The 72,089-nt window shown below is 35.0% G+C and overlaps 2 protein-coding genes and 2 pseudogenes across 2 annotated transcripts; 2 read left to right on the forward strand and 2 right to left on the reverse strand.

Moving 5' to 3' along the window:
* The window catches only part of LOC141520161 (stearoyl-CoA desaturase-like), a 1,349-nt pseudogene extending 207 nt beyond the window's left edge, over positions 1–1,142 (forward strand).
* A 13,149-nt stretch (positions 1,143–14,291) lies between these two features.
* LOC141520162 (olfactory receptor 11H12-like) lies at positions 14,292–15,227 on the reverse strand. Its single transcript, XM_074231979.1, has one exon. The coding sequence runs from the start codon at positions 15,225–15,227 to the stop codon at positions 14,292–14,294; it is 936 nt and encodes a 311-aa protein (XP_074088080.1).
* Positions 15,228–49,151: 33,924 nt separating this feature from the next.
* LOC141520164 (olfactory receptor 11G2-like) lies at positions 49,152–50,090 on the reverse strand. Its single transcript, XM_074231980.1, has one exon. It carries the CDS (start codon positions 50,088–50,090, stop codon positions 49,152–49,154), a length of 939 nt encoding a protein of 312 aa, XP_074088081.1.
* Positions 50,091–62,710: 12,620 nt separating this feature from the next.
* Positions 62,711–63,970, forward strand: LOC141520165 (cyclin-G1 pseudogene; annotated as a pseudogene).
* The last annotated feature ends 8,119 nt before the right edge of the window (positions 63,971–72,089 follow it).

Here is a 72,089-nt window from a genome sequence, read left to right on the forward strand (position 1 = left end):
AAGTTCATATATGTCTGCAGGAACATCATCCTGATGGGCCTGCTTCACTTGGGAGCTCTGTATGGGCTGGTCCTGTTGCCTTCCTCTCACATCTACACCCTGATGTGGGTATTTAGGTACTATCTGATCAGCACCCTAGGCATCACTGCTGGAGCTCATTGTCTCTGGAGTCACAGAACCTACAAAGCACACCTACCCCTCAGAATCTTTCTGACAATAGCTAACACCATGGCATTCCAGAATGACATTTTTGAGTGGGCCTGGGACCACTGAGTACATCATAAGTTTTCTGAGATGGATGCTGATCCCCATAATGCCTCACAGGGATTTTTCTTCTGCCACCTGTTTTGGCTGCTAGTGCACAAACATCCAGATGTCATTGAGAAGGGCCATTTGCTTGACTTGTCTGATCTGAAAGCTGAGAAGCTGCTGATATTCCAGAGGAGATACTAAAAGCCCAGCATCCTCCTCATGTGCTTCATTTTCCCCACATTTGTCCCCTGGTACTTCTTGGGTGAGGATTTTGCTCACAGCCTGTTTGTTTCCACCTTCCTGCTTTTATGCCGACATACTCAATGCCACCTGGCTAGTGAATAGTGCTGCTCATATGTATGGCAACTGGCCCTATGATAAAAGCATCAACCCCCAAGAAAATCTCCTGGTGGCACCTGGAGCTGCAGATGAATGTTTCCACAACTACCATCACACCTTCCTGTACGATTACTCTGCCAGTGAGTATCGCTGCCACATCAACTCCACCATGTTCTTCATCGACTGCATGTGTTTCCTGGGCTTGGCCTATGACCAAAATAAAGTCTCCAAGGCTGCCATCCTTGTCAGATGTGTCAGAACTGGTGAAGGGAGAGCCAAGAGCAGCTGAGGCCTTCCTCCCCACCTCCCTGCTCCCCCTACCAAGCAAGCTGGGCAGAAGTCTAATGTTCTTTTTTATTAACTACTGAATAATACTACCAGATGCTAAAGATGATTTTTTTAACCCATTCCAATACAGTATTCCTTTACAATGCAAATGTATTGAAAGCCAGCAATTCTGCCTTTGTGAATGTGGAGATGATCTTGCTTTTCTTCTCCCTTCTCTTTCCTTCCCCTGTTCTTATCACCTTTCCTTTTCTTCTATCCCTTCCTTACCTGCTCTATCTCCTAAGCAAGCAGCTGGCTGCCTTGGGCTGGCTTGCTCTCTATAGCATCATTGTTGGAAAAGAGCCTTTCCCCCCCTAGTGATTCTCTTCTTTTTGGACTTCCCTGACCCCTGAGGGGTGAGAAGTAGACCTAGAAAGGAATCAAGGCTACTTTCTCAGCTCCTTCAGGACCAGCCTTATTCCTACCAGATGAAGAGGAGGATCATTCTTCTTGGCTACTGTTTCTTCCTGGAAACCAAGGCCGGGGGTGGTGGTGGTGGTGGTGGTGGAAGGGAGGTAGTGCACCTACTATGATTGGGGAGAGGGGTGTGAGAAAGGACATAGTTCTCTGAAAGGACATAGTTCTCTGCCAACCATCCTTCTAGCCCACTCTTCAACAAAGTGTCCTTGCTCTGTCCCAATGGCCCAAAGTTGGGGGTGACTGGGAAATTTGACTGGAGGGATGCTTCCATAAAGTTTGGGACAAGGCAATATATAGCACACCTAAGAAACCAAGGGGCAAGTCTTTGGTTCTGAATGAATTTGATTTAACCTGGAGAGATTGGGGGGGAAATTTAAGGAAACAATAACTCAGTGGAAAATGTAAAACAAACCAACCTCAACATCCCGATCTCCATCCCTCCATTCTGGAGTTTGGGGAGAAGAGGGCAAAAATGAGTGTGATGACTCCTGCCTCCTCACTGCTGAGCAGGAACCCAAGAGACTGGGGCAGGAATACAGAGATCTAAGAGCTTTAGGAAGGTCCAAGATCCTTCCTCTCCCTATAGAAAATGGCTTCCAATTGTCATTAAGTCCATGGGGGTCCCTTCTGTAGCATACACACCTCATCCATATTTTTCCCCCTTCTCTCCCTTTGAACTTGTCTAGAAGGTTAACCCTCCACTTCCCTTGCCTTGGCTTCACCTAGTCTCTGTAGCCTCTTCACTCTCCTGTCTCTTGGCAGGCACTCTCCCTTGGCTAAACCTGCCTTGAGGCCAAGTAGCACCACTGGATCCAGCCCACCCCCATTCTATTGACCTGCATCACCTCTTCCTCCCCTCACTGCCCCACTACCCTGATGACTCAAGGAGCTGGCAAACCTGCTGGGGAACATGCCAGAGTCATATGGAAACTCAGCTAACCCCCAACTAAATTCTAGTGTCTGCCCAGTGAGCCAGCCACTGGGGAGGGAGGAGGCTTCTTTTTTTAATTATCATTATTTTTATCCTCTCATCCTAAGCATGCTGGTTGTTCCATGTTAACTGTGCAAGCCAAGCCTAGAGTTTCTGATTGGTTTAGGGGAGAGACTTCCATTAGAACTCTTCCTTCTCACCTGCCAGAGCTAGTGCAAAAGCCTAACCCTACCAGTTTCTTTGCCCAGCTGACTCCCATCACCTAGCCAGAAGGGGGGTTGGAAAGCAGTCCCCCTTCCCTTGCACTCCCTTGGCTTTACTTCTGTCTTCCTGGGAATGCTAGCCCCATGCTTGGGGTAGGGATGAGATATGGCAGCTTTCTGTCTGGGTCTTTGAGCATAAACAGGCCTGGATAGAAGGTTCAGGCTAGTCTAGAAACCCAGCCTCTGGAGCTGTTCATCCCATAGGAAAGAAATAGAAATGTCCAGTTTAGTGTAGATCTGCCTGCCTGTGGGGACCTACATTTAAGAGAGGTCTGTTGGGTATTTTAATCCCAAAGCACTTCACCAATAAGTATAATGAATATAGCTTGTCTCTCCTAACCATGTTCAATGGGGACCCATACTCTGACCCTGCAAAAGTCTTGGTTGGCATCTGTCTTGACCTGCAGGGAAGGGAGCAGCACCAGGAGAAGATGACAAAAGCTTAAAGCAAAGGAACCTATTTAAAAATAATTAAAAATGGACTGGGGTCTGACAGAACCTGAATTCCCATGATTCCTTGAGCTGTGCAGGCTAGCAATATTCCTCTGGGTGCCTTCTGAGGGGTCTAATCAGTAATGAGGGTGAGTCTGCCTCCACTTCTCTCCTTGCTCCTCTCTGATCAGAGAGGGCAGCTGGTGGGAGAGTTGAGACTCAGAACTGGACAAATTTATAGGACTGCATTTCTGTGCTTTAGTTTTGGAGAAAAAAAATTGTTTTGTTTTGTTTTGTTTTGTTTTTTTTTCTTTGGGGGTTTTCTTATAAGGGGCCTGCATAGCGGTTGGAAGTAATTTGAATGTATTTGATTTAGGTGTTATTTTTGTTTGTTTTTGTTTTTTGTTTTTAGATTAAAAGGTGGTTGCAGCATTTTAAAATAGAAAATTTCCACTTGGTTTGCTTGTATCCTGAATGTTCTCTTTTAAAAAGTTCAGCTCTCACATACACACTAGAGCAAGAAATTGAAGGAAATAGGATGACTGTTACTGTAGGGGTTTAGGTAGAGGGGCTCCCCTCCAAGCTCTGCTGCTGAAATGCTGTGTGACCCCTGGGAAAGTCACTTAACTCTTCTGTGCCTCAATTTCCTTGTCTGTTAAAAATAGGGATAATAATACCGACCTACCTCACAAGGCAGTTGTGAGGCGGGACTAATGTTTGTGGAGCACCTTGGGATCCTTCAGTTGAGGGAGCTTCCTACAGGATGCCATGGACCTCTAGGAACATGGTTCTGGGTAGAGATGGAGTGGCTGGGTTGAGCATCTTGGGAAGGGGGTGGGTAGTGGGGGGAAGTGAAGCTGGAGAGCTCAGCAACTCAGTTGCTATGGAAACAAGAGCAGGATACCTTTTCCTGGGTTGGGAATTTTTTCCTTTTTTTTTATTTTTTGGATCGTAGTATCTGTGACCTGCAAAGAATAATTTTGGAATAATTTCTATTAATATTGACTCTGAAGTCATTTACTGATCTTGAGATTGTGTTTGTTCATAACAAAAGTGAAGTGAATCAAAAAAAAGTTTGGGAGAGTGTCCTTCATCCTGGGAACAGATGTTAAGCAGAATTTAACAATGAATTAAAATCAAGTCATAGACTGGGGAAATAAGCAAGCAACAGAAGAAAAAAATATCATCATATACAATTACTTTGGTTCTATGGAGGATCAGAATGCACACTCAGAAAAAGATAACAAAGTCAATGTTTCTGTATCTAAAGCCATCAAGAATGATACGAATTCATCCCAGGCTATGGGAGAGTTCAAAAAAGATTGTGAAAATCAAGTAAGGGAAGAAGAGGAAAAATTGGGAAGCGAAATTAAAGTAATACAGGAAAATCATGAAAACAAGAGTCAGGAGCTTGGTGAAGGAAATACCAAAAATACTGAAGAAAATAACATCTTGAAAAACCCAGTTTGATCAAATAGAAAAAAAGTGCTCTAAAGGCTAATGAGAAGAAAAAGCAGAATTAAAAAGCAGAATTAGTCAAATGGAAATGGAGACTTTCTGAATAAAATAATACCTTAAAATGTAAAATGGAACTAAAGGAAGCTGATGACTGTGAGAAATCAAGAAACAATTAAAAAAAACCCCAAACATGAAAAACTAGAAGAAAATGTGAATTTTCTCATTGGAAAAACAACTGAATAAGAAAACAGATCCAGGAGAGATAATTGAAAAATTATTGGACTCCCTTAAAAAGAACAAAAAAAATAGTCTATTTATTATTTTTTGAGAAATTATCCAGGAAAACTGCCCTAGAAACAAAGGGTAGAATAGAAATGGAATGAATTCACCAATCACATCCTGAAAGAGATCCCAAAATGAAAACTGCCAAGAATATTAAAGTCAAATTTCAGAACTTCCAAGTCAAGGAGAAAATATTGCAAGCATTAAGAAAGAAACAATTCAAATATAAAGTAATTACTGTCAGAATAACACAAGATTTAGCAACTTCTAAATTAAGAGATTATAGGATTTGGAATATGATATTCCAGAAGGCAAAAGAACTTGAATTACAACCATGAATCAACTATGCAGCAAAACTTTTCTGGGGGAAAGATGGACTTGCAATGAAATGGAGGACTTTCCAACTTTCCTACTGAAATGATCTGAGCTGAACAGAAAGTTTGATCTTCAAATACATGACTCAGGCAAAGCAGAGAGAAGATGAAGGGGAAGGGCAAATCAGGAGTTACCTAATGATGTTGTATTGCTTATATTCCTGCATGGGAAGATGATACTAATAACTCCTATGAACCTTCTCAATGATTATGGCAGGAAGAAGAAAAATTTATAGACAAGGAGCAGGAGGGAGTTGAATTTGAAGGTACAATATGTTAAAACGTTGGAGTAAATGGGAGAGAAAGGAATGTACTGAGAAAAAGGGAAAGGAGAAATAGAATAGGGTAAGTTATTTCACATAAAAGATGCAATGAAAAACTTTTGCAATGGAGTGGAAGTGGGGAAGGTAAGAGGGATTGAGTGATCCTTACTCTCATAGGAATTGGCTCAGAGAGGGAATAACATACAAACTCAATTGGTTATAGAAATCTATAAAGGGAACAGGGTGGGGTGAGTGGGGAGGGGAGGAATATCAATGACAGAAGGGAGGGTAGATCATGGGAGAGGGTAGTCAAGTGCAACATGCTTTTGAGGAGGAACAGGGTGAAAGGAGAGAGACTAGAATAAATAGGAGAGGGGAGAATAATACTGAGGTAAATACAGCTATCAACAGCAACTGTGGAAAAATATTGGTACCAATTTCTCTGATAAAGACCTCATTTTTCAGACAGAGAAAAGAGTCAAATTTATAGAAAAATAAGAATCATTCCCCAATTGAAAAATGATCAAGAGATATAAAGTTTTCAGATGAGTTATTAATGCAATATATATATTATATGTGAATATATAAAATATATTTAAAATATCCTATTTAACCATTGAGAAAAGAAATGTAGATTGTAACAATTCTACTTTATACCTTTTGGATTGTATAACAGTAGGATGGAAGGAGAAAATGACACATGTTGGAAGGGATGTAGGGAAATTGAGACATTGATGCATTGTTGAAGGAGCTGTGAAACGATTGAACAATTTTGTAGAGCAATTTGGAACTATTCCCCCGAAGACTTTAAAATCATTCCTATCCTTTGACCTGGCAGTGCTATATTCTAGAAGAGATGAAATGTGGTAAGAAAGGAATATATCTCTGTCTATCTATCTATCTATCTATCTATCTATCTATCTATCTAGCTATCTAGCTATCTAGCTATCTAGCTATCTAGCTATCTAGCTATCTAGCTGTCTCTATCATCTCTATCCCTCTCTCTCTCATTTTCTATTACTATTATCTATCTCTCTATATTTATAGTGATAGTGATAGCTCTGTTCTGGTGGCAGGGGCTGGAGATTGCCTAGCGATTGAGGAATGGCTAATTAAATTGTGGGATGTAATCAAGATGAAATGATGATCTGTTATAGGAAATGATGAACAGGATGCTCTCAGTTAAAAAACATACATGAGCAGATGCAATGGGAAATGAACCTTATACAAAGTAGCACTAATATTGCAGCATGATCAATAATGAATGACCTACCTTTGCTCCGCACTGCTGTACCCCAAGAGAATACTGAAGGACTTAAGATAAAGAATGCTATCCCCAAAAGACAGAACTGATGGTTCCTGAATACAGTCTGAAGTATGCTTTTTAAAAAAAAACTTTATTTTTCTTGAGGTTTCTATTTTTTGTGAGGGATAGGTTTATTTTTACTTTTACAACACGACTATTACAGTAATGTTTTCCATGGCTACACATTTTTAATTTATACCAAATAATTTCCTTTCTCAGTGAGGGGGAGTTGAGTGGGTAGAAGGGAGAGAATTTGAAACTCAAGGTTTTTGAAGTATATATTTAAACTTGTTTTTGCATGTTGCTGGGGAAAATTAAGAATAAAAACAAATTTTAAAAAGATTTATAGGAAGAATTAAGGGTGTTGAGAGGATCTTTGTAGGAAAACTTATGAAATGACATGGATAAGAATCATATGGGCTAAGGGGGTGAAATCTAACTTGGACAAGATAGTATACATTCTGGCAGGATTGAATTCTAAGATAACTTGTACTATATCATAGGAGTTAGATTAATGGGAATTTACAGTTATACAATGAATGTAATAATTCAATACTAACTCCTTCCCCACAAAAAAAGAAATCATAGGGAGACCAGCATACATAAATTCAAACTACTCTTTCCACCATTCAGCTATAACTTCTCCATTGACTGAGTTGAGCTGTCTCTGAATATGGTATTAAAAGAATTGTTTTAAAAACTGCTTAAATCTATTGTTTAAAATGTTTTAAAACTTCACTTCTCTCCTTATAACTTCTCTATCAAAGAAACTTCAAAATTACAACAATATTATGGCTAACATTTTGTGGCTACCTTGTGAATGAAATAGAGAAGTTGGGGGAGGGATTAAAATACCAGTTAGATCCTTCTCTATAGATCAGCTAAACCATTCATCTTCCCAAACTCCTGGTTGTCTAGGAAGAGTCCTGAGCTGCCCACTTGAGTGTTATTCTTAAAGTAGAAATAAAGAGTGAGTCTGGACTTTGGATTTTAAGAAAGATGGCAATGTCAAGAAGAAGAGAAATATTAGATCCCTGCCTCTGGCTTAGTATTTCTTGAGGTTTTATGATGGATGGCAATCTTAAGCACTTTGGATTGCCTTGATTCAGAATATCTCACTCTGGTGAAAATTCATCTCAATTCTTGGTTTGCTTTGAGAATTTTTGTGACAATCCATTTAGATGTTTCCTTACAGCAGGTTCTCTGCTTATTTTGTAACATTGAATACTTTGGTAACATGGTGATATCAAAATTGTGTAGCCTTTTTTGAATATTTTTAAATACATAAAATAACATAAAATTTTAAAGAAAATCAACTACATAAAACTCTATTTGCAAAAAATTTTAAGAGAAGAACATACATAATCTCAGGATCCTCAACATAAAAACTTTTGCTCAAATATCTTCAGTGGTTCTCTTTTGCCTATTAATAAAGATTCCTTTATCTGGCATTCAAGGCCTCATGCATTTAGGCACTGATTTTCCTGTTTCATTCCATATTATACCTGTACAGAAATTTAATTTTCCTTCAAAGTAGCACTCTTTGACATATATAATATTACCCTTCTTTCCATATCTCTTTTCCCATTTTTCCCCTAAGCTAGGAAAGTCTTTTTTCCCTTCTCTTTATATGGAAAATTCCAATCTGTTTTTTGCGATCCCACTCAAACGTTACTTTCACCATGAGGCTTTTTTCTAATCTCTGGTTATAAACCATTTTATCTGCCAGATAGCATTGTGTTAATTACATTTTTTAGCACATATAATATATTATATTACATCCATCCATTAGTATCTTATTATAAAATGATACTTTAAAAATCTTGAGCACCAGCCCTGGAGCCAGGAGAAGCTGAGCTAATTAATTACCTAGCTGTGTGACCTTGGACAAGTCACTTAATCATATTGCCTTAAATAAGCAAAAAAATCTTTAAAAAATCTTGAAGGTTCCTGTATAAAAGTGCAGAAGTAACCTTGGATTTAGAATTATAAGGCATTTTTTAAAATCTTGTTGCTTAAAAGACTTTATTCATTTAAATATTCTGTTCCTCATCACTAAATTGGGGGTCTCTTAGGCCCTTTTGTTGTTCAATCTAAGGTCTTATGTTCTTGACTTATTCATTGATCTATTTTTATTTTATTTTCCCAGTTGTGCTCACCTAAGATAGCTTGTATTCTTTATTTCTAGGGGTTCCATTCTCTCACAGGATTCACTCTTTCCTTTTAAAAAGAAACAATCAGGAATCCTTCACTTTGCATCTGGCATAAGACACCGTGGTGAAATCAATGAGACTGTATTTATTAATTGATCATTTGGGCCAAGTTTGGTGAAAGAAAAATTAATTTACTTCTTAAAATAAATATTAATTTCTATAAAATCTCGATTACTCATTTGTTTTTCTGCCCCTTATAGACAATAGAAAACATAAAGTTATTTTCTTCAAGGTCATGAATGACTCCTGAATTATTAGATCTGATAATCTTTTCTCATTGTACAATAAGACTGTATTTTATATTGTTAATCCTATCCCTCTTTCTGGATACTGTCTCTATGGATTTTGAGACTGCATTTTTGTAGGTTTCTTCCTGCTGATCTAAGAAGACTTCCTTTGCTGAGTCTAGTTGTTTTCCAAGGTTCTGTCTTAGGTTCGGTCATCATTGTCTTGGTATTTTCGTTCATATTTATGCATGTACACATAATACATACATATACAAAAAGACAAACATATTGGGTATATTTCAGATACAAACATTTATCCCAAAAATGTGATACAAAGATTTTTTTCCCATCCAAACACTTTCTTTCTTATCCTAAGTACATTAATTTTATTTGCAGAAGATTTTCAATTTCATAGAAAGTTAGCTACTTAACTTTTGTAATTGCTTCTGTCTTAGTTTTGATTAAGAATGCATCTTCTAACCATAGCTTTGAGAGATTATATGATCTACTTTTTCTTTTCTTTCTTTTCTTTCCTTTTTTTGGAGGTATGATCTGAACTATTAGGATAATGAACTAATTTAGAATGCAATATGGAATATGGAGTAAGGTGTTAGTCCAAGTCTAATTATTTGTTACACTGTTTTTCATGTTTCCTATTAGTTTTAAATAAAATAGAGAATGTTTATCAAAAAATTAGGGAGCATAAAGTATCTTTGTCTTAATTCTATTATTTATTATTAAAGTTTCTCACGTCCTTCTGATTTATTCTAAGTAATATACCATGAATCTCCATCTTCTTCAAGCAAAAGCCAATTCAGGCATCATCCCCTATTACATGGACCATTATAAGTCTAGTTTCACTATTCTTAAATCTACTCTGTTATCCATCATACCCACAATGGCTAAAGTAATATACTTAGCTCAAAAACCTTCATAATTCCCTACTGACTAAAATAAACACACATTTCTTTAACTTTTCTTTCAACCTTCCATAAGTTTACTCATCTAGATTTATTTCATGTTAATCACATTAGCATTGTTTGCATCAAGTGACATAATGTATGTAAAACCATTGTAAGTCTTAAAGACCAGTAATATTTTTTTACTCTATAAAAAAACACAGCATATATTTGAGAGTCCATAAAAACATTTCTGCATTATTTTATAGTTCTCTATATCCTAAAAACTTGTGGAATAAAATATTCTCATTTCTTATGTCCTTTGAGGAATCGTACCAAGAGTTTCTTTAGAGCTTTCTTCATTTCTTTGTTCCTGAGACTGTATCTAGTTCAGGGGATTGAAAAATGGTAGTAGAACAAGGCTACAAACTTGTTCATTCCATACTGGTTTCCAGATGCTGGGCTGACATATGTTACCATAACTGAATAATACAATAGATACCCACAGTGAAATGCAGAAATATATTGAAAAAGTCTTATTTCATCTAGAGCCTAGTGACACCTGTCAATTCTCAGGATGTATGTGTAGGAAGCCAATATGTAGAGAAGGTGATGAAAATGATGAAAGCCTGGTTTCCTCACTACTGCACATAGCTCCATTGTAGTTTTGCGAATGGCACTTTCAGAAGACTTTGAAAGAACATAGCTTGAACTGAATGATAACTGGGATTATGAATAAAAGAATTGTGTGCTAATAATGAGAGACTACCTTGTGGTTGTACAGCTTTTTTTCTAGCAGATGACTGCAGAGTGAATAAAGAAAATGAAACTACTTAGGGAAGACCAGTGAAGTAGTAAAGAGTAATCCAGTGGAATTTATAACAATGGATACATGCAAATGAAGACATAACCAAGAGTAGTAATGTCTATCAGTTGACGTCATAAGAGCATGTGTATAATATAGAGACTACAGCAAAGAAACTGACTGAAGAAAGGAACTCATTTGGTGATATTACTGGAGAAATTTAATATCTTATCAGGATTAGTGGTTTGAATTGTCATGGAATATATGCCCTGATCACATAGTGGTCCTCACATGTGCCCTCACTGTGCTGGCTATACAGTCATATCTATTCTCAGCAAGTGTCCTTTTATACCTCTGGGGTATTTTGATATGCCCTAATTTGGATTAGATAATATATTGCATGTACTCCAACTAAATGGGAATATTTGATTATTTGTATATTTCAATATCAGAAACCAACATGATTTTTTCTTTAGAAATAGCATTAAAAAAGAAGCATTACCATATACTTTCATGTTATACTCTAAGGATCATTAAATCTTTCTATGAGACTTGCAGTCAGCCTTACATATCTGTTGTCCCCCCCATTAGAATGTGAACTTCTTGAAAACTAGATTGTCTTATTTTTATATCTGTAGCCTTAACTATTAGTACAGTGTTTTTTACATAGAAAACATTTTCATTCACTCTTCATTATTAAAATCTTCAAAGATGTAATTTGGTGTATAGAAAATTATTGCATTCAAAAGAGGCATAGTTTTGGTCTGAAAGGTGCTGATAATCTGAAGAAAGGCATTATCAAGAGATTTATATTTTTTCATTAATGAACTCCCATAACAGCAGTAGTTAAGAGACAGGAACCCAGACTTACGTTAAAATAGTACTACTGTATGAACTCCTTTTTGTCATATCAACTTTAAAATGAGACAGATCAGTAATGGAGTTATTGAAGCTTTTCCCTGTCATAGTGGTTTTTTGAAAGGATTTAATTAGGATTGCTTCTTTATAAAATCCTTTCTCCCCCCCCCCCCCCATATAGTTACTTTTACTTTGTCATGGTATAGAGTTCAGTCTAGATTTAAGACTCATAGATTTTTTTGGGAAAACTTTTAAATAGGGTTTGTCCATTCTGCAGGAAATTTTCCCTTGAGGAGGTATCCTGGAAGAGTTTATAAGTGACTGTTTGTAATGAGTTTTGATAATATACTTGTCTTTTTACGGCAACTTGTGTGACCCTTAAAAGGAGATTTCAAATGGTGAAGAAATGTTGAAATTGAAAAATTCACATGTACACACACACACACACACACACACACACACACACATATGTATATACAGAAAGATAAACACACATTTTGTGACATTTTGCTTACTCTACTTCTAAATTTTATAATTTCTACCAGGTTTCCACCACATAGAATAATGTAGATGTTTTAGACCAGTGTTCTTAACCTTTTCTTGGTTTCATGGATTCCATTTAGTCTGGTAGCTAGGGACCCTTTCTCAGAAAACAAAAATGCATATGTATGTATGTATGTATGTATGTATGTATGTATGTATGTATTTATTTATTCATTCATTTATTTTAAAAATAAAAATATATTTTATTTTATTTTTCCAATAAACCCTCCATTCCCTCCCTTCTCTTTTTGGTAGCAAAGTGTGGTAAAAGTTGTATATGCATATTTCTCTTTAATGTATTTCTATATTAAGCATTGTGGAAGAGGATTTAGGTCTAACGGAAAAGAAAACAAACCACGTGCTAGGAAGGAAAAAATATAAGAAAAGTTTTTAAAAAAATGAACTCCCCAAAGTATACATTCACATTCTGTAGTTTTGCGTTTTGCTTTTTTTTTTTTACTTCTGGATGTGAATGGCATTGTCTATAACAGGACTCCTAGGGTTGTCCTTGATCTCTGAACTGCTGAGAGGAATTGCATCCATCATAGTTGATCAACTCACCATGTTGTTGCTTATGTGTAAAATGTTCTCTTGGTTATATTCCCTTCACTCAGCATTAGTTCATGTAATTCTTTTCATGCTTCTCTAAAGTCTGACTACTCATGGTTTCTTATAGAACAATAGTGGTCCATAAGAGTTATATTCCTTAATTTATTCAACCATTTCCTATTTGATAGACATCCTCTCAATTTCCATTTCTTTGCCATGAAATATTTTCATATGGTTGGGGAAAATGCTAAATTTCAATTAGAGTTTCAGTAAAAATAAATATGTGGTTGTCTTCTATACAACTTGAAATCTATCCCTTGGTGGATCTTGAACCCAAATTTAAAGACAAATATTAGATTAGATGATGACAGCTTTCAAACTTTTATAAGGAATTCTTGATATTGAGATAAGTCACAGGGTCAGACACAGGCAGGATCAGACTCCATTATTCCTTCAACCAATTAATATGACAATGTGAAGATATAGAAGTGAAGACAAAATATATAGTACCTACTCATCTAAAAAAAATAAGATTCAAGAATATCCAAAATGGATAATGAAAAGTAAGGAAGCAAACAAAGCAACCTAGAAAAGGAGATTTCACAATAGAAAGGCAGGTAGAGTGAATTATTACTATGGGCATCATATTTCCTCATAGATGTTTTATGCTTTATACCATTATGGAAATATATACTTACAGATGATATGTATGGTACTCCTTTTGCCCTACAGTGTAACATCCCCTTCTCCTCTATAAAAAGCATTTATAAGGGAAGTGAGACAAAGTCAGCCACATCTTCCTCTAATAAAGGTTCAGTCAGTAGTGGTGCATATCCTTGATGTGTCACTAAATTGAAATCAGACAGACATTGGTGTCCAATTGCACAGTGAAAGGGAACAGCAGGTTTCAAATGAATTTGCAGAAGAGAGGAAAGAACAGTACACTTATCTTGGAAAAAAGCTAAGCATAGTAGAGAAAGAAGGAATAATGCCTGTATCTTGTTTGAGTCCAATTTTGCAGAGGAATTCTCTGTATTTGAACCCTGGATCTGGGGAAGATAACATTTTTCTTTAAAACTAATCTCTGTTTCACTGGCAGTATGAATTATAAACTGAACTCTTCTAATGAGAAACAGAGGTTACTAGGTTCTGGACCTGTAGTCATACATATCTGAGTTTAAATTCATCCTTTAACCACTTCCTACCTGTGTACACCCTGAGTTAATTTATGTCTATCTCAGTTTCCTCCTCTGCAAAACATGGGCAATAATAGTATCTATCTCCCAGAATTATTGTTGAATTCAATGTGATAATAATTAAAATGCTAAATTAGCACTGTGCCTGACTCAGAATGCATACTAAAATGCTTTTCCTCCCACCCAACCACAATTCCTCTTACCCATTTTACTATAAAAAAAAATCCTAGTAATGGTAGGAAATTTAGTAGCCATCTTATTTAACCAGATACAAATGTAATTCCCACTATAACAGACCCTGTAAATAAAGATAGTTGGTTGAGGATCTAAACATTACTAATATCAAAATGATGTTTAGATTCTCCCCAGGACTTTTCTCAAAGCAGTCTTTATTTCCTTATTACGGAAGCTGTAGATCATGGGATTGAGGAGTGGAGTGGCAACTGAGTAGAATAAGGTGATGAATTTCTGCATCTCAGGTTTGCTGGCTCCTGGGCTCACATACATAATCATGATTGAACCATAGAACAGTGAGACCACAGCTAGATGAGAAGCACATGTGGAGAAGGCTTTCTGTCTTCCTGAGCCCTTTGGTACTTGTAGCACGGCTCTTAGTACCTGGGTATAGGACCCAAGGATGTAAATTAAAGTGATAAAGATAATAAGAGCATTGAAAGTACCACAGGTTAGAATAGTTTTGGGTATAGGTGTACATGATAAAGCCAACATTGCTCCTAGGTCACATAAATAGTGGTCAATGATATTTGGACCACAGAAGGGTACATGGGAGAGGAGAATGACATGAGTCAGTAACCAAAGAAAGCCAACCACCCAGCAGGTGGACACCAAGATGGCACAGATTTGTCCAGTCATAATAGTGGGATAGTGGAGTGGGTGGCAGATAGCAACATACCGATCAAATGCCATGAGGGCAAGAAAGAAGAGTTCTGTTCCACATAGAGAAGAAAAGATGTAGAATTGGAGGATGCAGCCAATGTAGGAGATGGTCTTTGCCTTGGAGAGGAGGTTGACTAGCATATTGGGCACACTGGAGCTGATGTAGCATATCTCAAGGAAGGAAAAGTTGGCCAGTAAGAGGTACATGGGAGTGTGCAACTGCTGGTCACACCATACAATGTAGACAATTGCCCCATTCCCCATCAGAGTCAGTGCATATATGATGGAGAACAGCACAAAAAGAAGGATTTCATTTTCTTGGCTGCATGGAAAGCCCCGGAGGATGAATTCATTTACAGTCCAGGAGATGTTATGATTGGCTATGATGTTCATTTCTTCATCACCTTTGAAATGAAAAAAATATCAGATTTGACTTTCTTTAGTATTCATACTTTTATGTGTTGACCTACCTACCTACCTTTCTGTTCTTCTATTTATCCTTCTCTCTCTCTCTCTCTCTCTCTCTCTCTCTCTCTCTCTCTCTCTATCATTTACCTATTTTTTCTACCTTGTCAAGCTCTCTCTGTCTCTTTCTTGTCTTGTCCATCTCTGTCTCTGTCTGCGAGTTTTGAGGAAGAAATATTTTAATATTTCAGAAAATGGGTACTCAGATGAGCAATATGCCATGTATTCTTGTAAATATATATGTATATGAATGTGTGTGTGCACACCCCCATGTGAATATTTGTATAAATTTTATATATGGATATATATACACATATATGCATGTTTGTGTGTGTATCTATGTATATATGCATATATATATATATATGTTATCTTTATATTTGTTTATAGAGAAAGGGCATTCCTAGGTTGGTGGGAACAATTTGCTGCCCTTATTCAGAATTCAGGGTTATCTACTTGTCACACTGGAGGAAGTACTTCGCTGGAGTTATCTAATTTTATTTTTTCAAGTGCTTCATCTTTCAAAAGAATACATAGTAGATTACTGAATAAATATCTATTCATTTTAAAGTAAAAGAGCTCATTCTCTTGTATGGTTAACATGTCAGAGAAGCTCAACAACAGCTATTTAGGAGCAAAGGGAATATTGAGGGCACTTGAATTACTTATTTTATTCATCAGACAAAGAGATATTCATTTCTGTAGTTTAAATCCTAAAGGTTAAAGTAGAAAAACTGATAACCATAGATAAAATTTGAAAAGACTTAAGAGAAAAGTAAAGCCCAGGAATGTTATGATTTACTCACAATTTCACAGGTATTAAAAATTCAAAAACAAATTCCAACTTATTTCCCTGGCCCTACAGACCAAACTCTTTAGACTTTCTTACCTAGTTTTTTCATGGATCTATTCCAAAATTATACATTTTCCAAGGTAAGTTATAGTCCTCTTGGGGTAACAATTTTCATTTAAGTGTTAAGCCATCTAATTCATACTGAAGTGTGAAAGAATAAGGAATAGGGATTGATTTTTCATTACATTGACATAAGGAATTCCCACAGGTAGCTTGCCATTTCCATTCCCTTTATCAATGCAGAAAATCATTCTTATTATAACCCTTGAACTTAGATTTGTTTAAAACCAACTATATATTCTCTATGTCACATTCTGCCACTTTATAACCTTGTTTTTTATCAGTGTATTCTCCATAGTCACGCAGAAAACATTTTACCTCTCTTCCATATAGTTGTCCTTTGTGTATTTGAAATCACTTTCCTCAGTGTCTGGCATAACAGAATATGAGATGTGCAAAGAAAAAGGATATACAATCAATAATTTCATCTCTGTGTTCATATGTGAACTCTTGCTCACTAATTACTTTATGAACAACTTGGACAATTGACTTAATCTCTGAGTCTCAGTTTCTTTATCTGTAAGATGAAAAAGTAATACTAAATCATCTCTGAGGTCTCTTCTATCACTATAATTATGATCTTATAGATTTACAGTGTTTAAGCTATATTTTCCTTGCTTATATTGTGACCAAAAGTAGATATAACAAATGTATTAGAGAAGCGAGACATTCTACAATGAAACAGTAAAGAGAATGGGTTGTAAGAAGGCAAGAAGTTGTATGTTTGATAGACTATGTCAGGAACTGAGAAGTGAGAATATTGCGGCATTCAAATAAAGTGTGATTGATGTTGGAGTGAAAAACTTGGGCACATAGAACTGAAGTTTAGGAGAAATATAAGTGCCTGGTGAAAGGTAAGCTTTCTTGCTTGGATGGAATGTTTATGAGAGTAGGAAAATCTCAGTTCCCATGATAACTTTATCTAAGTAAGACTATAATGAGAACAAAAGAAGTAGCTTCATTTATATGCAATATGGAATGAGGCATATGCCCAGTTGTGACCTTTGATATCCTTTTAAAAGATTTATCATTAATTACTATGTAAAATTCAGAGTTTCATTTGGATTGGATAGCACCAGTGGAACAACAATAATGTTGAAGTGTTTTTTGTTTTTGGTATGGGGAAAAAGGATCATGCTTTTCTTGTTACCCTTCTAATGTGAAGAAGTAGTTCACATTCTTTTCTCTAATAGGAAAAAATAGGAACCCTATGTTCATAGATAAAAATTATCAAATCAACACTCCATTAGTTTATAGATGTGGGAACAAAGACTCAGAATGGTATGGTCACACCCAGGGTCACACAAGTACTAAGTTGAAGACCTCAAATCTGAACTCAGGTCCTCAGTGTCTGTAGAGTCAAGTACTTTTCCTCACTAGATCACCCTGTCTCCCTAAAGTATTATTCCTGTACCATTGACCCATTGTATGTTACAAGATTGGGCACTGAGATATAAAATCCATTCCCACTTACCCTAGATATGTCCAGGATAAAACACCAGATTCCTCTACTCCAGCAACATAAAAGAGTATCATCAAAAGAAACATCATTGATTATTGTAAGAAGACTATTATATCGAAATTATTGCTTTCTTATGATGATTGTTCTTTCTTATTCATAGTTGCTTTTACCCTTTTGGGACTTTACCAGAGCAGCACCAGGAGAAATTACTGATTGCTCTCTTGGGTATTTTATTTTCAGTGAGTCTTGATAAAGAAAATAATAGAATTTAAACCAGCATTGCAAGAACTATCCCTATATTCCCACCTCTTTTCTCCATCCCGATCCTCCAATCTAGAATCACAGGGGATCAGGGAACATTAAAGTAGACTGGAATGTTAGAGGTCATCTTATCTAATTTCTTAATTTTATTTATTAATAAGAAAAGTAAGGCCCAGATAATGGAAATGACTTGTCTAAGGTCAAATAGCTAGTAAGTAGCAGAACTTGCATTGAAATATGAGTCTTCCTTCATTCTGGTCTCTGACTAGTTCTTTTTATACTTCTAAAGAAGTGATGTGGAGTCAAAATGCATCTGAAAAATTATGGGAATAGTAAATTAACTAAGATGGCTGATTTAGATGAGTAGTAGGGCATCATATGAGTTCTTTTCAGCTCCTTTTTTGGAAAAAAAATTAGATAATCTCATACAATAAATAAACCCATCAATAGTGCTAAAAACATGAGATTTTTAAAATTTCAGGTATATTTTTCTTTACTGATGGGAAAATGTAACATTTTTTAGGAGATTGGGAAGGAAGTAAGAGAGGATACTTAAGCCAACAGTCTTCTCAGGCAAGAGGGTGAAAGAAACTGACTATCCAAGTAAAAAACACTCTAGTACCTTAGCACCAGGGTATGCTAGGTTCTGGGTGACTCCTCTATGTCATTGCTGAGAGATTCTTGTCTAACATTATGAAATGAGGATATTTATATTTGTCTTTTCTTTTCTTTTTTTTTAGCTTTTTGCAAGGCAAATGGGGTTAAGTGGCTTGCCCAAGGCCACACAGCTAGGTAATTATTAAGTGTCTGAGACCAGATTTGAACCCAGGTACTCCTGACTCCAGGGCCAGTGCTTTATGCACTGTGCCACCTAGCTGCCCCTGTCTTTTGTTTTCAAAGAAGACCATGACAAAAGGAAAGTGATGCCATGACAAGCACATGAATTGGATTTGAATGAGGGGTATTGTGTAAAGTCACCAGCCTTATTTTCTCCTCCAGTCATCTGAGTTCAGTGACCAGATATGGATCAGGATGACTGGAGATGGCCCTGGTTGCAAGGTAATCAGGGTTAGGTGACTTGTCCAAGGTCACACAGCTAGTGAGTTTCAAATGTCTGAAGCAGCTTGGTGGTGCAGTGGATATAGAACTGGCCCTGGAGTCAGGAGGACCTGGGTTCAAATCTTCCCTCAGACACTTAACATGATGCAATAACATTGTGTAAGAAGTTCAAGTACTTTATAAAGAACATTGGAGTTTTATTCAGGTGTACCTTTTAATTTTCTATATATAATGTCATAGGCTAGGAAGTGCTAATTAGATAGGAATTGAGACCTTTTTAACTTTATTTCCAGGTATAGAACACCAAATGGGTTGGGGTGGAGGTGAATGTTCCAAAAAAAAAAAAGGGGCAGAATAGAGATACTAGGAAGGAGAATCTCTAGCACAAAAATAGCAAAAAGACATTGTAATAAATGAGTCAGAGTCTTTAAACCTGTAATTTTTTAATAATAATATAGTAACCAGATAGATTAATGGCATTTTGAAGAAGGCCTTCATGCAGTATAAGGAATTATACATTTATCTTGAAAACTATAAGGAATAAATGAATGAAGGATTTTGATCATGGTTGTAATAGACTAAAGTAGTAAGTTTGGGAAATTCATTTGACAGGAGTGTTTAAAAAAGGAGAAGTTGTAATGATAACGATGTGATATGAGATTATCCTAAGTTGAATGAAAAGAAAGCACTTGTTTGATATGCCATAAAAGGTGAGAATCAATAAGACTGGCTGATTTGTTTAATGTGGCAAGTAATATAATGGAATTTCAAGCCTCAAGTGTTAGAATAATGCTGATTTTATAGATTAAGTCATATAAACTAAGTCACATAGACTAAGTCATTATAGACTAAGAAACAAAAAAAGAGAGCAAGTTCTGTATGAAGACGACTTGGCTACAATATTATATATGTGCTAATTTTGACATACCAAGGGATTTTCAATTAGCAAGATTTTTGATACCTCAGGACCATAGATGAAAATATATGATCATCATATTTTGTGATCACATTTGATCATATAAAGTAATATATTATATAATCTAAATCTCAGTGTGGGAAGAGTTCTCATTATTTTTCAATCATTTCAGTTGTGTCTAACTCTTCATGACCCTTTTGGGGTTTTCTTGGCAAAGATGCTGGAGTAGATTACTATTTTCTTCTTCAGCTTATTTTTTAGATGAAGAAAATAAGACAAACAGGATCAATTAACTTGCCCAAGATCACATAACCAGGAAGAGACACACATACACAGAGAAAAAAGAGATAAAGAGTGAGAGAGAAATAGACAGACATATACATACACACAGAGACAGAGAGAGAGAGAGAGAGAGAGAGAGAGAGAGAGAGAGAGAGAGAGAGAGAGAGAGAGAGAGAGAGAGAGACAGGGAAGACAGAAAGAGATGAAGAGAAAACAGTAGGAAAACAGTTTTGGTAGGGAAGATGGTGGATTTGAAGAATAAAGAAGAGTAGAATAGTTCTGCAGTTGAAATAATATTGGTTTCAAGTAGCAGTTCAGTTGGCATTGGACTGTGTAACTTGAAATAGGTAATTTTTGCCTTTCCAGATTTCAATTTAATCACCATGTAGAGATTAGATTAGATGTTCTTTATGGTCTGTTACAGCACTGATTTTCTTTAATTCTATGACTATGTGAGAAGAGTATCTAGATTGGCAGGAACACATGTATCAGGAATGTTGGACATCTAACAAGGATTGAGCTGGAGCAGATATTCACTGAGGGAAGGCCAGTTCTTTTTGGATCTTTCACCTTTGGTATATTTCCTGTAGGTCACATCAAGGGCAGCAGACTGAATAACTTGAGAGTTAGTTAAATTTTTAGAAAATACTTTGTTGCTCTCCAAACAATCCTCTAATTAGTCATCTTCTGCAATTGAAATGAAGTGGGGGAATTTTTCTTGAGTCCTGTAGTTCAATATGGGGCAATGGGAAGAGCCCAGAGTTTGGAGACAGAGAATTACATTTGATCAAATCATTTACTTTTTCTAGTCTCAGTTTCGTCATCTACAAAAATATGTGTTTTAGGGTGGATGACTCCTAAGATACTTTCCAGTACTCTCTCTGATCCGATGAGTTGGTCCATGCTTTCTCCTTTAGCTCCTCTCCCCGTCACCATTTTCCATATGAGAATATCTTGTACATAAACTTGAATTTCAGTTTTTAAAGAGTTGATAGCACTTTCATTTTCACCACTCAGCCTTTCATAAATCAGAGTTCAAGAAATAAGAGAACTACAACATTTCTGTAACAGATAGTTATGTGGTGAAGTGGATAGAGTGCCTTGTTCAAAGTCATGAAGACTCATCTTCCTGAGTTCAAATCTCACCTCAGACATTAACTGGCTATGTAATCCTGGACAAGTCATTTAACCATGTTTGCCTCAGTTTCCTCATTGGGGAAAATGAACTAAAGAAAAATAGCAAATCTCTTTAGTATCTTAGCCAAGAAAATCCCAAATGGCATCATGAAGACTCATATGTAACTCAAGAACAATGACAATTTTTAACAAGAAGAGTATTTTGCACCTCTCAATAAATAAAAGTGATCCTATTTGATAATTCTTGTCAGTACCTTCACTTATGTGTTTACAAATCATTAGATTATAGATTTTTAGAGCTGGAAAGAACTTTTGAGATGCTTTGATGCAGCCCACTCATTTTATAGATCACATGTCAGAAGAACAAAGAGATTAATTTACTTGCCCAATGTTACATAGATGGACAAATGGAACCTAGGTTTTGAATTGTATTCCAGCATTCTTTCTCTTCTTAGATTTTAGTAAATTAAAGATAAAAAAGTCTTCCTTGGCATATTTTTGTCCATGAATGTGGATATATTTAGTCTCTAAAGTCCTTTCATTTTTGACATTACATGATTCTATCTATGGCTCTAATTTATGCTTTAGTGCAGTTATCATTGAGTAAGTTGAGAAATAAGAGGAGGATGAGGATATGAATATTATATTTGGCAGAAAAAGATGAAAAAGGAGATGATGATCTTTCATGAATGGGATTTTTCTGAATGTAAGGAAATATTGTCTTTTATCACTAAAACAACAATCAATCTTCACAAATAAATAATTAGAGAAGAGGAATAACTGCAGGTCAAGGGACCTTAGTGTAATATGGCTTATGTGTGAAATGCATGTTTCATAAGTTTTCCAAGAATCCCATGTCCAATTCTGTGGTATAATTAGACTATTAGTTGGATAGGAAATAATTCCTTGAGTTCCAGCAGACCCTGTGATTTTCTTGGCTGGTTGTGAGTGAAAGCAGAAAATTTCTTTTCTTTTGATATTGGGCAAGGTTACATGTCAACTTTGAAAAGTACATACTATCCACTCAGGTGTACAAAAGAGAAGTGAACTATCATTTATTCAGCAATGAAAACATGGAGTCAATAGCCAAGTGTTTTAAATGTAATCTAGTTTCCAGATACATGCAAAGAACAGGAATTTTAAAAGGGAGAGAAAAAGAGCCTATTCACACTCACTTAAGGAGTGTCATATTTTATTCTAGAATTTTATCTAAGAGACCTCTCATCTAGCTCCTTAAGATTGTGTTTAGTATCTGATCCTCATCAAATGGGTCAACCAAATTTCTTCTTCTGACAGGAAAATACAGCAGTTTACTACTAGCTACTTTCTCTATTCATAGTAGATCATTTTCCCCTGATACATTTAGTAGAGGTGTGCCAGGACTAATTACTGATTGCCCTTCTGAGCAGATCAATTTTATTTCCAGTAGGTTTTGGAAAGGAAGACCAACAAGACAGTCCAATGTCACTGTATATGGCTAGAATGGAACTTAGTGTCAAATAAGTGATATGGAAGTGAGGATTCTTGCATTGTATTAAAAGAGGTAGTGTGGAATTACAATAATGGCACATGTTTTTATAGATAGCATAAGTTTCTGTTTGTTTGCTAACTTGCACTTATGAGTTCACTGGGGAAATGAACATCCCATTTTTATTTCCACCTGTTTCTTCATCAATGCATTCTGGCACTTAGCTACATATCTGACTATTTCAGTATAATTAACCATCTTGGGATGATAAATGCTTTGCTGATAGTCATACAGTTAGGATGTGTCACAGTCAGAATTGTGCTTAGGCCTGTCTGACTCCAAGATCAGCTTTTTAGCCATTGTGCCACATTGATATTCAGGACTTGTTTGAGAATAAATGAATTCTTTTCCTCCTTTTGCAGAGGAGGAAACTGCTTTGTAGTGAAGAGATGGCTTTCCAACTATAATGCATTTAGTAACAGAAAATGCTAGTGAAGGTGCAGGTTCCTGTTTCTAAGTGAACTTGAACAGAAAATTGAGATTAACAGTAATAACAATAAGAGTAATGATGACTTTTGTTACAGAAAATAAGAAACTTAAATAATAGCTGACATTACTATTTGAATAGTATTTTGCATAAAATGTCTTCTCTGATCCTCACAACAGACTTGAGGAAGGAATCACTTTCATTCCCATTAAAAATAAAAGGAATGTGGTTCAGAAAAGTTATATGACTGTATCAATGTCTCCCAATTGATAAAGGTCAGTGAAAAGATTTGAAACCAGACTTCCAGGATTCCATTTCTAGCTGGTCTTCCACTATGCCACTTTACCTGTACTGTAGTTCTTGTTATAGTATTAGATCACTGTGTGTAACACTGTGTAGCTCTCAGAATCTCAGTTTATTTCTCAGGGACCTTCCTGTTATATGATTTTATGCTTGTGATTTCAGGTGATATAGTAATCATTTAAGTGGGTATGGCTTTGGTAACTCTTGGGACAAGAGTGGAGCTTCCAGAAAAACTAGCAAACTCTGCTCTGATCTAGGAAATTCTAATGAAGAAGTTTCATTTTTAAGTGACTCTTCTTCAGGTGCCTCCCCAAAGGGGAAATTTCATATCTCTAAAAGCTTACATGAATAAAATAGAGAAAGAAGTCTTCAAAGATTTGACCATACAAACAAAAATACTAGGAAAAAAGAACAAATTAAAAATCTCCAATAAATATCAAATTAGAAATTCTGAAAATCAAAGGCGAGATCTACAAAGTTGAAAGCAGGAAAATTATTGAACCAATAAATAAAACTAAGAGTAAGCTTAATTAAAAAATCAATAAAATGGATAATGTATATTTGATGAAAAAAAGAAGAAAAGTTTCAAAATTGAAAAAAGATGAATTCATCACCAATAAAGAGGAAATAAAAGTAATAATTATTTATGAACTGTTTTGCCTAACAGTATGCCAAAAAGTCTGATTATCTCTCTGAAATGGGTGAACATTTGCAAAAATATGAAGTGCCAAAACTAACAGAAGAAATAAAATACTTGAACGACCACAGTATAGAGAAAGAAATCAAACAAGTCATCAAGCAATTCATTAAGAAAAAAAAATTCAAAAGAAAAAAGAACCAGGGACAGCTATGTGGCACACTGGATAGGTCACTGGCTTGGAGTCAGGAGTACCTGAGCTCAAATCTGGCCTCAGACCCTTAATAATTACCTAGCTGTGTGATCTTGGGCAAGCCACTTTAACCCCATTGTTTTGCAAAAAAAGTGCCAAATGAATTTGCAATTAGATTCCACCAAATATTTAAAGAACGATTGTTTGTTATACTTTATAAACTATTTGTTAAAATATATGAGTCAGACAAAATTCCATTTATGACACAAATATGGTGCTGATACCTAGGAAGAGCAAAAGAGAAAGATGAAAATTATAAAACAAATTTGTAATGGATATTCGTGCAAACAAATATTAATAAAATTCTGAAAAGGAGATTGTAGTAATTTATCACAAGGATAATATGCTATGATTAGGTAGGATTTAATCAAGAATGCAGAGCTGGTACAATATTAGGAAAACCATCAACATATTTGATCATGCCAGTATCAAACCTAACAGAAATCAAGTAATTGTGTCAATTGATAATAAACTAGCTCTGACAAAATATAGCATTAATTCATATTAAAACACTAATAAGCATAGGAATTAGAGAAATTTCTCTTACAATGATAAGCTCTATCTATTTAAATCCACCACTAATAATTATATGTATTGGAAATAAGTTAGAAACATCCCCAAAAAGATCAGGAGTGAAAGAAGGATGCCTGTTGTTATCACAATTATTCATTACTGTACTCGAAATGTTAGCTTTATCAATCAAAGAAGAAAAAATTGAGGGAATTAGAACAGGCAATGAGGAAACAAAACTTTCACTTTGTTCAGATAACGTAATGGTATACTTAGAGAATACTAGAGAATCTATTAAAAATTACTTGAAACAACAACTTTAGCATATTTTCAGAATATAAAATAAGTCAATAAACATCAGCATTTCTATGTTTTATCAATAAAGTTCACAGCAGGAGATAAATTCCATTTAAAATAACTGTGGATAACATAAAATATTTGGCAATCTACCTGCCAACATAAATCCAGGAAGTATATGAATAAAATTACAAAATACTTTACATGAATAACTTCAAGTCTCAACAATTGGAAAAGTATCAATTGTTCATGGATAGACTGAGCTAATATAATAAAAATGACAATTCTACCTAAATTAATCTGCTTAATTCAGTGCCATAACAATCAAATTATCAGAAACTATTATTTTATAGAGCTAGAAAAATATAGAAAACAAAAATAGGAACAAAATGTCATGAATATCAAAGGAATTAATGAGAAAATTCAAAAGAACATGGACTAACTGAACAATCTGCAAGTATATTATGAAGTAGCAGTCATCAAAATTATTTTATATTGACAGAAATAGAGTGGTAGATTAGTGGAATAAATTATGTACAAAATAAACAGTAGATAAACCCAAAGACTTCAGCTTTTGGGATGAGAATTCACTATTTGATAAAAATTGCTGGGAAAACTGGAAAATGCAATACACTAACTTGCCATAAAATAATATCCAACATTTTATATCAAGATACGGTTGAAATGAGAACATTATTTAAACATAAAGAGTGTTAATATCAGCCAATTAGGAGAAAAAGGAAGAGTTTATCTGTCAGATGAATGGAGAGAAGGAAGAATTTATTACCAAGGAAGATATTATTACTCATAATATTATGAAATGCAAATAAAATATTTTAATTACATTAAATTAAAAAGTTTTTGCAATGCAACTTGGAATAGAAGGAAAGCTGACATCTGGAAAACAATTTTTAAATATAGAGAGAATGAGTCAATTTATAAGAATACAAGTTATTCTTTAATTGATAAATTGTCAAATGGTATGAAGAGATAGTTTTCAGATGAAAAAATCAAAGTTATTTATAATCATATAAAAATGCTCTATATCATTATTGATCAGAGAAATGCAAATTAAAACTGAGGTACTAGTTCATACCCACCAGATTCACTAATATGACAGAAGAGGAAAATGATAAATATTGGAGGCAATGTGGGAAAACTGGGAGTCTAATGTATTGTTGGAGTTGAGAACAGACCCAAACATTATGGGGAGTAATTACGAACTATGCTGAAAGGTTTATAAAACTTTGCATACTTTTTGATCCAGCAATACTATTCCTTGGTGTGTATTACAAAGAGATCACAAAAAGGGAAAAGGACCCACATGTACAAAAATATTGATAGCATCTCTTTCTGTGGTGTTATTTATAGCAGCTCTTTTTGTAGTGACAAATAATTGGAAATTGAAGATATGACCATCAACTGAGGAATGACTGAAAAAGTTGAGGTATATGAATGTAATGGGATGCTATTGTTCTATAAGATATGATGAGTAGGATGTTTTCAGATAAATGTGGAAAGACATGCATGAATTGATGCTTAATGAAATGAACAGAAAAAGAACACTGTACACATTAACAGCAACATTGAGTGATGATCAACTAGAATATACTTATCTCTTTTCGGGAATACAACGATTCAAGGTGGCTAGTTGGTGCAGTGGATAGAGAACTGGCCTTGGAGTGTGGAGGACAGAAGTTCGAATTTAACCTCAGACATTTGATATTCACCAGCTGTGCGACTTTGGGCAAGTCACTTAGCACTGATTTTCTATATCCAGGGGCAATTTCAAACGTTTTGATCCAAATGATTCTGGAGGAGAAAGTGAGGCTGGTGACTTGGCACAGCAACCCCTCACACAAATTCGATTCATGTGCTTGTCATAGCATGACCTCTCTGAAGTTATGGCCCTCTTCTAAAAGGAAGGATAAAACATTATAAAGATTAGCATTTTGAACCAAGTACAATTCCAAAAGTGTTATGATGGAAAATGCTTTCACAACCAGATAAAGAACTATGGTGTCTGAATAATGGTAGATTGATTGGTTCTTGTCCTTTGTTTTTCAAAGAAGACCAAAATGACTTCACTATGTTTAAGAGAAATTACAGTGAGCTTGACTGTGGTTGATCAGAGTAATATGAACTTGGAATGCTCTACAACAGGTTGGGTATAAATAATCTATGTAAACACCTGGGGTGGGTACTCTAAACTTATGCATGTCCTTTGAGCTACTTCAATTCTGTTTTCTTTCTAGGGTGCAGAATCCTCTCTGATAAGGGCATGTTATGCTGGACAGTCCTGTGCCAATGTCTCCCATGATGTAGAATCTATTGTAAAGTTCTTCAATGATACTTTTAGGGTCTCAGTATTTTTTTTTCTAACCCCCTTGTGAGTGCTTGCCCTGTGTGAATTCCCCATAAAAAGTTTTTTCTTTTTTTTTTTTTTTTGGCAAACATACATCTGGCATTCTAACAACATGTCCAGTTTATTGTAGTTGCACTCTCTGTAGTAATATTGGAATTCTAGGTAGTTTAGCTTGAGAAAGTATCTCAGTGTCTATATCTTCTCCTGCCAAGTTATCTTCAGAATCTTCGGAAGACAATTTAAATGGCAGCGATTCAGTTTCCTGAAATGGCACTGGTAGACTGTCCAGGTTTCATGGACATATAGCAAAAAGGTCAGCACAATAGCTCTTTATGCTTTCAGTTTTGTAATCAGTCTAATACCTCTTCTCTCCCACACTTTCTTTCAGAGCCTCCCAAATACTGAGCTAGCTCTGGCAATGTATGTGTCATTCTCATTGACAATGTGTACCTCCTTGAAAGAATGTTATCAAGATAAGTGTAATTGTCCAGAGTACTCAAAAGTTCTCTATTTGCTGTGATCAAAGGATGAATGGTGCTGTGCTGGCTGATGGAGCTCCTATGTTAATTATTAGACCAAAGTCAACACAAACAGCAGAGAATAATTCCAAACTTTGTTGCAGGCTGCATTGAGTGCACAGTCACCTACAAACAGAAGATCTTTTACCAACACTACCTCCACTTTGGTCTTGGCTTATAATCTTTTTAAGTTGAAGAATTTGCTTTTAGTGTGGTAGCTGACTTTGAGGCCATGTTCAACCTCAGTGAAGCCACTTGATTACATGGCTGAAAATATCATGATAAAACACATGAGAATATGGACATATACTCGTTTCACTCCATTGGTTACTGGGAAATCTCAAGAGCATCATCCACAATCCAGAACCTGGGCAAGCATACCATCATGGAATTGCCGTACAATACTGATGAACTTCCCTTATCAACCAAATTTTGACATAATCCATAAACCTTCACAGCTGACAGAATCAAAAGCCTTGGTCAGATCTTCAAATGTTGTATACAGACCCTTATTCTGTTTTGTTCCTGGCATTTTCCTAGAATTGTTGGGCAGCAACTGTTTCTCAATCCTTTCTGAAAACACACTAGCTCTCAAGGAGCTTACCATCTTCCAGGTGAAGGATCAACCTCCGGAGGACTCTGGCAAGAATCTTACCAGCAATGACTAAAAGAGAAATATTCCTGTGATTGTCACAGGACAATCCCTTTACCTTTATAGAGATGGACAATGATGGCATCAATAAATTCTTGGGGGATAATCTCTTCATGCAATATAACCTGGAAAATTTCAGCCAGTTTTTATATGAGCAATGGACCCCCTAGCCTGTAGATCTCAGTTGGAATAGTGTCGAGTCTGGAGGAGGGACCCAGGCCGACATCAATATGATGCATAAGCTGGTTCGTTTATTGATCACAGGATACATACTTTTATACTCTACATTTGCGTAACCAATTACATAAGCGTTTTAGCAAGCATTTTTTCACATGCATACCTTGTGTATGTCTTAGGTGATTGTTTTGAGAACTAAACAGTGTTCTGCTAAACAGAGAGAAGATTGTTTTGAGAACCAAACAGTGACTTGATAAACAAAGTGCAGAAGGTAATTATCTCAGAATGTGCTATCTATCTGGGCCTGGGAATGTACCTCCTAGCTCACACATGCAGCTGCTCCCTTGTCTAAGCTCTGAAGCACATCTTGCTTGTTAAAGCACATAACTATTTCTGTGTTAACCCTTCATAGCTCTTAGCCTGGAATACATATGACACAACAGAATAGAATCAGCATCATGTTCTTTGCCACTTAAAAGGAGAGTAATGGGATTCAAAAATCTCTTCTTCAGTTGGAACTTCAGCTAAGGACTAATTGACTTCAACTTGAGGTAAATAGTCAATGGATCATGTCCCTACCACTAATTATTTTGTATCCATCAACACTGAGTAGTTGAGTTGCATCCTATGTCTTTGGCTCATAAATAGCCTTCAAGGCATCATAAAATCATTTTTGATTTAGCACTATCTACAAGATTTGAATTTTATCTGACTTCTTCTTGAGCCAAGAGTCCTGCATCTCTCTCAGCCTCACTTGTACTTTTCTTTTTATAATGCAATGGGGTTAAGTGAGTTGCCCAAGGTCACACACCTAGGTAATTATTACGTGTCTGAGGCTGGATTTGAACTCAGGTACTACTGACTCCAGGGTTGATGCTCTATCAACTATACCACTTAGTTGTCCCCTGTACTTTACTTTTGATGGAATTAAATGCTGCCTTCTTAGAAATGAATGGACTATCCTGCTGGTAAACCTTATGGAGTTCTTGTTCTCCATTTAGCAGCTTCTATATTTCCTCATTCTTTTCATCAAACCAGTCTTGGTGTTTGCAAGTCTTCTTGCCCAGATGATCAAATGCAGTGCTGAACACCAGAAAAGCTGCCTACTCTTTTTCTGCTCCACTGTTGCCAGCAGTTTGTTGGCTCAGTTTTCTTTCCAACAAACGTTTCCCACTCAGAGAGACACCCTGATGTCTTGACATTAATTCTTCTAATATTTATTTTTCCTTGGGGTAGCTGCTTTGGTTGAATGTGAATATTTAGCTTAGAGAGGATGGAGACTGATCTGTCCATCACTCTGCACTGCACATTACCTTTGTTACTCTCACATCCTGTAGGTCTCTTCTCCTTACAATCGCATAGTCTACTAGATACCAATGTTTGCTATGAGGGTGCATCAAGGAAGTTTTATTGTGTTTGGGTAAATGGAAGACAGAATTTGTGATGAGAAGGTCATGAGATGCATGTCTTCAGTAGTAGGTGACTATTACTGTTGCTGTTTACAATTTCATTCCTCCCAACAATTTCCTGTCACATCAGGTAATCCAAGTCTATTCTAGCATTAAAGTCACCCAGGATTATAAGCTTGACCTCTTTTGGTACATTGATGATAAGAATCTCCAGGTCTTCATAAAATTTTTCTTTAACTTCATCAGTATTTGTCATGGTGGGAGCATAGGCACTGATGGTAGTGGCATGATGTTTTTTCTGGAAGTGACAATCTCATTGTCATGAACCTGTCATTCACTCTTTTTGGTAGGCTTGATTCAAGAATGTTGATTAGATTAGTTTTGATTGCAAAACCTTCAATGTGTTTCCCTTCACAGAAACCACTCCAGAAAAATGTGCATTCAGTTTTGACTTCTGGCCCCCATCTGACAGCCTTGTTTTACTCAGGCTTGCTATTTGGATAAGAAGCCTGTTAAGTTCCCTTGCATTAAAAGTTGTACATCTTTCAGGGCTATTGGATCTTGTGTTGTGGAATCTTCTTTGAAGAACTTTTTGTAGATTTTTTTGTGTCTTGACTGCACTGTGGGATCTCAACCTGCCCCAATAATCAGGTTGGGATTGGGTAAACAGACAATTTTTTAGGGCAACTTTTCACGTGTTTTCCTCACATCAGGGGGTGAGCAGTGTGATCCTTAAACGGTCTGCTCAGTCACTTAGGGAGCTGCTGAATCTCACTGCTACTTTTAGTGGGGAAGTGACCCCATGACCTGGGCCACCTGAGTGAAGGGATGTGACTACAGCTCTCACTGTATCTGAACCTGCTGCTTTGGAACTTGTCTTTGCCATAGGACTTTGAGGAATGGTTATGAGTGATGACTTTTGATGCCTGGGTAACTGTGTCTGAATGCAGATCAAAGCATACTATTGTAATTTTTAAAATTTCTTTTGTTCTTTTCTTTCTCATATTTTTTCCTTTTTGTTCTGATTTTTCTTTCATGATACAACCAATACAGAAATATGTTTAACATGATTACCTATGTATAACTTCCATTGGATTATTTGCTTTCTTGGGGAGATGGGAGGGAATGAAGGAAAAGAAAATGTGGAACTAAAAATCTGACAGTACTACATGTTGAAAATGCTCTTTTGCAAGTAATTTGAAAAAATAAAATTAAAAATTAAAAATCTCATTTGGATACATACCTAGTAGTGTCATCACTGGGTCAAAGAGTTTGCAAAGTTTTATAATCCTCTGTTACAAATTGTTCTCCAGAATGGTTGGATCAGTTCACAATTCCATCCCCAGTGTTTCAATTTTCCCACATCTCTTTCCAACATTTATCATTCTCTTTTTCTGATATGTTGACTAATAGATATGAAGTGGTACTTAATAATTGTTTTAATCTGAATTTCTCTAATCATTAGTGAGTTACAGTATATTTTCATATGACTATAGACAACTTCGATTTCTTCATCTGAAAACTGTTTATATCCATTCACAATTTATCACTTGGAGAATGGCTTTTATTTCTATAAATTGGATTTATTTTCTAAATATCTGAACAATGAGGTCTTGAATGTAGGAAACTTGCTGGAAAATTCCTGGCTTTCCCCTCCCACTGCCTCAGCTTTCTTCTTTTCTTCAAAACTTGACTGCATTGGTTTTGTTTGTGCAAAATCTTTTTAATACAATATAATCAAAACCATTCATTGCATATCTTGTAATACTATCTCCTGTTTTGTCAAAAATTCTTCCACTCCCCCCAAAATCTGACAGGTAAATTAATCCATGTTCTCCTAATTTGCTTATGGCATCGCATTTTATGCCTAAATTGTGTCTACAAATTCAGATCATCTTGGTGTACAGTGTGTGATATTGACCTATTCCTAATTTCTGGAAAATTGTTTTTCAGTTTTCCCAGCAGTTTTTCTCAAATACTGAGTTCTTGTTCCAATACAAATACTAGATTACTACTGAGATTTGTATTCTTAATCTAGTCCACTAATCCACCATTCTACTTCTGTGCCACATCAGATTACTTTGACAATGACAACTTTTTAAATACAGGTTGAGATCTGGTACTTCTAGACCATCTTCCCTTATACATTTTCAATAATTCCCTTGATATTCTTGAATTTTTATTCTTCCCGATGAACTTTATTTTTTTTCCTATCTCTATAAAATATTTTTGGTGGTTTGATTGTTTGAAATTGAATAAGTAAATTCTTAGCTAGAAATGCCATTTTATTTTTTTGGGTTGATTTTCTCATGAATAATTAATATTTTTCTATTTGTTTGCATCTGACATGATGTGAAAAGAGTTTTGTAATTACGTTCATATAATTCCAGTGTTTGTCTTGACAGGGAATTTTCAGATTTTTTTTGTCTACAGTTATTTTTATGTAATTTTCTCTTTTAATTTCTTGATGCTGGATTTTTTTGGTAATATATATCTCTCTCTATATATAGATATACTGGTGATTTATGTGAATATATTTTGTGTTCTGCAACTTCATTAATTATTTCAATTCATTTTAGTTGATTATTAGGATTTTGTAAATATGCCATCATATTACATACAAATAATGACCCTTTCTCCCCCCTCACAACTTTTTGATGTCTTTTGGATATAGACCTAATTGTGTAGCTGCATGATCAAATGGTATTTAGTTTTATAGACCTTTGGGCATAGTTTCAATCTATAAGATCACTAATCCACTAATAGTGCATTAGTATCCTACTTTTCTCAGATGCCTTCCAACATTTATTATTTTCATTTTTTTTGTCACATGAGTCAATCTGATAAGTGAAAGGATATACCACAGGGTTGTTTAAATTTTCATATAACTAATAAATAGTGATTTAGAGCATTTTTTCACATGATTATAGAAAGTTTTGATTTCTTCACCTGTAAACTGTTATTAGTTTTTGATCTTTTCTCAGTTGGAGAATGATTTTTATAAATTTGCCTTAGTTCTCTAGCTATTTAAAAATGACTTTATCAGTGAAATTTTTTGCATTTCTCCCCCAAGAATTTTTGCTTCCTTTTAATGTTGATTGTATTGATTTTGTGTGTGCAAAATCTTTTAAATTTCATATAATCAAAATGGTCTCTTTTACATTTTTTAATGTTCTATATATTTTCTTTCATCCTAGATTCTTTCCTCAACAATAGTATTTAAAAATGAACTCTACCATGCTCTCTTATTTTTCTTATTGTATCACACTTAAGTCTATAAAGTTCATATACATTTTGATGTCATCTTGGCATATATTATGAGATGTTGGTCTATGACTTGTTTCTTCCATACTGTTTTATTTTGGCCAGCAATTTTTATCAAATCATACTTTTGTTCCAGAAACATGGATTTTTGGCTTTATAAAATACTTTATTACTATGGTCATCTCATCAGCTAAATTTCTGCCTCTGACAAGAAGATGGACTCAGAGAAACATGGCAGAAATTTCTGATTGTTATTTTCTGTATTTATAGTGAATCATTTTCCCTGATACTTTCACCAGAGGTACATCAGGAGAAACTACTGATTGCCCTCCTGGTCAGATCAATTTTATTTCCAGTTAAATTTTGGTAGGGAAGATGAACAAGACAAGCAATGTCACTGTATATGGTAATGAAACTAAGTGACAAATAAGTGCTGTGGAGTAGGGATGCATACAATGTATTCAAGGAGGTAGTGTATAATGACAATGACAACAACCTTTTTTGTAGATATTGTACATTTTGTTTGTTTACTTGCTTGTATTTTTGAGTTCACTGGTGTAGGGAATGCTTCATTTGTATTTCCATCTGCCTCTCCATCACTTCATTTTAGCACTTAGCTGTACATCTCTAAAAAGTTAGAAAGTTGCTAGGAGCACTAAGATGTTAAATGCTTTGCTGATATTCATATAGTTAACATGTGCCAGGGGCAGAATTTGTACTTTGGTCTTTCTGACTTCACGATCAGGCTTCCAGCAATTAGGCTAAATTGATAATCAGTATTTGTTTGAAAATTAATGACTGTGACTTAGGGAGAGCAGGTGGTTTGTCAATTATGATGTATTTATCAAATTTATTTACTGAAGTGAATTTCAGGTTCTTGATTCCATATGAATCTGAATGGCATGTTGGGATTAATAGTAATAGCAATAAGAGTAATGGTGATTTTTGTTATAGAAAAAGGGAACTGAAATAATAACTGAAATTAAGATTTGAATAATATTTTGCATGAAATATCTCATCTGATCCTCCCAACAGACTTGTGAGGTAGGAGACGCTTTCATTTCCATTAAAATAAAGGATCTGATGTTAAGATAAGTTATGCAACTATATCTGTGTCACTCAGTTGATAAGGTTCAGTGAAAAGATTTGAAACCAGCTCTTCATAACTCCTAGTCCATCAAATCCTTTGCTATCACTTCTCTATATGTAACATTGGGTAGCTCCCAGAATTTCAGTTTTTAATTTGAAAATTAAGGGAAATGAGGTTTGACAATTTCTCAGGGCTCTTCAGCTTCAAGATTTTATGTTTGTGATTCCAGTTGGTATAACAGTCATTTTAGTGTGTGTGGCATTTACAACTTTTGGGATAATAGTGTACTTTGAGAGAAACTAGTACACTCTAATCTAGGAAGTTGTAGTGAAGAAAAGTTTCATATTTAAGTGATTCTTCTTCAGGAGCCTGTCTACTTCTAGGTGGATTGCAATGAAAAAAGGTAAAGATAACTTTTTCTCCAACATATTCTTAATTTTCCTCTCACAAGAGCTAGGACTAACTATAATAAACCTTTGAGGTCTCAAATGGCATATTATGGCTCCTTGATCTAGGAAGATAGAAGGATGCTGAATAGATGCCAGCAAGTATTCACAAATATGTGTTGAATATAAAGGTAAAAATGCTTATGATGTGTTAAGAATTGAGGAAGGGGAAGACAAAAAAATTAAGGTTACTATCCTCAATCAGTAGTTTAACAAATCTTGATTGAATTTTCATTACTGTCACTATATTTATTGTCATTACAAACATATTTTCCATTCATCTGCTACTATGATATAGGTGCAGCTTATATTAGACTCTCAAATCATTAATTTTTTGTTGTCTAAATGGGTGCATTCCTTAAAACTAAGGAAGCTATCACTGCTAATTATCCAAACATGAAATTCAAACCATCAACACAATAATTCCTTCAAAATTTCTTGGTTTATTTGCCTTGCGATATTTTCCTTAAAATAACTGTATTATTTGAGGCAGCTAGCTGGCACAGTAGATAGAACACTGGCCCTGGAATCACAAGAACCTGAGTCCAAATCTAGTCTCAGACAATTACCTAGCTGTGTGACCTTGGGCAAGTCAAGTTTTTTTGCCTTGCAAAAAACCCCCAAAACAACAAAAAATTGCATCATTTGCAATAGAAATCATAGAGAGCTAGATGGAAACAAGATGCTAGAAAAATCACAGACTTCTGTGAGTTATCTCCCAAACCATTCAAAATACCTTTAAATAATGATTCTAACCAATTGTAGATTATCAGAACTCTCAAAATACTGAGTGAAATAATTTTCCAGCCCAGGAAGACATATGGGAAGTGTCTGTTGCATGGCAGTTAGGAAGGGCCCAAAGCACAGTCTAGGCAGAGCCAGATAGAACTAGACCCAACCATCTAGGAATAGAACACAAGTCGCTTGTGTCTGTGGCAGGTGGTGCTGCTTCCAGATTTCTCAACCCAGGAATTGCTAAGGAAAATTGGGAAGGTCAGCATGAAAACTCTGCCGCACCAGAGTGAGAGTAGAGTACAGTCCAGTGAGGCCTCAGAGTAGACCCATCCCAAGGTACTAGGAGCAGGCCTAGGGAACCACCTATCAATTGCTACCAGAGAACTCAGCTCACACAGTAAGGGGGTTGGGGGAAGATTGCTGAGGTTTCTTTGCTTTCCCTGAGGCAGAACTCTTTTGATTCCCCCATTCTCAGGTTCAGAATGAAGTTTTGGACCCAGTTGCAGAAAAAGGAGGAAAAATATTGTATAATTCACTATCTTCATCAAAGCAGGGACTTTCCTCTTGATTTCAGGTCAGAAAGGAGTGCTTGTAGTCATCCACAGAGCAGAGCACAGGCCAGGAGAGCAGTCAGAGCCTCTCATTAAACTTTGGAGGAAGTGAGGTCGCTTGGAGGTATCCTTGAAAACAAATCCTCAAAAACCCTCAAAAGCTTGGGAGAGTGTCCTTCATCCTGGGAACAGATGCTAAGCAGAACTTAATAATGAATTAAAATCAAGTCATAAACTGGGGAAGTAAGCAAGCAACAGAAGGAAAAAATATCACCGTATACAATTACTTTGGTCTTGAGGAGGATCAAAAGGCACACTCAGAAAAAGAAAAAAAATTCAAAGTTTCTGTATTCAAAACCATCAAGAAAAATATGAATTAGTGTCAGGCTATGGAAGAGTTCAAAAAAGATTTTGAAAATCAAGTAAGGGAGGTGCAGGAAAAATTGGAAAGAAAAATGAGAGCAACGTGACAAGATTGAGAAAACTTAGTCAGCAGATTGGTGAAGGAGATACAAAAAATACTGAAGAAAATAATACCTTGAAAAACATTTTGAGCCAAATAGAAAAAAGCATTCCAAAAGGCAATTGAGGAGAAGAAAAAGCAGAATTAAAATAAGTGGAAATGGCCAAATGGAAATGGAGATACAAAAGATCTCTGAAGAAATAATATCTTAAAGTATAGAATGGAGCTAAAGGTAACTGATGCCTTTGTGAGAAACCAAGAACCAATAAAATAAAATGAAAAGAATGAAAAACTAGAAGAAAATGTGATGATCCATGGGGTTAGAGCCTGAGAGCAGGACTAGCCTGATCAGCTGTGGAAGTGTGAGCCAACTGGGGAGCAGAGGCATTGGCTGTGGGACTGATAGTCTGGAGCTTACCGGCAGGGCTGGAGGGTGAGTTCCAGTGTGGGAGAGTTGCAGACATCAGAAGTTACAGGAAGATATAGAAAGCAAAAATCTACTGGTGGGAGACCTAAGCCTCCTCTCTCAGATTTAATTAATCTCACCATAAAATAAACAAGAATGAAGTTAAGGAGGTAAATAGATTGTTATAAAACCTAGGCATGATAGACCTATAGAAGAAACTGAAGGGGGATAGAAAGAAATATACTTTTTTTTTCTTCTGCAGTACATAGCACTTACACAAATATTGAGCATGTACTAGGGTATAATAACCCAATAAACAATGCAGAAAGACAAAAATAGTGAATATATCTTTCTAAGATCATAATACAATAAAAATCACATGCAATATTGGGCCAGGGAGATATAGACCCAAAACTAATTGGAAACTAAATAACTTCATTTTAAAGAATGAGTAGATCAAACAACAAATTATAGAAAAAATTACTTATTTCATCCTAGATAATGACAGTAATGAAATAACATACCAAAACCTATGGGATACACTCAAGGTGACTGTCAGGGAATATCTTATATCTTTAAATGCTTACATAAATAAATTAGAGAATGAGGAAATCAATGAACTAAATATGCAACTAAAAAAAATCAGAGAAAGATCAAATTAAACCCCTCCAATTAAATACCAAATTAGAAATTCTAAAAATTAAAGGAGAAATTAATAAAATAGAAAGCAAGAAAACTTTTGAACTAATGAATAAAACCAAGAGTTGGTTTTATGAAAAAACCAATAAAATTAATAAACCTCTGGTCAATTTTATTAAACAAAGAAATCAAAATTGCTAGTATCATAAATGAAAAAAGGTAAACTCCCCACCAATGAGAATGAAAATAAAGTAATAATTTGGAATTATTTTGCCCAACTCTATGCCAATAAATTTGATAATCTAAGTGAAATGGATGAATATTTACAAAAATAAGTTGCCCAGGTTAAATGAAGAGTGAATGAAATACCTAAATAACCCTATCTCAGAAAAAAATTCAATCAGCCATTATTTAACTCCTTAAGGAAAAAATCTCCAGGGCCTGATGGACTCACAAGTGAATTCCATCAAACATTTAAGGAACAACTGGTTTCAATTCTATATAAACTCTCTGGAAGAATATGTGAAGATGGAATTTTGCCAAACTCTTTTTATAACACCAATATAGTGCTGATATCTAAACCAGGAAGAGTTAAAACAGAGAAAGAAAATTACAGATCTATCTCCCTGATGAAAAGAGATGCAAAAACCTTTTTTTAAAATAGGTCTTATTTATTTTGAGTTTTACAATTCCCCCCCCCCCCCAAATCTTACTTCCCTCCCCCCACCTCCTGAAGAAGGGAATTTGACGGTCTTTACATTTTTTCCATGGTATACATTGATCCAAATTGAATGTCATGAGAGAGAAATCATATCCTTAAGGAAGAAACATAAAGTATAAGAGATAGCAAAATCAGACATGAGATATCAGTTTTTTACTAAATTAAAGTTAATAGTCCTTGGTCTTTGTTCAAACTCCACAGTTCTTTCTCTGGATGCAGATGGTATTCTCCATTGCAGATAGTGCCAAATCATCCCAGATTGTGATGCAAATATCTTTAATAAAATCTTTTTTTTTTTTTAGATTTTTGCAAGGCAATGGGGTTAAGTGGCTTGCTCAAGGCCACACGGCTAGGTAATTATTAATGTCTGAGACCGGATTTGAACCCAGGTACTCCTGACTCCAGGGCCGGTGCTTTATCCACTGCGCCACCTAGCCGCCTCAATAAAATCTTTGCAAAATGATTACAACAAGTTATCTCTAGGATAATACATTATGACCAAGTAGGATTTATCCCAGGAATGCAGGGTTATTTCAATATTAGGAAAACAGTCAGGATAATTAATTATATCAATAACAAACCTATCAGAAATCATATGATTATATTAATAGATGCTGAAAAAGTTTTTGACAAAATAAAGCACCCATTCCTACTAAACACACTAGAGAATTTAGGAATAAATGAACTGCTCCTTAGAATAATAAACAGGATCTGTCTGAAGCCATCAACAAGCATTATATGCCATGGGTATAGGCTAGAGGTGCTCCCAATAAGGGCACGGGTGAAACAAGGATGCCCATTATCACCACTACTATTCAATATTGTATTAGAAATGTTAGCTTCCACAATAAGAGAAGAAATAGAAATTGAAGGAATTAGAATTGGGAAGGAAGAGACAAAACTCTCTCTCTCTTTGCAGAAGAAATCATTTATAAAACTACTAGAAATAATTAGCAACTTTAGCAAAGTCACAGGATATAAAACAAACCCTCATAAATCCTCAACATTTCTGTATATGACTAGCAAGATGCAACAGAAAGAGCTAGAAAGAGAAATCCCATTCAAAGTAACTTCAGACAATACAAAATACCTGGGAGTCTATCTGACAAGGTAGACTCAGAAACTTGAAAGCAATTACAAAACACTTCTCAAACAAATAAATCAGATTTAAATAATTGGACAAAAATCAACTGCTCATGGATAGGTTGACAATTGAAAAATGTCAATTCTATCAAAATCACACTGTTTAGTGCCCTACCAATCAAAATTTCAAGAAATTACTTTAATGAGTTAGAAAAGGTTCTAAGTAAATTCATATGGAGAAATAAAAAGTCAAGAATCTCCAGAGATTTAATGAAAGAGTACAAAAGAAGGTGGCTCAGCCCTACCATATCTAAAATTATATTATAAAGCATCAGTTATTAAAACTGTCTGGTATTGGCTAAGAAATAGAGTGGTGGATCAGTGGAATAGACTAGGTGCATTAGCAGGAATTGATTATAGCAGTCTGCTGTTTGATAAATCCAAAGAGTTCAGCTATCAGGATAAAAACTGTTGGGAAAATTGGAAGTTAGTATGGCAGAAACTTGTATTAGATCAGTATCTCACACCCTGTATGAAGATACAAAGATAAGATCAAAATGGATACACGATTTGGACATAAAAAAAGTATTATAAGCAAACTAGGATATCAAGGAATAGTTTACCTGCCAGATCTATGATAAGGGAATAAGTTTGTGATCAAGGAAGAGATGGAGAACATCATTAAGAGTAAACTAGACATTTTTGACTACATTAAATCAAAAAAAATTTGTTCAGACAAAACCAATGTAACCAAGTTCAAAAGAAATATATTAAATTGGGAAGTAATTTTTACAACTAGTATTTCTGACAAAGGACTCATTTCTAAAATATAGTCAAATTTTTAAAAAGACAAGCCATTCCTCACTTGACAAATTGTCAAAGCATATGGAAATGCAATTTACAGATGAGGAATTCCAAGCAATCTGTAGTTATGAAAAATTGCTCTAAATCACTAATTATTAGAGAAATGTAATTGAAAGCATCTCTGAGGTACCACCTCACACCTCTCAGACTGGCTGATATGACCAGAAAGGACAGTGATCAATGCTGGAAGGCATGTGGGAAATCTGGGACACTAATACATTGTTGGTGGAGCTGTGAACTCATCCAAATTTTCTAGAGAACAATTTGGAATTAGGCCCAAAGGGCAATAAAAATATGCATACCCTTTGATCCAGCAATATCACTACTGGGTCTATACCCTAAAAAGATCATGAAAAAGCAGCACTGTTTGTGGTGGCAAAGAATTGGAAATTAAGTGAATGTCCTTCAATTGGGGAATGGCTTAACAAACCGGATATTTGTATGTGATGGAACACTATTGTTCTATTAGAAACCAGGAGATATGGGAATTCAGGGAAGCCTGGAAGGATTTGCATGAACTGATGCTGAGTGAGATGGGCAGAACCAGAAGAACATTGTACACCCAAGTAGCCACATGGGGTTTATGATCAACTTAATGGACTTGCTTATTCCATCAGTGCAGCAATCAGGCAAAATTTGGGGGTATCTGTGATGGAGAATACCATTTGTGTCCAGAGAAAGATTTGTGGAGTTTGAACAAAAGACCAAAGTCTATTACCTTTAATTAAAAAAAAAAAAACCCGTTATATTATATAATTTTTCTATCTCTTATACTTTATGTTTCTTCCTTAAGGATATGATTTCTCTCTCATCACATTCAGCTTAGATCAATTCATACCATGCAAACAATGTAAAGACTAACAGACTTCCCTCTGTGGGGCTGGGGGGAGGGAAGCAAGATTGGGTGAAAATTGCAAAATTCAAAATAAATAAACTCTTTTAAAAAAAGAACTAGAGAAGCAAAAAAAAAAAAAAAAACCAGACCTCACCCTCAAGAAAAAAGAAAGTTAGGTTAGGGACTTAGCACAATACCCTCCTCATTCAAGTCCAATTCATGTGCTTGTCAAGGTACCACCTCCCTGATGTCATGGTCTTCTTCGAAAATGAATGACAAACATTATTATTAGAAGTGCCACTACTAGATTTATATTTCAGAGGAGATAAAAAACAGTGCAGGGAAGAACATATATGCATGAGGATGTTTATAGCAGGTCTTTTTTTGTGAGCAGGGAGCTAGAGTTTGAGGTCCACGGCTATTTTAGTAATGTTTCTCATGACTACCCATTTCTAACCTAAAACAAATAACTTGCTCTCTCATTGAGCATGGTTGGGATGAGAGAAAGGGAGACAATTCTGAACTCTAGGTTTGAAAAGTGAATGTTGAAACTTGTTTTTGCATGTAACTGGGGAAAAATAAAACAAAACGTATATTGTAAAAAAAAATTATCTTCTAACCATAGCTATCAGAGATTATATGATCTGTTTTTTCTTTCCTTTCTTTCCTTTTTTGGGGGTTATAATCTCAACTCTTATGATAATGAATTAATTTAGAATGCAATATGGCATATGGAGTGAGGTGCTAGTCCAAATCTATTTTTTTTGCAACACAGTTTTTCATTTTTTCCTATTAGTGTTAAACAAAATAGAGTTTTTATTAAAAAATTGGGGAGACTATTATTTATTATTAAAGTTTCTCATGTACTTCTGATTTATTCTAAGTAATATACGTTGCATCTACCTCTTCTCCAGGAAAAGCCAATTCAGGCATCATCCCCTATTACTTGGACCATTATGTCTAGTCCCCTTATTCTTTTTTTGTTTGTTTTGTTTTCAGGTTTTTACAAGGCAAACAGGGTTAAGTGGCTTGCCCAAGGCCACACAGCTAGGTAATTATTAAGTGTCTGAGACCAGATTTGAACCCAGGTACTCCTGACTCCAGGGCCGGTGCTTTATCCACTATGCCACCTCGCCACTCCTAGTCTCCCTATTCTTAAATTTTACTCTTTTATCCATCCTACCCATGGTGGCTAAACTAATATACTTTGCTCAAAAACTTTCATGATTCCCTACTGGATTTAAACTAAACACACATTTCTTAAACTTTTCTTTCAGTTCTTCCATAAGTTTACCCATCTGGATTTATTTCTAACATTGCTTGTATCAAGTAACATAATATATGGAAAGACCATTGAAAGCCTTAAAGAATAATCAATGTTTTTTGCTCTGTTTATAAAAAAAACACTTAGTCTATATTTGAGAGCATTTAAAAACATTTCTTCATCATTATGTAGTTCTCTATTATACTAAAAAACTTGTGAAATATAATATTGTAATTTCTCATGTCTTTTGGGAAATCTTCCCAAGAGCTTCTTTATAGCTTCTTTCTTTGTTCCTGGGGCTGTAGTTCATGGGGCTGAAAAATGGGAGTAGAACGAGAATACAAACTTGTGTGTTCCATACTGGTTTCCAGATGCTGGGCTAACATATGTTACCATAACTGATTAATAAAATAGAGACCCCACAGTGAAATACAGACATATATTGAGAAAGTCTTATTTTATCTGGAGCCTAGTGGCACCTGTCATACAATTCTCAGGACATAGGAGTAGGAAGGCAATATGTAGAGGAAGGTGATGAAGATAAGGATAGTCTCATTTCCTCACCACCACACATAGCTCTATGATAGTTTTGCTAATGGTATTTTCAGAATATTTTGACAGAATATAGCTTGAATACCAGGAAAGTATGATGAGAATTGAAAATATTTGAACTGAATGATAACCTGGGATTCTGAATAAAAGAATTCTGCTGTAATCTAAGGAGAGACTACATTATGACTGTACAACTTTTCCCTAGCAGATGGCTTCAAGGTGACCAAAGAAAATGGGATTTTTGACAATGGATGCATGTAAATGAAGACATAACCAAGAGTAGTAATGTCGAGGCTGTCAGAGCATGTGTGTGTGTGTGTGTGTGTGTGTGTGTGTGTGTGTTTGTGTGTGTGTGTGTTGTTTGTCCTTCATTCTCAAGGTTGAGTGGGTACTGTGCTTATTCAACAGTCTCACTTTCTGTTCCAGAGTCATCTGGAGTATCAGTGGCCAGATATGAATCAGGACAAATGGAGATGGTCCTGAAAGTGAGGCAATCAGGGTTAAGTGATTTGCCCAAGGTCACACAACTAGTAAAGTGTCAAGTATCTGAGGCTGGATTTGAACTCAGGTCCTCCTGATATCAGGGCCATTGTTCCATCCATTTCACAACCTACAACTGAGATGGACTACTCTTTCCAAGACTTCCAGATTGAGATGCAACCAATATCTGATGTGGGCCGTAGACCCAAGAAATCAGATGTGGGCTGAGGTTTGCAATTGCATTATCTTGAGCTAAGACTTTTTTTTCTCTTTGCTACCCTTTACTTAGTTAATGATTCTTAGAAGTAGCATTCTTTCTGCCCTAAATGCCTAAATATACTCAAGCTTTAAGTTGTAGTTAATGGTAAGTTTTTGTTATTTAATGATAAGATTCTTGGGATTGTAAATTTGTTTTGAGTTTTGATTACCAGGATGGATGCCTGATTTCCAGAAAGTCAATATTGGAAAATGTCATATGTGACAGTCAGAACTGCTAAGGTGGATAAATGTCTGTATCTTAGCAAGGTCATGAGGATGACCTATGTAGGACTTTATGACTCTATTTTCCCAGTATGCTATTTCTTTTCTGGAAAAGGAAAATCTCCCACCTGGTGAATATTGAGTTCTGTCTTTAACAGTGTGACAACATGATTGCCTGTCAGATGAGACTCATGCTTGGAATCAAACAGAGCTAAAGGAGTTTTTCCTCTTTGTCATATGTTTATGTCCTTTTTTCTTTTATAGTAAATTTCTATGATTAAGCAGTTTCCAATTTACTCTGAATGTATCCTGCAGACAATTATTTATGTGTGTGTTGCTTACTTCATTAGAAGATAAATTCTTTCAGGAAAAGAAGTGTTTAATTATTTTTGTATCCTGATCACTTAGCATACTTCTTGGCATCTCGTAAGTGTTTATTACATGATTAATGATTGGTAGAGACAAAAAAATCTTGTAGAATATGTCAATATCTAACAATAACTTGATTATCACATCATTTGGGAACAGGGATCTTTAAAAATAAAACAAAAAATTAGCTCAGGTTTTGTTTGAATTCCAATCTGATCAGAACTGACTCCTTGATGGTGATAACCTGGGGTCAGGTATCAGACTCTCATGGACAAGCAGAGTTTAGAGATCACAAATGAGAATGCAGCACTTGACAGGAATGCATAACAAAGATATGAATATGTAATGAATCAAAAAAATAAAAACTATGGAATAAGTCCAGTTCTGATGGTTCTATTTGAGCCTTTTGGTTTTGCCCAAAGTAGATTTTCAGAGGGACCAGGGTTGGATAAAAGTCTGGTTTCCCCATCTCACTTAGCTCCATTACAGTTTTACTATTAATATTTATGGGATGTTAGGGGTGGCTAGGTGGCGCAGTGGATAAAACACTGGCCCTGGAGTCAGGAGTACCTGGGTTCAAATCAGGTCTCAGACACTTACTAATTACCTAGCTGTATGGCCTTGGGCAAGCCATTTAACCCCATTTGCTTTGCAAAAATACCTAAAAAAAATTTATGGGATGTTTTGAAAGAACACAAATTAAGGATCAGGGAAGTGTGACATGGGTTAGAATTAAGTGATAACCTGCAAATATGAATAAAAGAGCTTTGCCCTAATGTTAGGAGAGCCTGCCTAGTGTCTGAACAGCTTTACTCCTGCAAATGCCAGCAGAGAGAACAAAGAAAATGAAGTAGTTATAGAGGGAAGAACAGTAGAGTAGAGGAGAGTAATCCAGTGGGATTTTTGACAATAATTGAAAAATGACATATCCAAAAATAGTGATACTTGTTGGGGGAGGTAGTCATCAGCAAACTGTATGGTATAGAGAACTATATAGCAAAGACTTTGAGTAGAGAAAGCAACTCATTTGGTGACATTTTTGAAAAACTTTAACATATTTGCAGGCTTAGAAGTTTGAATTGTCATGGAATATATGCCCTGACCACAAGTGATTCCCAAATGTGTGCTCACCGGGCTTGTTGGTGTGAGTACTTGTGACATATGTAGCCTTGTCCGTGTGTAGGGGAAAACTTTCTATTTTCTTCTTTTTTAAATTGATATTTTATTTTTCCAATTACATGCTATGATGTTTTTTTCAATATTCATTCATTTAAGTTACATATTTTTCTGCCACCTTCCCTTTCCCTCCCCACTACCCTTAGCAGAAAACAGTATGGTAAAAGTTGTAGATGTAAATTTGTGTTTAACATATTTATAAATTAGACATTCTGTGTTGGAAGAATTAGGACTAAGGGAAAATAAAGAAAATTATGAGTTAGGAAGGAAAAACATAAAATAAGTTTTAAAAAATGAACATAGTGTACATTCAGATTCTGTGGCTTTTATTCCCTCTCTCTGGTTGTGGATGGTATTGTTCATATCAGATCTCCCAGGGTTGTCCTTGATCTCTCCACTGCTGAGAGGAGCTTACTCCATCATAAATGGCCAAGTCACAATATTTTTGTTAATGTGTATAATGTTCTCTTGGTTCTTCTCCCTTCACTCAGCATCAGTTCATGTAATTCTTTCCTTGCTTTTCTAATGTCTGACCATTCATAGTTTCTTATAGAATAATAGAACAATAGTATTCTATAACATTCATATATCATGATTTATTCAGCCATTCCCCAGTTGATGATGAGAGGAAACTTTTCTTAACACTTCTCTAGTTAGTTAATTATATATGTTTTGATTTTGAGAATGTGTTCTCTGGTTGGTTGATAAAAGTAACACATCATTGGGATCTTGGAATTAAATGGATGCTGAAGTTATGTTTCAAATGGCATTTAAACCTGGGCTAGCATTAAAGGGGGGTCAAGATTGAGGAGGGAGTATAGTGACATACTATTATATTTGAATTAGATAATATGCTGGATGTGCTCCTACATGAATGGGAATGGTTCAGTATTACTACATTTCAGTATCAGAAACTGACATGATTTGTCCCTGGAAATAACATTAAAAGAGAAGTGTTAAAATTTACTTTGCTGCTATGCCCTAAGGACTATTACTTGAAGTTGAATTCTTGCATATGTCTTGCCCCCAGATTAGACTGTGAGCTTCAGTACTAGACTATCTTACTTCTCTGTTTGTATCCTTAGATACTTATTGCCATAAGGGTCCTTAGTTCTTGGCATTGCCATTAAAGATTTTCATTCATTTATTCATTATTAAATTACCAAAGACATAAGATAGATCATGGTGTGTAGAAAATTATTGCATTCAAAATGGGCTTAGCTTTGGCATTTAGACACTGTTAGCCTAAAGAAAGTCATAATGTGCATCAAGAGATTTATATTTTATCATCAATGAACACCCATAACACTAGCAGTTAAGGGACATGGACTAAGAGCTAAATAATACACAAAAGTTAGTAATAGAGTAGGAACCTCTTGTGTACTATATCAGTAGTAAAATGAGTCAATTAAGCATTGGTTAATTGAGGGACAGTTGCCCTGTCAGTGGGCTTTTGAAATGATTTAGTTAAGATAGTTTCTTTTTTAATAAAATCCATTATTTTTATCTTAGGTATTTTCGGTATAGAGGTAATTCTAGTTCCAAGACTCATAGATTTTTTTTTGTGGGAAAAGCAATCTAAAAAATTAAACAAATCTTTAATATGGTGTTTATATTTATTTCCAGCAATGTCTATTCTGAAGGAAAATCTCCACCGAGGAGTCATCTTGTAGGAGCTCAAAAGAGTGACTGTGAGTCATGAGTTTTAATAATATGTCATATAACTTTGACAAATTTAACAGTATGATACTTAAAATATTTCATATGAAGATGAAATGTTAAAATTAAATAATACAAACATATTCAGGGAGATAAACACACATATAATTTTCCCACTACATATAATGATGTACCAATATTGGCTGTCATGGACCCCATTGGCAGACTGGTGACTAGGGACCCTTTCTCAAAGAAATGTTTTTAAATAATTCAGGAAAATGCTAAATTTCAATTAGAGTTTAAGTTAAAATTAATATGTAATTTCTTCCTCCCTCCCATGCAACTTGAAATCTATCCATCTATCTCTTAGGACTTCATGAACTGGAGCTTAAGGACAGCTATATTAGATAATGCCAAATTCAAGGCTTATATAAGCTATTCTTGATATGTAAACTTTGTGGGATAACTTTCAAGGACAGGAACAGGTAGAATCAGAGTCTACTATGCTTTCAACAAATTAATATCCCCTCAAATGCTCAATGTGAAGATATAGAAATGAAGCCAAAAAATACTTCAACTTCTAAATAATTAAGATTCAAAAAAAATCCAAAATGGAGACTGAAAAATATGGAAACAAAGAAAGAAACCCAGGAATACAGATTTTTAAAATAGAAAGGCAAGAAAATTGAATCATTGTGTATATCATCTTTCCTAATAGATGTTTCATATTTTATGCCAGTGTGAGAAAATATACATGAAGAAATGATGTATGACACTCTTTCTACTCCCTCCAGCCCTGAAGTATAACATCTTCTTCTCCACTCTATAAAGACAGTCATGTTTCCTTCTAATAAAGGTCCAATCATTAGTAGTGGGGTATATATATATATATATATATATATATATATATATATATATATATACATTATTTGATATGTTGTTAAATTGAAATATGTCCTAGGCACTGGTGTCTATTTACATGGTAAAGGGGAGCAAAATGTTTCAGTTGAAGTTGCAGATGAGCAGAACTGATCAGCTTACTTTTCCTGGAAAAAGCTAAGTAGAGTTGTAAAAAGAGCAATAATGCTCATACTTGCTTTCAATACAGGAGAGTTATCTATATTTAATTCCTGGCTCTGGGGCAGATAGCATTTTCTCTCAAACTAACCACAAGTTTTCTTTGTGTTTCCACTTGTAATATAGATTATAAACTAAACTATTTAAAACTAAAAGAAGAAGCCAGGTGGTACAGTGAATGGAGTTCTGGATGTGGAGCCATGAAGACCTGAGGTTGCATTCAGCCTCTGACCAATTACTAGTTGTATACACTTTATGCAAATTACTTAGCATGTTTATCTTGGTTTTCCCCAGTTGTGAAATGGCAATAATTTTATCTATTTCTAAGGGATGCTGTGAAGATAAAATGTGATAACATTTAAAAAGCAAAATTAGCACAGTGCCTGGAACAAACTAAACACTTAATTGCTTCTTTCTCTCCTTCCTTCCCAACTTCTTATGTCCATTTTCTCATAAATCACAGAATTATAGTAATGATAGGGAACTCATTGCCATCTTATTTAAGGATACAAAATGAATCTCTACTATAGCATACCCTGCAAAAAAGACTGTTGAATGAAAATCTAAGCATGACTCTATATCAAAGTGATTTTCAAATTCTCCCAAGGATTTTTCTCAAAGCAGCCTTAATTTCTTTATTACGGAAACTATAGATCATGGGATTGAGGAGTGGAGTGGCAACTGAATAGAAAAAGGTGATGAATTTCTGCATTTCAGGTTGCCTGACTGACCCTGGGTTCACATACATCATCATGACTGAGCCATAAAATAGTGAGACCACAGCTAGATGGGAAGCACATGTAGAGAAGGCTTTCTGTCTTCCTGAGCCCTTTGGCACTCGTAGCACAGCTCTGAGTACTTGAGTGTAGGACCCAAGGATGTAAATTAAGGTGATAAAGGTAATAAGAGCACTGAAAACACCACAGGTTAGAGTAGTTTTGGGGACAGGTGTACATGATAAGACCAGCATTGCTCCTAGGTCACATAAATAGTGGTTAATGATATTTGGACCACAGAAGGGTACCTGGGAGAGAAGAGTGACAGGAGTCAGTAACCAAAGGAAACCACCCACCCAGCAGGCAGACACCAAGATGGCACAGAGTTGCCCAGTCATAATGGTGGGATAGTGGAGTGGGTGGCAGATAGCAACATACCGATCAAAGGCCATGAGCACCAGGAAGAAGAGTTCTGTTGCACACAGAGAACAAAAGATGTAGAATTGGAGGATGCAGCCAGTGTAGGAGATGGTTTTTACCTTAGTGAGGAGGTTTGCTAGCATGTTGGGCACACTGGAGTTGATGTAGCAGATCTCAAGGAAGGAAAAATTGGCTAGTAAGATGTACAAGGGAGTGTGGAGCTGTTGGTCCCACCATACAGCATAGACAATTGTTCCATTCCCCATCAGAGTCAGTGCATACATGATGGAGAATAGCACAAAGAGAAGGATTTCAATTTCTTGGCTGCATGGAAATCCCAGGAGGATAAATTCACTTATAGTCCAAGAGATGTTATGAAATGCTAAGATGGTCATTTCCTCACCTTTGAAATGGATCTAGATTAGATTTAACCATCTTTAGTATTCATATATATGCAAATATATCTTTATATGCATGTATCTGTGTGTATCTATTTACTAAACTATCAATCACCTCACACACCCCCTTTGCAGAGTTTTGTGGAACAAATATTTTTATATTTCAAGAAGTAGGCCTTTATAGGAGCCATATATCATGCCTTCTTGTATGTACATACATGCATATCTGTATAGATGTTTATGTATCTTATTGTGTATGTGTATGTAAATGTATTTATGGATCTGTGTGTGATAAAAGAGAAAGAACATTTCCAGGCTGATGAGAAAAACTTGTACTTTTGCTTTACTGCCCTTATCTTTTTGAATTCAAGATTACCTCTATGCCATTATGTATCTCAGATGAAGACCTTCAGTGGGTTCTCAAATTTAAATTTTTAAGGACCAGTAGGTCTTTGGATTCAACAGATAGGAGGATTTTGTTTCAATGAGAGGGTCATGTAGACTTTGTGGAACTGCACATATTGTTTTCCAGATTGCATTCAGAAGAGTTCACATAGGGGAGTATTAATGTATGATAATGTTATTAAAATTTGCTGGACTTAGTCATAAGTTCACCCAAAGGAAAGCAAGGAAGGGTACTGTGCAGGTGCTGCTCTAGAGAAAGTAGCTTCTGTGGTCCCATCCATATTGCTTTTTAAAAAAAAAACAGATAGTAAATGATTGAATGAAAATATACTTATTTTGAAAGCACTCGTCCTCTTGAATATTTAACATATTAGAGAAGGTCAATAACAGTGATTTAGAAGTAAAAAGAAATGTTGAAGACACTCAAGTCACTCATTTCAATCATCAATCAAAGAAAGGTTCATTTCCCTAGCATTATAAATTATAAGACCCAGGGTTTACAATAAAGTAGAAAAGCTGATTCATATATTAAAAGAGTTAGAAAAGACCTCAAGATCCTCAAGCACTTCTTTTAATAGATGAGAAAAGTTAAGCCTAAGAAATTGTGATTTACCCAAAATTATACAGATATTAAAAAATCAAATGCAAATTTTAACCCATTCCTCCTATTAGAACTTGACCTCTTTCTTACCTGCTTTTTTAGATGCACATATTCCAACATAATACCATTTCCCAAAGAAAGTTGTCTTTTGCTTGGGATGACCAATTTTATCCAGGTGTTAGATCATCTAATTCATACTAGATTGTGAATGAGAATAAAGAATAGAGATTGACTTTCTATTTTATTGACATAGGAAATTCCCAGAGGCACTTTATCATTTTCATTCCCTTTACCAGTGCAGAAAAGCACCTTCAATGTGACCTTTGAAGTCAAGTTTTATTGTCTGAGGACCAACTCTCTATTTACTATGTTGCACCATGCCTCTTTATAAATTGCCTATTTTTAATCAATGTGTTTTCTGTAGCCACACAGAGAATATCTTATCTCTCTCTTCCATATAGTAGTCCTTTGTGTATTTGAAATTACTTGCCTCTGTGTCTGATGTAACAGAAGCTAAGATGTCCAAAGAATTCTACATAATTTTGGGCAATTCACTTAACCTCCTTGGATCACAATTTTTTTAAATATCCAAGGTTAAAAGGTAAGAAAAGGTAATACTAATTTATCTCTGAGATCTCTTCTAGCACTAAGGATATGATCTTATGGAGTTATCAATATCTTAAGCCAGTCTCTACTCAGTGTGACTATAAACTGATGTAAAAATATTTTAGAGGAGTTAGAGTTTATACAATGAAATGTGAAAAAGAGAATGTGTCATAAGAGGACAAGTGGTTGTAGGTAGTATTTGGTGAGAACTAAGAACACTGAGATGTTGAAGTAAAGGTATATGATTGATGCTGGAGCTAAACTCTTGGGAAGATAGAGCTGAAGTTCAGAAAGAATATAAATGCCTAGAGAAAAATAAACTTCCTTGATTGGATGGAACATTTATGAGAGTGAGAAAATCTCAGTTCCCATTCAAGGTACTACAGTGATGAGAAATGAAGTTGCTTTATTCATTTGGAACCTGATGTGAGGCTTATGTCCAATTATGACATCATTTTATAAAACTCATTATTAATTCCATTTTAAAATTCAGAATTTCATTTGAATTTGGTAAGGTCCCAGTTGTACAATAGCATAGTTGAAGAGTTCAGGAATCATATGTGTGTGTGTGTGTGTGTGTGTGTGTGTGTGTGTGTTTGTGTGTGTGTTTGTGTGTGTGTCTGCCCATCTGTCTATCTATCTATCATCTATTTTAAGAGTTCAAGGATCATGCTGTCTTTTCATTCTTCTAGTCTGAAGAGATATTTACCATTTCTTTCTCTAATATGAAATAAAAATTTAATTTCCCTTATAGGTAAGATTTATAATTTTATGAAAAGAATTAGGACCTTATATTCATAGATAGAAATTATCTATTCAAACTCCCATCAGTTTACAGTTTACAGATTTCATAACTAAGAACTCAGAGTAATATAGCTGAGTTAATGAACTCAGACTTGAGTGCGGTTCCATTGATTCTAGGTATAGTCAAGTACTTTTCCTCTTTAAATAACTGTTTTCCTAATGTATTGTAATCTTTTCCCATTGTCCCTTTTTTGACAGATTTGCCACTGAATTATAGAGCCCAACACCACTTACCCTAGATATTTACATCCAAGATTAGATACCAGCTTACTCCGCTCCAATCACCTGAAAGAATACTAATTTCTGACTTATCAGCAAAAGCACCATTAATTACTCTAAGAAGAATGTGCTCTCTAGAAGTTATTGCTTTCTTATGATGGTGATTCTTTCCTATTAATACTTGCTTTTACCCTTTTGGGACTTCTCCAAAGAAGCACCAGGAGAAATTACTAATTGTCTCTTGGGTAGGTAGATTTATTTTCCATAATTCATGATAAAGAAAGTAAAAGAACTTAAAATAGCATTACCAGAAATTAAAACAGCATTATACCCTCCTTCCATTCCCCCTCTTTTCTCCATCCCAATCATCCAATATAGAAACACAAGTGATTAGAGAATATCATAGCTGGAAGGGACACTAGAGTTAATCTATCTCATCTGCTCCCCTCATTTTACTTGCTGATGTCAAAATAAAGCATAGAGAATGGAAATGATTTGCCAAAGATCAAATAGCTAGTCTGTGGCAGAACTAGGATTGGAATGTGAACTTCTATGTTTTTTGACTCTAAGACCAGTGATCTTTTTGCTTCCAAATAAGATATATGGAATCAAAATGCACCTGACAAATTAAAGGAATAGTCAATAAAGTAATATAGCTGGCATAGGTGACAACTAGGGAATCATATTTCAATTCTTTGTGGTTCCTTTTTGGATGATTTAGATATTCCCATGTAAGAAATAAATCCACTAATAGTGGTAAAGAGCATTAAACTTTTAAAAATTGCATGTATAAATATGGAATTATACCCAAAGAGCAATAAAAATGTTCATTCCCATTCACCAATTCTAGGCCTATATCTAGAAGAAGTCATGAAAAATGGAAAAAGTCCTACATGTTCCAAAATATTCATAGCAGCTCTTTTTGTACTGACAAAGAATCGGAAATTGAGAGCATGCCCCATCAATTGGGGAATGGTTAAATAAGTTATGGTATGAGAAAACTAGGGAATATTATTGTTGAATAAGAAACCATAAATGGTCAGACTCCAAAGAAGCTTGAAATGACTTATGGAGCCTGACACTGATCGAAGGGAGCAGAACTAAGAACAATTTACACATTAACAACATTGTGAGATGATCAACCTTGATGGAAGCAGCTCCTTTCAGCAGTTCAGAGAGCTAGGACAATCATATAGGACTGGCTATGGACAATGTTATTCTCATTCAGAGGAAGAAAAACAAAACAAAACAAAAAAAAAACCCCAACCCTTTAGCATCTGATGAACACTTTATAAAAATTATCTCTTATGTATCTCTTTCCCTTAATCCTAATACCTCATACCAAAAATGTCTAATATGTAAACATGTTAATCAAAAATATGTATTTACAATGCTAACCTGACTGTTTGCCACTAAGGTGAGGGGGTGGGAAGGGAGGGTGGAAGGAAATTTTGTAGCTTAAGAATATCCATGTGCATGAGGACAAAAAAGTAAATAAATAAAGAATTACAGACATATTTTGCTTTACCCATGGAGATTATCCAAAGAGAATACCTAAGTACTCAGCCATGGATGCAACAGTTCTCAGGCAGAAGGGGAAAGGAAATTGGTCCAGATAAAAAACACTTTAGTATCGTAGCATCATCAGTGATTCTTAGGTTGTAGGTGACTCTTCCATTTTCTTTGCTGAGAGATTTTTGTCGTATTTAATATGATGAAGTAGCATTTTGGAAGAGGGTCAAGTACTTTATAAGCAGGAATGGAGTCTTATTTATTTGTGCCTTAATTTCCTATCTCTAATGTCATAGTCTGGGGAGTGCTAATCAGATAGAAAGTGAGACAGAGACAGAAATACAAAGACAAGAAGAAAGGAGAAAAAAGAGGGGAGTTTGGAGAGAGAAGATAAAGCATAGGGAAAGATGAGGGAACAATATATGACAGAAAATAATTGTAGGAAAATAGAATTTTGCTAAGTATGTGCCAAATAAGTGATATGGAAATAAGAATATGCATATAATATAGTCAATGAGGTAGGGTGGAATAGTAATAATAACATGCCTTATTAAAGATATTATACGTTTTTTTAAATTTTTTTTAGTTTTTCGCAAGGCAATGGGGTTTAAGTGGTTTGCCCAAGGTCAAACAGCTAGGTAATTATTATTTGTCTGAGAATTTGAACTCAGGTACTCCTGACTCCAGGGCTGGTGCTCTATCCAGTATGTCACCTAGCTGCCCCAAGATGTTTTTGTTTGCATGTACTTATGAGTTCAGTGGTGTAGGGAATGTCCCATATTTCAATTTCCACCTACCCCTTCACCAATGCATTCTGTCACTTTGTTATATATTTGCAATTAATCATTCTAGAAAGTTGCCCAGGGTTATTGAAACATTAAATGATCTGATGATGGTTGCACAGTAATATGTATTAAAGGTAGGATTTGCACCTCTGTCCTTCTAATTCCAAGATCAGTCTTCCATCTATTATGCCACATTGATATTCAATATTTGAATATTTGAAAAATTTATGAACATCTGAAAACCTATGTATCATTTTCCTTTTTTACAAACAAGGAATCTGAGACTCAGGGAGAGCTGGTGACTTTCCCACAAAGATGCATCTATTAATTGTTTTTTTTTATTTATTTTTATTAAAGATATTATTTGAGTTTTAAAATCCCCCCCCCCCCAATCTTGCTTCCCCCACCCCTGGAAAGCACTCTGTCAGTCTTTACTTTGTTTCCATGTTGTACCTTGATCCAAATTTGGTGTGATGAGAGAGAAATTATATCCTTAAAGAAGAGAAGTCTAAGAGGTAAAAAAGATCAGACAATAAGATATCTGTTTTTTCCTAAATTAAAGGGAATAATCCTTGAACTTTGTTCAAACTCTATAGCTCCTTATCTGGATACAGATGGCACTCTCCTTTGCAGACAGCCCAAAATTGTTCCCGATTGTTGCACTGATGGAATGAGCAAGTCTTTCAAGGTTGAACATCACTCCCATGTTGCTGTTAGGGTGAACAGTGTTTTTCTGGTTCTGCTCATCTCACTCAGCATCAGTTCATGCAAATCCCTCCAGGTTTCCCTGAAATCCCATCCTTACTGGTTTCTAATAGAACAATAGTATTCCATGACATACATATACCACAGTTTGCTAAACCATTCCCCAATTGAAGGACATTTACTGGATTTCCAATTCTTTGCCACCACAAACAGGGCTGCTATAAATATTTTTGTACAAGTAATGTTTTTACCCTTTTTCCTCATCTCTTCAGGGTATAGACCCAGTAGTGGTATTGCTGGGTCAAAGGGTATGCACATTTTTGTTGCCCTTTGGGCATAGTTCCAAATAGCTCTCCAGAAGGGTTGGATGAGTTCATAGCTCCACCAACAGTGTAATAGTGTCCTAGATTTCCCACAACCCTTCCAACAATGATCATTATCCTTCCTGGTCATATTGGCCAATCTGAGAGGTGTGAGGTGGTACCTCAGAGAAGTTTTAATTTGCATTTCTCTAATAATTAATGATTTAGAACATTTTTTCTTATGGCTATGGATTGCTTTGATGTCTTCATCTGTAAATTGCCTTTGCATATCCTTTGAGCGTTTGTCAATTGGGGAATGCCTTTTTGTTTTAAAAATATGACTCAGTTCTCTGTATATTTTAGAAATGAGTCCTTTGTCAGAATCATTAGTTGTAAAGATTGTTTCCCAATTTACTACATTTCTTTTGATCTTGGTTACATTGGTTTTATGTGTGCAAAAGCTTTTTAATTTAATGTAATTGAAATCATCTAATTGGTTTTTTTGCATCTATTAATTGTTAATACTGCAGTGAATGTGCAGGTTTTCTGAGTACATCTGAACACAGACAACATGTTGAGATTATCAGTAATAATAATAATAATAGTAACATTAATTTTGTCATATAAAAAAGAAAACTGAAATAATAGCTGACATTAAGATTTGAAAACCATTTTGCATAAAATATGTTAACTGTTCCTCACAACAGACTTGTGAGGTAGATTGCTCTCATATCCATTTTACAATTGAAAAGAATGAGGTTCAGAGAAGTTCTGTGACTATATTGGATTGCTACAATTAATATGGGTTGGTGACAAGATTTGGACTCCAAGTTCAACAAGCCCTCTGCTATGCCACATAGCCTAGGCTCTAGGTTTTGCTGTTTTTAATTGTCTGTGTTTTACACTGGTTAACTCTTAGAGCCTTATTTTTCACATTTTCAAAATAAGGGAAGTTGAGGTTGATAAATTTTTGGGTCCCTTCTATATTTTATGTCTCTGAATCGTGTTAATATAACAATCATTTTAGTGTGTATGGCATCAATAGTTCTAGGGAAGAAGTTTTAGTGAAAAAGAATTTCATATTTAAGTGACTCTTCTTCAGATGCTTCCCTACATCTACATGGATTTCAGAGAGCCTAGGTCTCGATTGCTTGTTTCCCAACACATTTTGTAGCTTTCCTCCCATAACACATGAGAACAAAGGCTAAATATAATAACCCTGTAAACTCACATGGGAGAATTTGGCTCATTTCTCTGAGAAAGGAAAAGCATGATGAAAAATGGTTGGAGATTGCCAGCAAAAACTTACAAATATTTGTGGAATAAAAAGCTAAAAAGCTAAAAAGCTGCTTACCTTATGCTGTTACTTAGGAAAGGTGGAGTAATATGAAAAAACACATTAAGGCTTTCATCCTTGCTTGGTAATCTTAACAATCTTTTTGACTAAACTAATTTTCATGATTATTTTACATCCATTGTGGTGTACTTAGAAAACCTGATAAAATCACCTAAAAAACTCATTTAAACAATTAACCAATATAAAACAAACCCACATTAATCATTGACATTTCTATATGTATAAACAACAAAACTAAAGAACAACAGATAGAGAAATTCCATTTAAAGTAACTATAGACAACATTAAATATTTGGAAATCTCTCTCCCAAGAAAAATCCAGAAACTGTATGAAGAAAATTATAAAGCACTTCTCCCCCAAATAAAGTCAGATGTAAATTATTGGAAAAATATCAATTGCTCATAGTTAGGTTGAGCTATTATAATAAAAATGACAAATTAAATTACTTATTCAGTGCTGTACCAATCAAACTACCAAATAACCATTTTACTTAGCTAGAAAAAATAATAAAATTCATTTGTAGCAACAAAAGGTCAAGAATAGCAAGGGAACTGATGAAAAATAATGTAAAAGAAGGTGGCCTAGCTCTACTAGTAGATCTAAGACCATACAATAAAGCAGCAATCATCAAAACTGCCTGGTATTGATTTAAAAAATAGAGTAATGGATCAGTGGATTAGGATAGGTTCAAAAGAAAGACTACAGCAATCTCATGTTTGACAAACCCAAACATCTCAGCTTTTGAGATAAGTACTCACTATTTTTCTTTTTAGGTTTTTACAAGGTAAATGGGATTAAGTGGTTTGCCCAAGGCCACACAGCTAGGTAATTATTGAGTGCCTGAGGCTTGATTTGAACTTAGGTGCTCCTGACTCCAGGGCCAGTGCTCTATGTACTGTGCCACCTAGCTACCCCTAAGAACTCACTATTTGGCAAAAATTGTTGGAAAAACTGAAAAATAGTGTGACAAATACTAGGCATAGACTCACATCTTAAATCCTATACCAATATAAGGTCAAAATGGGTACTGCATTTAGACATAAAGGGTGAAACCATATATAAATTAATAGACCAAGAAATATTCTATCAGATCAGATTACATTATAAACTGCAAAATGGATGATTTTGATGATATTACATTAAAAAGTTTTTGCACTAATAAAACCATTGCTGTCTAAATTAGTAGGAAAGCAGAAAGCTGGGAAACAAACTTCACAAGTAGGAATTCTTATAAAAGTCTTGTTTCTAAATTATTTAGAGAATTGCATTAAATTATACAAGTCATTTCCCAATTGATAAATGTTCAAAATTATATAAAAAGTTTTCAAATGAAGATATTATAGCTATATATAATCATATGAAAAATGCTCCAAACAATTATTGATTAGAGAAATCCAAATTAATACAGCTATGAGATATCACCTCACACCTATCAGATTGACCAAGATGAGAAAAAAGGGAAAATGATCAATGTTGAAGAGGTTGTAGAAGGATTGGGACATTGATTGGTTAAGTTGTTAACAGTCAACAATTCTGGAGAACAACATGGAACTTTACCCAATGACCAATAAATATGTTCATTCCCTTAGACCAAGAAATTTCAATTCTTGATTTATATCCAGAAGAAATCATAAAAATGGGAAAAGTCCCACATGTTCCAAAATATTCATAGCAACTCTTTTTTTTGGTGTCAAAGAACCAGAAATTGAGGGAATGGCTAAACAAGTTATGGCACATAAATACTATATAATATTATTGCTCTTTAAGAACCCATAAATGGTCTGATGCTGAGTGAAGGGAGCAGGATCAAGAGAACAATGTACACATTAATGGCAATATTGTGAGATGATCAACCTTGATGGAAGCAGCTCTTCTCAGCAGTTCAGAGAGCAAGGACAACCATATTAGACTGGCTATGAACAATGTTATCCCCATCCAGAGGAAGAAAAACAAAACAAAACAAAACAAAAAAGAAAGCCTTTTAGAATCTGAGGAATACTTTATAAAAGTGATCTCTTTTTCTCTCTTTTCCCCCTTAATCATAATTCCTCATACCGAAAATGAGTAATATGTCAACATGATTATCAAAAATATATATGTACAATGTTAACCTGACTGCTGCTGAGGGAAGGGGGTTGGGAAGCAAGTGTGGAAGGAAATCTTGTAACTTTAAAATATACATATGAATATGCATGAATATTTAAAAAATACATGTATTTGTAAAAATAAAATATCAATTAAATATTTATACACAAAGGCAAGAAATAAAAAAAGTTTTATATGAATAAGACATTGGTTACAATATTAATTACATGATTGTTTTGATATCCTATAAAAATTTCAAGTAGAAAGATATGGGATTTCTTTTCTTTTTTTTTTTTTTTTTAGGTTTTTGCAAGGCAGATGGGGTTAAGTGGCTTGCCCAAGGCCACACAGCTAGGTAATTATTAAGTGCCTGAGATGGGATTTGACCCCAGGTACTCCTTACTCCAGGGCTGGTGCTTTATCCACTGTGCTACCTAGCCACCCTGATATGTGATTTCTTGGAATCTTAGATGAAAAGAAATGATAACCATCTCTTTTTATCAAATTTGATTATATAAAATATCATACAATAGAATCATTCTCTAATCATTTCAGTTCTGTCTATTCAAGAACCCATTTGGGGTATTATTGGCAAAGATGATGGAGTGGTTTTCCATTTCTTTCTCCAGGTCAGATGAGAAAACTCAGATTTGCCCAGGGTCAGACAACCTGAGGCTGCATATGCCTGTGTTAGAGAGAGAGAAGGAGAGAGAGAGAGAGAGAGAGAGAGAGAGAGAGAGAGAGAGACAGACAGACAGACAGAGAGAGAGAGACAAAGAGAGAGACAGAGACAGAGAGAGACAGTGACAAAGACAGAGACAGAGACAAGTAAAAAGACAAAAACAAGGAGACAAGAGATAATGGAGGAGAGAGCAGAGAGAGAAGACAAAGTATTGTGAAAAAGTGAGGAAGAGATAAGAGATAGAAAAAAAAGTTCGAAAATAGAATTATGGTAGGTATGAGCCAAATATGAAAATAAGAATGAATACAATATATTCAAGAAGGTCATGTGGAATAACAATAACAGCATACCTTTTATAGGGAGTATAAATTTTTGTTTGCTTGTTTGTACTCTATAACTTCAATGGTGTAGGGAATGACCCTTTTTTTCTCAACCTACCTGACCACCAATGCATTCTGGCACTTAATTTTATATCTTCAACTAATCATCTTAGTAACTTGCCAGGGCATTGAAATATTAAATAATTTGCTGTTGGTCATGCAGTTAACATGTGTCAGAGGCAGAATAAACACCTAGATCTTTCTGATGTGAAAATCAGCCTTCCAGCCATTGTGCCACATTGCTATTCAGTACTTGTTTGAAATTCTACATATTATTTTTGTCTTTTTACATAGAAGATACCTGAGACTCAGGGAGAGCAAGTGACTTTCCCACAATGTTTATTAAGTGTCAATACTGGTACACTCTGATCTAGAAAGTCATAGTCAACAAGGAATTTAACATTTAAGTGGCTCTTCTTCAGCTACTTTCCTACATCTACATGAATTCCAATGAGCCTAGATCTGGATTGATTGTTTCCCAATACATTCTGTATTGTAGTTTCCCTCTCAAGACACATGAGAGCATGGACTAAATGTAATACCCCTCTGAAATCTCAAAAGGGAGAATTTGGCCCACTGATCTCAGAAAGCATAAACATTGCCAGCAAATACTTACAAATATGTGTTGAGTAAAAAGCTAATAAACGTTTACATCATGCTGATAATTAGAGAAGGTAAAGCGATGTAAAAAACAACAACCTACAACATTAAGATTACTATTCTTGACTAGTAGTTGTAAAAATCTCATTTACTGAACTAATTTCTATGACTATCTCCATATCCATTTTCTCTAACAATATATTTCTTATTCATCTTCTAATATGATCTATTATCATATGTGTAATATGATTTGAATCTGAAATAATATTCTAGTGAAAGTAGTTGAAAAGGATTCATGGGATATCTTTTTTAAGTTGAAGATAGCTATCACTTTACTAATTATTTAAAGAAGAAATTTAAGACTTTTGCTGTTCACTGGGCAACTCAATTTTCAAACCATCCACAAAACAGTTCCAAAAAAGTCTTTTGGGTTACTTGCGGATTAAATTTATTTTTAAAAGTTGCATTATTCTCAATGGAAATCAGAGGGAGATCAGTATATATATAAATTCAGACTTTCCTTCTCAGTATTTAACTGCAGCCTTCTCCACTGACTGAGGTAAGGTATTAAATATGACTTCAAAAGCAGTTTTTAAAATTTTTTTAGCTTTATGGTTGAACTTGTATCCTAAATATGAACTTCTAGAGTCAGATAAGTCTCAAAATTCAAATAACAGAATATATAATATTTTATAGTTATCATAGTAGAAATAGAGAACTTGGAAGGAAATATGGTTAGATCCATCTTTATAGAACAATCAATCCATCCATCTCCCCAAACCCCTTCAAGTCTTGGGTAACTAGGAAAGATCCTAAGTTTCCCACAATAACATCCAAAGCGGAAATAAACGGGGGGGGGGGGGGGGGTTCTGGACTTTGGAGACTAACAAGAAAAACAAAGTTAGTAAGAAATCAGAGGTCAGGTTCCTGACTCTGATTTAATACTCCTTGATGTTTTATGATAGATGACAAAATACTAAGCACTTGGAAATTGTTTTGATGCAAATTATCTCACTGAGAAGAACATTCATCTCATTATTTGCTTCCTTTAGGAACCCATTTAGGAAATTCCTCAAAACAGTTCTCAAATCTATTTTTATTATGGAACTTGTTAGAAATTTGTAAAAAATTGTGTATATTTTAAAACATAAAATAAAACATATAAAACTTTAAAGAAAGCTACTCACATAGAAATATATTTACAAAAATATTTTTAAGAAAAACAAGTACATAATTTCACAGATATCAGTTTAAGACTTTGATTTAGAAATGTTCAGTGACTGTATTGTCTAGTGATGTGTTACTTTATCTGACATTCAAAGTTTATGTATTTGGGCACTGACCCCTTAGCTGTATTCTGTATTACACCTGTCCAAACATTATATTCTTTTCCTAAGTAGAACTGTTCTTTTTCAAAAGTACCTATTTTTGCTGAGCCCTCCGCGGCCTGGGACCGGCGTACTCCTCGCTGGCTGCAGCTGCTGCCCCGGGAGACCCCTCTCCTCTCTCCTAGATAGTTACCACGTCGTCCGGGATGTTTGAACTAATTTTTCAGGGTGAGGAGAGGCGTGGCCCCGGGGAGGGGAGGCTTGGTTTGGAGGAAGAGCTGCCTGGAGGAGCTCAAGATGATAGAGGCCCTGGTAACAACTGAAGCTCAGAAACTGCTGCACCAGCTGAATGTTCTGTTGGAACAGGGTCCAGATGTCAGCCAAAGGTCTGTGGCTTGAGACTAATTGAATTTGCTCATGATAATGGCCTTTGGATGACTGCAAGACTAAGAGACTTCAAAGTGAAAGACCTTCTTAGCCTCACTCAGTTCTTCGGCTTTGATTCAGAGACTTTTTCTCTAGCTGTGAGTTTACTGGACAGATTTCTATCTAAAATGAAGGTACAGCCCAAATATCTTGGATGTGTGGGATTAAGTTGCTTCTATCTGGCTGTGAAATCAGCAGAGGAAGAGAGAAATGTCCCATTAGCCACTGATTTGATTCGAATAAGTCAATACAAATTCACAGTTTCTGACCTGATGAGAATGGAAAAGATTGTATTAGAGAAAGTGTGTTGGAAAGTCAAAGCTACTACTGCTTTTCGGTTTCTACAGCTCTATTATTCACTCATTCATGAGAATTTACTATTTGAAAGGAGAAAGAATCTGAGTTTTGAAAGACTGGAAGCCCAACTTAAGGCCTGCCACTGTAGGATTATGTTTTCTAAAGCAAAGCCTTCTGTATTAGCATTGTCTACAATAGCACTGGAGATTCAAGCACAGAAATTTATGGAATTGACAAAATGAGTAGAATGTCTACAGAAACATTCTAAGATACATTGCAGAGATACGACCTTCTGGCAGGAACTTGTAGCAAAGTGCCTAAGTGAATACTCATCAAACAAGTGTTCTAAACCAAATGTTCAGAAGTTGAAGTGGATTGTGTCTGGGTGTACTGCATGTCAGTTGAAACATAGTTATTACAAAATTGCTCATCTTCCAACAATCCCTGAAACTGGGTCTTAATAGGATTCTTATGGTGAAAAAATTCAACGATTTTGAAGGCTTATTTCACATAAGAACTGTGGACTTCAATATTAGAATGGATTTAAGCTGTGAAGCCTGAAACACAGCAACTAGGTTAGCATTGATGTTTTCAGATGAGGGGAAAAGAGGTTATAGCTGGAAATCAGTTGTGTGCTGTGGTTGCAGATGTGTTCAGGACTAAATTATGATCCTCTTTTGAAGCATGTTTGTAAAAACTCAAATGTGAAACCCCAAAGTAGATTTAAGAATGGGAGACTATACTGTGAATTGGTAGTTAATATTGATCCAATTTAGTAGTATCTGGATTAGTATACCAATTATAGATAGTATTGATGGCAAGGTGGGAGTGACTTTTAATGTTATTTGAATTGTGATGCAAGTTCATATCAAAAACAGAACAACTTCAGAAAAATGGTTTGATGCACTTAGTGTAGTTGGGTTACTAGTCTTTGAGGCAGTATATACAGTCTTGATAAAGCCTTATACAACTAGATAATCCAATAATTCTAAAGATTTATTTTTGGCCATATTTTTCATTTAAATTTGATTTAAAAATTCTATTAAAGTTGTCGACAGACAAATTATATTTAGGTGATCTTCAACCTTATCCTAGAACAAGTGATATGGTATACAAAGTTTTATACAGAATGAATTTTCTCTCAATATCTAACCCCTTAGGAAAAAAATTAATTTGTTGTACAAGCAACTCTCATAGTCTGCCACCCTGAAACCTCAGCTGTGTCCTTCTAAAACAATACATGCTAATGCTAACACCAGAACTTTAAAAAGTACTCTTGGTATGAAACTGGACCATTGGTATAGAACTTTGTATTTAATAGCAATACATAGGGAGTATGCTATTGTCATAATGCTCCTGTAACAATTAGATTTGAGAGACTAAAGTGAGTTTTCTGTCCAGATTCAAGTAAGCAGCAATTTAATTTAACGTGGTAGTTGGAACACTTAAGGCTTGTTATAGGTAAATGAATCTAAATTGACATAGGATTTGGAAAGCATATATTTAATCAGTGTAATATATATATATATATATATATATATAGATAGATAGATAGATAGATAGATAGATAGATAGATAGCTTAAGTTCTATATAGCTATAACTAGTTCAAATTTCCCTTTGACATCATGTTATGGGGGAGGGAGAAAAACTTTCCTTTAAAGATAAACCAAAGAACCACAGTATTGTCTCATGCTTCATTTTGTAAATCATTTTGCAGACACACTCTTCAGTTACTCCTAAACATCTAATTTCATTGAAGAATTTCCTTTTTAATTCATCAATGCAAACTTAAGTTGGCTGAAGTAACCTAACAAAGTACCATTGTATTCGGGTACTAAGAAAGTGACCTTTCAATAAAACTATTGAAATGCAAAAAAGTATCTATTTTTCTAGCTACAGGTAAAGTTTTTTTCCAACAATCATTTTTTTGGCAAGGTTTTGAATTTCACATTTTTCTCACTCTCTAGTTCCTCTACCTTTCCCTGATGGAGATCAGACTGATACATATTTTACATATATGTATATATAAATATATGTAGTTTTTCTGATTCTTCTTTCACAACATCATTGGTATGGAATGATGCTGTGAAAGAGGAATAAGAAAAATAATCATGAGAGGGGGAAAACCCATAAAGCGTAAAACAGCTTTTGAAAATTGAAAATGATAAACTTTGTTCTGCATTTAGACTCCATAGCTCCTTCTTTAGGTATGGATGGTATTTTCCATCACAAGTACAATTGTCTTTGATTATTGTACTGTTGAGATAAGCAAGTCCAACTTAGTTGATCATCACACAATGTTGCTGTTAGTATGTACAATACACTTCTGGTTCTGCTCACTTCAGTCAGCATCAATTCATTCATGTCTTTCCAGGCTTTTCTGAAGTACTACCCTTCATGATTTCTTACAGATAGTACTCCAATCAAATTCATATACTTCAATTTGTTCAGCCATTATTCAATTGATGGGAACTCCTGCAATTTCCAATTCTTTGTCACTATGTATCATTTTATATATTAATATAGAATGTATTAGAATTTTAATGTATAGTTAATGTATAATAATATATAAAGCTAATGTAACTTAGATACCAACTCTTCTAAGAAAATTGGATAAAAAGGTTTTTCTCATTAAAATTCTTTCTTTCTAATCTTGGGTGCATTAATTTTGTCTTTGCAGAAGTTTTTGAATTTCATTTAAAGTTATTTCATCTTTTTTATTGGCTCTATATTATGTTTAATTAAGATTACATCTATTTATAGCTTAGGTAAATATGCTTTTCTTTTAATTAATAAGTCTTTAATATTTTGGTTATGGATTCATTTAGAATATGGAATATAGAGTGAGGTGTCAGTCCAAGCTTTATTTCTGCCATATTGTTTTTCATTTTCCTTCGTTGTTTTTAATCAAATTGAGGGGTTTATTCCTCACTTTTAAAAGATTTTTTTTACAAATAGAAGATGATTTTCTGGGAAGAGGAGTGACATATTTGGAATTGAACATAATATAAAAACAAAAATAATGATATAAACTTCAAAAGAAGAAAAGACATATGGGTGTGCTGTTAAAGGTGATTGGGAAGACCTTTTATAGTTGCGATAAGTTCCTGTCATTTCTGATTCCTTTCTTTACCTTCTCATTACATTTCTTCTCTGTTTTTTAATATATTTTATTTTATTATATTCCCCCCAGTTGCATGTAAAAACAAGTTTTAACGTTCATTTTTAAAAATCTGAGTTCTAAATTCTTTCCCTTCTTTTCACATTTCTTCTGCACCCCCATTGAGTCATCAAATTATGTGACAAACATTAAAATTGCATAGTCAAGCAAAAAAATTTCCATAATAGTCATGTTTCAAAAGTAAATATGGATTACCCCCCCCCCTCTCAAAAAAAGAAGCCTCAAGAAAAACTAAGTAAATGAAAGTTGGGTCAGTCTGGTTTCAGCCATTATTCAATTGATGGGCACTCCTGCAATTTCCAATTCTTTGTCACTATGTATCATTTTATATATTAGTATACAATGTATTAGAATGTTAATGTATAGTTAATGTATAATAATATATAAAGTTAATGTAACTTAGATACCAACTCTTCTAAGAAAATTGGATAAAAAGGTTTTTCTCATTAGATGTTTAGGAGTAACTGAAAAGTGTGTCTGCAAATTGCTTTACAAAATGAAGCTCTCTCTATGGGGATGGATAACATTCTTTATCATAAATCCTTCAGAACTGACTTGGGTCACAGTACTGCTGATAAAAGGTAAGTCATTCACAACTGAACATCCGGCAACATTGCTATTACTCTATACACAGTATATTTCCTTTTTGAATCTTCTCATGTAAGTTATTCTAAGTTTTATAGAGTTCATTCTGCTTATCATTTCTTAGAGCAGAATAACATTCTGGCATAAACACATATCACGATTTGTTCAATTGTTTCCCAATTGACAGACATCCCCTCAATTTCCAATTATTTGTCACCAAAAAGTGTCACTATACATTTTTCATTCATATAAATCTTTTCCCTTCCCATTTTTCATTTCTTCTGAGATACAGAAGTAATAGTGGCATGACTTGGCCAAACAACAGCATGGTTTTGTGGTTCTTTGAGCATTGTTCCAAATTGCTCCATAGAATTGTTTAATCATTTCACAACTTCTCCAACAGTGCATTAATGTCTGTGTCCTTACATTTCCTCCCACATTTGTCATTTACCCTTTCTGTCCTCTTAACCAATTTAATAGGTATAGGATAGTATCTTGACATTGTTCTTATTTGCATGTCTCCCATGAAAAGTGAGTTAGGACATTTAAAAAAATATTACCATAGAGAACATTGATAACCTCACCCAAAACCTCTTCATTTCTTTTGATAATTCATTATTTGTGGAGTGATTATTATTTTTTATAAATTTGATTCCATGTTTGAGAAATGAGGTCTTTGTCAGAGAAACTTGTTTCAATATTTTTCCCTAAGTTATTATTACTAGTAGCATTGCCCTCTACTTTTTTTCCCACACCCTCCTTTATTCTATTTTTTCTTTCTCCTTTCAAGCCTATTTACCTCAAAAGTGTTTTGCTTCTAACTACATTCTCCCACAATATGCCCTCTCTTTTATCACCCGCCCTCACATATCTCCCATCCCCTTCCCCTCCTACTATCTTCAAAAGGAAAGATAGATCTTTATACCCAATTGAGTGTGTTATTCCTTCTCTGAATCCATTTTGATGAGGGTAAGGCTTACTAACTTCCCATCACTTCTTGTCTCTTCTCCATTGCAGAAACTTTTTCTTGACTCTTTTGTGAAATAACTTACTGCATTATAGCACTCCCCTTTTTTCTCTCTAAATATGTTCCTTTCTCAATCCCTTGACTCTATTTTAAAAATATATTATCCCTTTCTATTGTGCTTCTATTGTGCTCTGCTATATATATATATATATATATAATATCATCTTAATTGTCATAATAAATTATAATATTCATATGAGTTATCACTATCATCTTCCCACATAGGAATATAAACAGTTCAATTTCCTTAAGTCCCTTATGATTTTCCTTTCCTGTTTACCTTTTAATATTTCACACAAGACTTTTATCTAAGAATAAAATCCTCTGTTCATCTCTGGTTTTTTCATCAGAAAAGTTTGAAAAACCCCTATTTCATTGAATCTCCATCTTTTCACCTGAAAAGATATTGCTCACTTTTGCTGGAAATTTTATTCTTGGTTGTAATCCAGAATTTTTTGTCTTCCTGAATATTATATTCCAAGCCCTAGGATTCTTTTATGTAGAGGGTACTAAATCTTGAACTGTCCTGATTGTGGCTCCACAATAATTGAATTGTTTCTTTCTGGCAACTTGCAATATTTTCTTCTTGACCAGGGAATTCTGAAATTTGTCTATAATATTCCTGTGGTGGGGCTATTTTGTAATCTATTTCAGGAGGTAATTGATGAATTCTTTCCATTTTTATTTTACCCTTTGGTTCTAGAATATCAGGATAATTTTCCTTAATGAAAATTTATTGAAATATTATGACTAGGCTATTGTGTTTTTGATCATAGATTTTATGTAGTCCAATAAGTTTGAAGTTATCTCTTCCAGATTTATTTTCCAGGTCAGTTGGTTTTCCAATGAGATACTTCATTTTTAATCTTTTAGTTTAGTTACTTTTGTTTCTTGATTTCTCACAAAACATCATCTTCCCTTTGTTCCAGTTTATATTTTATTTCATTTCATTTCATTTCATTTCATTTCATTTCATTTCATTTCATTTCATTTCATTTTATTTTATTTTACTTTCTTTTATTTTATTTTATTTTGCCAGGCAAAGGGAGTTAAGTGGCTTGCCCAAGGCCACACAGCTATGTAATTAGTAAGTGTCTGAGACTGGATTTGAACCCAGGTACTCCTGAATCCAGGGCCAATGCTCTATCCACTACGCCACCTAGCTGCCCCAGTTTATATTTTAAGGAATTATTTTCCTCAAGGAATTTTTGTACCCCACTTTTCCATTTGAGCAATTCTAATTGTTAAGGCATTCTTCTTCTCATTGACATTTATACTTCTTCTTCCATTTGGCCCAGAATGTTTGTGTGTGTGTGTGTGTGTGTGTGTGTGTGTGTGTGTGTGTGTTTCCTTCAACAAGATACTGACTTGTTTTTCATGATTTTCCTGAATTATTCTCATTTCTTTTCCCAATTTTTTCTCTACCTCCTTACTTGATTTTTATAATTTTTTTGAAATCTTCTGTGTCCTGAGGCCAATTCATATTTTTCTTGGAAGTTTTGGATGTAGTAACTTTAACTGAGTTCTTTGAGTGTGTGTGTTTTGATCTTCCTTATCCCCATAGTAGGTTCTGTAATCAAATTCTTTTTATTTTATTTACTCATTTCTCCAGCCTATGATTGATTTTAACTCTTTATTAATGGAGAGCTATGTTTCCAAGGTGGAGGGAGTACTGTCCCAAACTTTTTTCATAGATACCTCTAGGGACCTGAAAGTTTTCAATTCTTCCAAGGTGGGATGATCGAAGGAGAGGCTTTTATACTCTTTTTCCTTTACTTTAGTCTGTGACTGATCAAAAGCACTCCTTGCTATCCTGAAATTGTGAGGATGGTCCCAGTACCTTGCAGCAGCAAGTTCTGTTGTGCTACTGCTCTTCCTCTTCCTGAGACTGTGTCTCAGGACTGAAACTGAGATCTAAGTATGGGCAAAGCAATAGAATCCTCTCTCAGTGATAGCAAAGAGGGTAATCTCCTTCTGATGCTCTTACTGTCTATGAACTGAGAGCTCCAGAAGCAGTGACCATATTTACTGCTGACTCAATGGCTCCCAATGTCTGCTCCTAATCCTCTAGACCTGGGTCTGTATTGCTGAGGCCTGTGCTTGATGGTATTCCATTCTCAACTGGAAGTGGTACAACAGACTTTTCTTGCTAATCTTCCTTGCCTTTGGCAGTCTCTGGATTCACAGGTCTGGAAACCTAGGTAACTGCTGCCACTGACCCAGTCAAGTCCACAGCTATACTATGCTCCTTTCTCACTCTGGTGTGTAATACCTCCTCTCCTCAGTGGTGAACAGTCATGTTAGCATTTTACATACATATTTTTGATAAACATATTTACATATTAATCATATTTGGTATGAGGAATTAGGGTTAAGAGAAATAGCTACATAAGAGATAATTTTTATAAAGTGTTCATCAGATCCTGAAGTTTGTTTTTTTCTATGTTTTGTTTTGTTTTTCTTCCTCTGGATAGGGATAATATTGTTCATAGTTGCTCTAATACAGTTGTCCTAGTTCTCTGATCTGCAAGGAGCTGCATCTATTAAGGCTGATCATCTCACAGTGTTTTTAGTGTGCGTGTTGTTCACTTGGTTGTGCTCTCTTTGCTCAGCATCAGATAGATCCTGTAACTCATTCCATGCTTCTCTTGAGTCTGACCATTTATGGTTTCTTACAGAACAATAATATTCCATAGTATTCATGTACCATAACTAGTTTAGCCATTCCCCAATTGATGGGCATCCCCTCAATTTACAATTCTTTGCCACTACAAAAAGAACTGCTATGAATATTTTGGAATATGTTGTACTTTTCCCATGTTTTATAATTTCTTCTGGATATAGACCTAGAATTGGAATTGCTGGGTCAAGGAGTATGAAGAATTTTACTGGTTTTTTTGGGCATAGTTCCATATTGCTCTCCAGAATGACTGAATCTGTTCATAACTCCTCCAGCAATACTTCAGTGTCCTAATCCTCCCACAACTTATCCAGCATTGATCATTTTCCCTTTTTCTCATCTTGGCCAATCTGATAGGTGTGAGATGATACCTCATTTTTGTTTTAATTTGCATTTCTCTAATCAATAGTGATTTGGAGTCCAAAGAGATGTTTAACATTGTCATCTATTTTCTTCATTCTTTTGATTTTGTTTCATTGTTTCATGATTTTTCATAAATTCTTTAGCTTCCATTTGGTGAATTCCAAATTTTAAAAAATTATTTTCATCATTGAGTTTTTGTATCTTCTTTTTCATTTGTCAATTCTGTTTTTAAAGACATTCTTCTCATTTATTTTTGGAACCTCTTTTACCATTTGACCTAATCTTTCCTTAAGGTATGATGTTCTTCAGCAATTTTTCTTCATCTTTACCAAGCTATTGACTTCCTTATGATTTTCTTTCATCATTCTTATTTATCTTTCCAATTTTCCCTCTACCTCTGTTACTTGATTTTCCTAATCCTTTTTGAGTTCTTCCATGACCTGAAAACAATTTGTATTTTCTGAAGGCTCTGGATGTAGGAGCTTTGACATTTTTGTCTTCTGAGAGTGTGCTTTGACCTTCCTTGTAACCATAGTAACTTTCTATGGTCAGGAATTTTTTCTGTTGTTTGCTCATTTTCCAAAACAATTCTTGACTTTTAAATATTTGTTAAAATAGGGTTTTTCCTTCCAGGGTGGCAAACACATTGTCCCAAGCTTCAGGGGTTTTGTGTAGCTGTTTTGAGAAATATTTCTAGTGACTTGTAAATTTTCAAATTTTCAAGGTGGAACGATCTAAGGAGAAGTTGTTTTCTACTTTCCTTACTATTCTCTGGTGTATGAGTCACGTTAAGCACTCTTTTAATGCCATTGAATTGTGATGAGGGCCCCTGTTTCACTTTGGCCAGAAGTTCTGGTGTGCTATTACTCATCCTTGAACTGCAACTGCCACCTAGGATTATGATCCAGATGCCAGTATAGACAAATCAACAGGTTTCTGCCTTAGTGCTTGCAAAGAGATCTATATAATATCCTTTTGATGAACTATATTCCATTACCATTTATGGACTGAGAGGTCTGGAAGCAGCTGCTGCCACTACTGCTTCAGTGATGCCTGGTTTGTTG

Source organism: Macrotis lagotis, chromosome 4 (genome assembly GCF_037893015.1).
Source record: "Macrotis lagotis isolate mMagLag1 chromosome 4, bilby.v1.9.chrom.fasta, whole genome shotgun sequence".
NCBI classification, from domain to species: Eukaryota; Metazoa; Chordata; class Mammalia; order Peramelemorphia; family Peramelidae; genus Macrotis; species Macrotis lagotis.

Bases quoted from the DNA above. Each gene is read 5' to 3' on its own strand.
- LOC141520164 (XM_074231980.1), bottom strand. From the start codon at position 50,090: ATGACCATCTTAGCATTTCATAACATCTCTTGGACTATAAGTGAATTT.
- LOC141520162 (XM_074231979.1), bottom strand. From the start codon at position 15,227: ATGAACATCATAGCCAATCATAACATCTCCTGGACTGTAAATGAATTC.